At 40.5% G+C, this 71,157-nt stretch overlaps 4 protein-coding genes across 5 annotated transcripts; 2 read left to right on the forward strand and 2 right to left on the reverse strand.

Annotated features, from left to right (window-relative positions):
* Nucleotides 1-13,622: 13,622 nt before the first annotated feature.
* dhrs7cb (dehydrogenase/reductase (SDR family) member 7Cb) lies at nt 13,623-18,267 on the reverse strand. Its single transcript, XM_030775710.1, has 6 exons — nt 18,114-18,267; nt 17,387-17,499; nt 15,654-15,864; nt 15,266-15,358; nt 14,889-15,050; nt 13,623-13,831 (listed from the first exon to the last, which is right to left on the reverse strand). Exons 1-6 carry the CDS (start codon nt 18,265-18,267, stop codon nt 13,623-13,625), a joined length of 942 nt encoding a protein of 313 aa, XP_030631570.1.
* A 1,548-nt stretch (nt 18,268-19,815) lies between these two features.
* LOC115812997 (myosin phosphatase Rho interacting protein) lies at nt 19,816-51,483 on the forward strand. Of its 2 annotated transcripts, XM_030775572.1 has the most exons (25): nt 19,816-20,668; nt 24,804-24,881; nt 25,272-25,337; nt 30,208-30,359; nt 30,483-30,567; nt 30,751-30,925; nt 31,101-31,560; nt 32,712-32,841; nt 34,637-34,744; nt 36,364-36,420; nt 37,166-37,234; nt 37,384-37,473; nt 38,199-38,308; nt 38,446-39,007; nt 39,144-39,281; nt 41,216-42,958; nt 43,004-43,918; nt 46,817-46,964; nt 47,176-47,293; nt 48,027-48,186; nt 48,497-48,607; nt 48,713-48,799; nt 48,947-49,109; nt 49,466-49,551; nt 51,298-51,483. In XM_030775572.1, exons 1-25 carry the CDS (start codon nt 20,546-20,548, stop codon nt 51,367-51,369), a joined length of 6,006 nt encoding a protein of 2,001 aa, XP_030631432.1. In that variant the 5' UTR covers nt 19,816-20,545; the 3' UTR covers nt 51,370-51,483. The 2 variants fall into 2 exon arrangements, with proteins under 2 accessions (XP_030631432.1, XP_030631433.1); XM_030775573.1 differs by lacking the exon at nt 43,004-43,918 and having other exon boundaries at nt 38,482-39,007; nt 41,216-41,275.
* Nucleotides 51,484-54,559: 3,076 nt separating this feature from the next.
* On the forward strand, nt 54,560-59,939 carry LOC115811865 (transcription factor 20). Its single transcript, XM_030774262.1, has 5 exons — nt 54,560-57,085; nt 57,245-57,338; nt 58,034-58,083; nt 58,234-58,303; nt 59,611-59,939. The coding sequence occupies exons 1-4, from the start codon at nt 54,635-54,637 to the stop codon at nt 58,279-58,281; spliced, it is 2,643 nt and encodes an 880-aa protein (XP_030630122.1). The 5' UTR covers nt 54,560-54,634; the 3' UTR covers nt 58,282-58,303; nt 59,611-59,939.
* Nucleotides 59,940-64,986: 5,047 nt separating this feature from the next.
* bsk146 (brain specific kinase 146) lies at nt 64,987-66,643 on the reverse strand. Its single transcript, XM_030775814.1, has 3 exons — nt 66,460-66,643; nt 66,081-66,283; nt 64,987-65,790 (listed from the first exon to the last, which is right to left on the reverse strand). The coding sequence occupies exons 1-3, from the start codon at nt 66,629-66,631 to the stop codon at nt 64,987-64,989; spliced, it is 1,179 nt and encodes a 392-aa protein (XP_030631674.1). The 5' UTR covers nt 66,632-66,643.
* Nucleotides 66,644-71,157: the final 4,514 nt, after the last annotated feature.

Consider the following 71,157-nt stretch of genomic DNA (forward strand, 5'->3'; position numbering starts at 1 on the left):
TTTCACAGTCAAGCTCGATCTTACAAAGAGCCTTAAGCTTTGCGCTTTTCGTTTGAACAGGTTTTTGATTAGGTTCCGGTTTAATACAGACTGGATCAGTGGGCTATAACATGGAGCTTCCTAATGTTGGGTTTAATTAAGTTTACAGAGGGGGTTACAGCAATTGCGAGATTGAAGGTGACAGATTCTTTATCACTTAATTGGTTTACTTGTCTGTGAGTCCATTTGCAAGATCAGCTGTTTGATTAGTTGTTTTGACATTGTTTTGCTTGACTTGAGTGAGTTCATCATAGTTATAACTACTGGCTCTTCCCAGCGCTCATTGCATAAAATATACTAAAAATACTACTCTTAAAGAATAATTAAACTGCATATGGGAGCATATCCACTGCCTGATAGAAAGCTCACAAACAGAAATGTGAGTCCTTCAGCATTACAACTGGATAGAAATTAAATGTCTTGCTCTTCAGTTGAAAATGTATTTGGAAATATAAATATAAGCAGCCTCTTTGGTCTACAAATTAGAGCATTCACAATGCCATTTTACAAAATGAGTGCAGTGTTCTTTAATTATGAACAGAATTTTACATTGTATAGAAATGAGTGCAATGGTAAAATAAACTAAAATAAAATGTTCAGTATTGTATAACAATGGGGGAAAGGTGTTTAAACAAAGCATTAAGGCCTCAGCTGAAGGGGAGATTATTTGGCTGAGTATGTATTACATGAGGGCACTCTGTTCATACAAATCATATTATTATGTTGTTATAACTCTGCTCTGTGCAGGGTCCTACTGAACATGTTTTACCCTCTGTTTACAAATCTTTATACATTTAAGATTTCTTGATACCCAGATGCACACAAGACATTATATTAGATGTGACAATATTCTGCTTTTTCCAAATAGAAGATTTTTCTTATGTTGTTCTTCAAGCACCTCTCTATTATGTTTCATTCTGTACGATTTCCAATACATATACCTTAGACAGGTCACTGTGTGTCATACACATTGTTTTTATATGTTTTGTGTTTTCGACAAGAGCAGTTTCTTCACTGCATATACATCATCTCTTGTATGTAATCCCATGTATCACTTATGTAAATGTTCTCCTTTGAAATTGAGGTGACAGTACATCATAACTACTAAAGAGAAAATACATTTGCAATCATTTTTTTTATCCTGGTTCTACTTTGATTTATTTCTGTCATCTTCTTCCAAGAGCAGATGTGACCAACTAAGGTCAAAGGGTCAAACGTCTTCTTTTCTTCAGACATGGGTGATATTAGCCATACATTCCACACACCAAATCAATGTATGAAATTTTGATTCAGTTTATCAAAATATTGTGCTCAGTGAATGCTAATTTAACTAAATATAAAACAATGGTTTCCCTGGGTTTTAAAATATTGTGAGGTTTCACTGACAGAGCAATGACTGTCATTCAATATGTTTACCTCACCAGTCACCATTATGATGTCATGCATTGTTTGTCACAGCTACTTGCTCACCTGTTTTTAAGCAATTGCATCATACAGCAATGCAGTAATGTTGTATGATGTAATACAGTGGCATTAAAAACCAGTGAATAATCATGTATAATCAATGCCTAATGTAAATGACAATAAAGAGAAAGGCATGCCTGTAAAATACTGGATTGTATTTTCCACCGCACAAATGAGAATACAAGGTATTTTTAATGCTGTTTTCCTTTTTATTTTATCCATTTAATTTGTTTCCAAGGATCACGGAACAAGGTCATCTGTCTCACTGGGCAATTGCATGTCTTTTGTGAGCAGTCCAAGAACAGATTGCTGGATGATGAAGTAGCCATCTACAAAAATGTGACCTTAAGGTCAGGGGCAGTGAGCAGCTCAAGTGATTTATTATCCTTCCTGAGCAAAAACACTGTTTTCTTGATGATATATCAAGTACTAACTTAGAATTAATTGCTCTAAACATTTTCAGTATACAAGATGTCTCAATAAGTGATTTTTTTTTCTTTCTTTCTTTCTTTTTTTTTTTTTTTTTGTAACTGAGCACTGCATCAACAGAAAGTAAAAAATAAGTATTTTTACAAATAACTAAAGATAGTGTGTTTGGATTTTCCTTAGATATAAGCACAATTATTATTGTCAAGATCCAATGAATGAAAATAAAAGATTTTTTTTTGTAAAATAACTTGATTTTTGCATATTTGCTAAACTTCCCATGTCATGAGTGACAAAGTAGTGCTTTTTGGAAAATCACAGTAAAAGGACTCGTGCTGCAGTCACCTGTACTGTCGACCCCAGTCATTGTTGAAAGCACTGAACAAAACAACTTTTTACCATTACTAAGGAATACTTTTGGAATGTGCTTACTCATTTTTGCAAAGAGTACAGTTTTTAGATAATCAAAAAGGTTCATCAGAGCCTCGTCATTTTCTTGTGAACGTATGGAAAATAATTTCGGTGGCCTGAACACAGCAAGCTATGTAAAAAAAAAAATCTGGCACGTTGGCCTCCTTTGCATGGTTATGAGCAATCTGGGAAGGGAGTTGCACAGAAAGGCAAGATGTGTCCTTAATCCCTACATGAGTGCCTGGGTGTGCGCTTCCATACATTTTTGATATCTAGATGCTGTTCCTTCATTACTATTAACAGATCCTCTCTTGCTTTGCAGTCCTTTCTCTGCACGTAGCCTAGATTGGGTTACACCAGTCAAGATGCTACTTGAGGTTGGCCCACATAGACAGCTTGCCAGATGACCCCGGAGTGTGACCGAAGAGAGAGGTGTCAATCGGATCACAAAAGACACCTAGGATAAGGATAAGCTGTTCTGGCTTTGCATGGTGCGGGGAAAGGAGGGGTATAGTTGTCAGTAGCACTGACATTAGCCACCAAGTTTTGCTATTTGTTGTGTTATCAAGAATGGGAGCAGTTAGATTTTTTTTCTTTTTCTTTTTTTTTTATTTTGGGAAATACGCAACACATACGAATGGTACTGATTCTAATACTTCCATGACAAGTCAGTCTATAGATCTTTTTTTTGTTGTTGTTGTTGTTGTTTTAAATACTGTTTTGTCTGTTTAATGCCATAGCATTAGAGCAGTAGGCTGTTAGCTTCTAGAGGACAGACGGTGGGTTAATTGTTTAGGCTGACACTAATAGATCTTAATGCTTCACTGGAATCAGCCTATCATGGCTGCATCTCCCTTCTGTGGGCCTGTAGTAAGAGGTAATCACCTTACTTATCTTCAGTATTTGTGAAGCTCCAAAACTCCTTAGACTAAAAAGACAGATTAGCACGTTGGACAGGCAATTTATTTTGTAAGTTGGTTAGACGAATATAGCAGAGAGTTCAAGAATGCTCTCTCCCTTCAACATGCACTCTCTTTAACACACCAGCAAAACATATTTTAACTTACTAATGGCTTTTTTTTTGTGATTCTGATGTTTCTTAATCTGCCCTGCCCTGACCTAACCCAATAACAGTACATTTAGAAAACGGTAGCCTGACACACACACACACACACAGGCACATACACACACGCCATGCACGCAAGCACACACACACACACACACCCACACACACACACACACACACACATACACACACACACACACACACACACACAAACACCCACAATTGCATTTTCATATTCATCTGTTCAGCCATAAGAACTATAGGCCACCAAAACACGTTTATGCAGTTGGATCAAATGGAGATTACTACCTGCTGAATGTCTGACCTGATTCCTGTTGAGCTAGAACGCATCTGGCATCGTTGTTTAATAAGACTGTTGTAAATACTGCGGATTACAGATCACTTTATACTGGGGAAGGGGGGAGAGGGTGGTCAAACATAATGACAGCATGTCTGTTGTCCCAAATAAATCCGCTTGCATTTGTTCCTCAAAACTGTGTTGGATTAATATGTATTGAGATGGGCTCGTAATCTGATGTGCTCCTCTGGTCAACTTTCATATGTGCCTAATGTCTCCAATTTCATATCCTCTCATTCCAACCACCGATCACTTCCTCCAGCATCCTGTTTGCTTTCTCCCTGAGAGTTTCGCCGGATTAAGAATATAAGCGTTCACTCATTTCCGTAGTAATATTGCGTAACTCATTCGAAAAAAAGGTTTGTTTTGTTTGAATCCCGCCTCCAGCAATGTCACTGCATCGGTTTAATGCCTTAATACTTTGTATTTAAGTTAAGCCACCAATCATGAGGTATGTTTTACTGTACGTCCTCCCCAGCACATCCCCATGTTCTTCCGGTTATTAAATATATAAATTATGTAAAACGAGGGGCTAACAGTATCTGTAACACAGCAGTGTGGGCAACTACGTTATGGTTCTTGTCATAACCTCAGTTTGCCCCATAGTACAGAGAAGGATCAAGGTTAAACCACTCAAACTAACTGATGTGTTTGAAACTGCTCCGCATTTCACCTGCTACATTCCTTTTAGCATTCCCATTCAAATGATTTTAATCAGAGGAAAAAAATTGGCACAAACAACACCTGTAACAGATCCAGATTACATAGTTAATGATTCTGCATTAAGCAGTTTAATCTTTACTTTGAATGACTAATCTGAGATTTCTGTTTTTGGCATTATAAGTGAATCATGGAATGACATGTTTTAAAACTACACAATGTTTAACACCACAAAATTCCAGATTTGTTGCTATCAATGGTGGGGTTTTATAATCTTCTGATGGAATGTATGAGGGATTAAATATCCTTGCTCCCCGTCATACCTATGGATTAACACACCCTTTGCTCTGTGATTGGAGGACCAACGATTGCATTTATCTTTTACTCATAGTGGCTTTTAATGACATTCAAAAAAAAATACAGAGTCATGTCTTAATGCCTTGCAATTCCAGGGGATGGTCATATGTTGGACATATGTCTATTTCTTTATCCCATCTGGTGTATGTTAGTTAAGGAGGAATGCGGTGGGGAACAGGTTTCACTAACTGACATCAGTGTAAATCAGAAACTAAAATGATGAAGAAAAGACTGTTTTATGACCGGTTGTGAACTTACTTCCAGTCCGTTAAACCAGTTCATCCTATAGTGAAATACAACACGACCATAAAAGCAGGGTAAAATAATGCCGGCTTTGGTTGAGCCATGGCCCATGTAGGTCATTTATAACTGTGCTGTTTAATTGGTGCTCCGCTCCCACAGCCCCTGACAACAGCACGTAACTGAAGACTGATGACCCTTCTCATTTGCCCAGTCCCAGGGGCTCCATGTTCATTGTTCTTAATAAGATCTGATTAACGCCAGGTCACTCAGCTGGAGATACCTATATCTCATTTTCCGTACTTTTCGAATAGTCATCATGGGTCCTCAACAGAAACGTACACACCTAACAGTGTCCAGATGGCACGTTTTTTTTATTCACTACTGACGAATTAAATCTTTTCCTACAATTAACCGCCAACTGATATCATAGAGCAAATTGTTGGTAATGTAAGATTTGTCATTTGTGTTTGTTAAATTCAAAGAGAATAAGGTGTAACTGTAGTCACAAGGCAGCAGAAGTAAAAATTTTTACACATCCACTCTCTTTAAAATCTCTCTTCAGTTGCCATTATCATAGTCACAAGATACAAGAATTAAACGACTTTAAGAATGTTTGCATATCTGCTTTCTTCAAGATCAGCTTTTAAGGTTATCGTAGGCTTATGTTTTCTAATAGCAACAACGGTTTGTTTTTTTCCCCTTCAGTTTATACACCTCTAAACATCGTCTTTCAGCGAATCATCTTTATGTTGACCGTGATTTAATCTGTGTAAAATCACCTCTGACATACGCTCGGCATGTTTGCGATAATCCTCAGTTTTAAAGGTCTACCAATACCTCCAGTTCCTTTCAGAATAATCATGTATGTCTCTCTAGGGGAGGGAGGGGGGCAGATGTCGACAGTATATCCCCATTGAGACTCCACCATCTGACTGAGCCCAAGCATATGCTACACAAGCCTAATGGAGCTCAGGCTACTGGCCATTACCCAAACATTATTGTTAAAAAGCTCAGTGGACATTTGATCCTTCCAGAGTGATTTGTGCCTTATTTCACTCCAATAAACGGTATTTATCCTTTAAAAATATCGATTTATACCCTTATAAGACCGTGAGACAGGCTTACGAATAAACTAACATTGCTGTTGTTGAGAGTATCGGAAAAAGGAACATATACAATTCGAGAGGGAAACTCAGTTTAAAATTCATCATTTTTAATTCTGTTCCCTAAACACAGCTGTTCTTGCTTATGGATCATGTCAACACACATCAAAACTTTTCAGATAAATGATGCAACCCTCTCGTTCCATAACGTCACACGCTCTTTCTGCCTTCATGTGTGTCTTCCCGACCTCTTACAGCGCTCTGTGTCCAAAACCATTTCACAACAGTTAGTGAGAGATGACAGCATGTGTACTCAAGCCTCCAGGGGATACAGTCTCCGGGACTCTGCAGAGGTTTTTGTTCTCTTCTGTATGCCCAAGTCTTGTTCTTTATGCAACCACTAACAGGTTGCGGATGAGTGATCCTGAAAAGAGCGTAGAACAACTGCTATGTTTCCACTGTCAAAGCGTGTTGTTTTCGTATGCTGTCTGAGCGTTTTAAGATTTATTTTTACCATTTGAATAAAGCGCGTTTGTTCACAAATCTCAGTGGGAATTCCAACTCGAGGGTCTCTTTTATAAAGCATCTACTCCACCCATCATTTCCTTACATTTCTGATCTCAAATTATTCAACTTATCCAGCCTTGACTGATCAGAGTCTGTGTGATCCACAGAGGGGATTATACAATATATACACAGAATGCCATGCATATCTGTTTTCTTTCTCTTTCTTTCTTTCTTTCTTTCTTTCTCTCTGTCTTTCTTTCTTTCTGTCTTTCTTTCTTTCTGTCTGTCTGTCTTTCTTTCTTATTTTAAATGTTCTGGTTTTCCCCTTTTTTCTGTTGTGAGTATCACTAAGCTTGTAGATGAAAACAAACACACACAAATACAAACACTGAGACAACACCAAAACATGCTCACACACATTCACACACACACACACACACACACGAACGCACACACACACACACACACACACACACACACACGTACACACACACTCCTGCAGACAGATGCAGACTCTACATTCCTGGGTGAAGGCTCCAGGGGCTCTAAAGAGATTTTTAAGAGCTCTCAGTGTGGAGCATGCAGGGACACAGAATGGCTGTAATAGGAAAAAAAGGTACATTCACAACCACAAGTCCCTTTGCAAAGGGCCTTATGTGCTATTTTTTCCTTCTGTGATTAAAAAAGAATGATTATGATTGAAAGGTTTTACTTAAATCATCTGCATGTGTGTGTCCATGCATGGCAATAATGGTTATCATCCATCAGTGTAATTTATGCTTAAGAGTCTGTTATAAAGCCTGAAGACAATGTGCATTGTAATAAACTACCGCTAGGTGACTGAAATGCATCACCAAAGCATCAATAACTTGAACACTGAGTTATCATTCAAGTCATGAATGGGATTGTCAAAATTAACACAAAAAAGTGCTCATAATCTATCCTTCAATCAGCCATCTGTCATCTTTTCATATCAGCCCTCAGAATACAATACCATTCTACACTACGTTGCGTATTGTTCATTTCATTTTTGTAAGTACCTTGTACAAACCAACTTTGCCATTTCTTGGGGGACTTGTCTTCTTGCTTAGAGCCAATTCATGATATATAAACATACTGTATGCAAAATGAGTATTATAAGAATTGGTAGTCACTGTCATTGGCTGCCACTGTCTAAAATGTCTTTGACATGCACCTGGATGGCACTGGTCAGAGAGGACAGCCATGGCACTTGCACTGTCAGATTACAGCATGTTTTTTATTGTTTGAAATGTTTGCTTTTATCAGTGTGTTATCTGGGCAGTTTTTATCCGTCATTATAAATATCTGCCCCTACCACAGCATAAAACACTGAATAAAAGGATAACTGACATAAAAATGATAAAACACTGAGGAGCCAATGAAGGTTTATTTAAATGAGATTAAAGAATGAGATTTGTAGGACGATCTGAATTAAATCAGTTTGGTGGGATGGGAGGGTTTAGGAGTATGGCGGTGGCTAAAGTGTTTCCTGGAGTGCATTTCCTGTGAGGTGTCATATGCAATCCAGATCTGATTCTTTATTCTGAAATGATAAAATCAATAACAAAACGTCTGTGTGACATCAATGTAGGACCTCATTAGACAGTGCTTCCAATGAAGACTGCACAAACCACTCCTTCAGCCCTGCTGTGTATTCCACATGGCAGAATATTCAGCAGGTTATGATCAGCATCACACAGCTATAAAGATCTGTCCTGTACAGTTAAGTGTTATCATCACTGCATTACTATAAAGTATGTTTCAGAATGAAACAGTATACAGATCTGTTGACAATGCAGTGATTTAATGGCTTTTCCATGTATTACACACATCAGAGGGGTGTTTTGCTGCCATACAAGCAGACACAAATCCACCGGGTTAGAGATGCCCGAGCCATCGATACAGATCATCGGCAACCTTAAGAGGGTCACCCAGAGGCCACAAAAACAATTATTCTTCATGAAGTTAATCACAACAAAAGAACACCATGTATGCCTGAGGACTGAAATGTAAAAGGAATAACATACATTCTGGCACTTTATAAATACATTAAACGTATCAGTAATGCTTTGCCTACCACAGACAGTGTTCTCTGTTGTTCTCTTTACTTGCGGCAAGGGGCCAGTGATGTCATGGCATTTGCTGAAGGTAATAACAAAATCTGTGAGACATGTGCAGTATCTTTGATATCAGTATATCAAATATCCGGAAAATGGGAGTTGAATTGGATTTTTGGATGTTTAAACATTCTCTGCTGCTCTGCTGAAATATCGAAATATGATATTCTTTTCTAGAACACTGGAAATTCCATAAAGCAGATATGGTTCTATGACTCCAAGCTGGTGCTCTAGCCCCTTCTGTTTCATTTGCTCCACCTCCCTTTTCACATTACCACCCCAATTTAATTTCGGCACAGGGGGAATGATCTGTGAGCATGGCAACATTCCAGGAACAGAATCCTTTTTATAGCCTTAAATAGCGGCAGACCTAATGACCCCCTCTAATTACAGAGTCAATATTGTTGCATTCTAATCTTATAGCAATCACAAGATACTGAGCAATGGTTCTAAAGATCTCGATACTCTTAAGCATTTTGTGAAGTAAGCTCAATTGGTTCTATCAGTTCCCAACCAACTTCATTTCTTGTAATACCCTGGTTTCAAATTCAATGCCATTAAACCTAGTAGACTTCATATTAAGTATACAGTCATGATATCACAACTAATGTAAATTTGTTTGCAAATCCACTGATTTCTCTTCATCAGACTGTGTTGCTCTGGTGGTAGTACAATAATAAACTACCTATCTTATTTTTAAATGTTTATAACTGTAAGGTTTTTTTTCAAAATTCATTTGACTGGAATGTTAGTTGTCCTCATTCTGTCATAAAATGACAGTCAAATGACAGCTTGAATCTGTTTGACCTCGAACGAGGAATGTTTTTGAATGTGTTTGAGTATTGTTCCTTTCAACCAATACATTGATTGAGAAAGAGAACACCAATCAATATGAGAGGAGAGACTCAAACTTTATTATGGCCTCCAACGAGACACATGATCAATATCTTCTGTGACATTCTGACAAAAAGAAAGCTCATCAGACACACACTGGTAGACAGTGGTAACAGATGAGAGAAAGACATCATTTTAAACACACGCTGAAGTCAAGACTGTAGCTAGACTGTAGTGCTGACAAATTCATTTCTAGTGTTGAATTGTCCTGAATAATTCACTGAAATAAAGGTGCAAAACTGCATAAAAGAAATATTTGATTGAATTTCACCGTTGTGGACAGTCAGAGATGGTGTTTTGGTTTTGTGTATATGTCTATTAAGACCTGAACCGCAAGCTGTAATTTTATTTTCGGTAGCTAGTCACCATCTGAACACATATCAGTCCAATTCCTACAATCCTCTCCTGACCTGTTACTATGACAATCGGATTCGCTGCTATGTTGGATTATTGGACCGAAACACTAAACCAAATCCCCATCATCATGCTATCATCGGATTTGCAAAGGATCTCCAAAAGTAAATGGAGTGACTATGAGTATTTATCACATTAGCAACCGTGAAAAATAGCTGGAACATTTTGGGAATTTTGCTTAATCTAGTGTCAACGCAAACCATGTTCTAGACCTCTTGAACCAATCTGAAATGTGTCAGACTCAGTGGGTTTTGTCAATATGTTCCTAAGAGGTAAAGAAATGCACAGTGTTGTCAATCGTATCACAAATCATGTTCATAAATTAGCATATTAGCAATGTATGCTGATTAATCTGACATTTCTTTGTTGTAAATATTTAACAATCCATTTGTACACTGAAGCAAAAGAAACTGAAATAGCTTCATACTTGATCTTCATCTTTGACCGAAGACATCAGTTGAACTGCCAGTTATTTTAGTAGAAAAAAAAAATCCAGCCCTCAGTGTAATTAATGTCACTAATTAATGCGCCATAATTAATACAAGTCTTTTGACAAGGCTAAATGTAACAAAGATTTTAATTGCGCCAGCTGCTGTCAGAGTCTGTATGAATGTCCACATTAATTTCTTAATGAACCATGCTCTCTTCAACGCTGGAAAATATGATCAACATATGGGGGTTCTGACAAGTCATCCGGACCCTAGATATATCTATATTTTGCTGTAAAAATCAGAGAGCAAAGACCTTATCCTCTTGAAACCGAGACACAAAACCCTTAAAGGCTCTGTCATCTGGCCTTGTATCTTTTAAGAGTCCATAAGCCTTTGTCATCCAGCACTACATTTCTTAAAGTAAAGCTTGTCAGCTCACAGCAGGGTTTAATAAAAGATTAATTCAAACTGTATCTTCAAGATTAAAATCTAAGATCTAAGAAAAACAATCCTTTCGAAGTAGGACAGCACTTTCCCTTTTTCTTTTTCTTTCTTTCTTTCTTCCTTTCTTTTTTTTAAGATTGTATTTGACATTTTGTCTCTGTACATTACCAGTGACAATTTTGCTAACTTATTGTGGTAGGGTACCACAGTAAGGTATAGGCAGTTTGTGTATAACCAGCATAATGAGTACTACTTCCATGGGTTGTGGTGCTTTCTCTGGCTATCTAACATATCATTGGAACATTTATATCACTAGCATAGAAAGGGGTGGGGGTGGTTTCAATTAAATAGAATTATCTTGGAGGGAAAGAGATTGAAGCAGGTGTCTAATCGGACACTGTACTTGATTGAGAGAGCTGGAAATGGCTGTCCACAGGGCCAGAGTGAAGCAATCATTAGTGTGGACCCAACATAACCCCTGTAAATCAGAAAGCTGTCAATAAATACGACCTTTAAATATTAATAACGTCTCACGTCCGCTTGGACAGGCCTGTTTGGAATAGAATATATCCTACAGCTCAGCTTTTGAATTCATCATCTAGACACCTTTGAGGAATATTACTTCACTGTAAGACAAGCAGACATCTACTCAGCGTTTTTTTAGCAGGCTATTTACCAAATCACAGACAGGGAGCAATGCACAGTGTAGAAAATAACACAACATTCTTTCATTCTATTCAGTTTGCAGTTTGTCAGGCGATTCAACACAAAAGCTCAGGCAATACTAATATAAGGAGCTGATTCAAATATATATTAAAGCTGTCTCAGTTATTTTAGTACATAAAGGATGGCCTACTTTTACTGCTGAACTTGATTGCAGCTTGACTGGACTTTGCTGAATATATTTTAAAATTCAAGAAGTAATTAAAAAGTAACAGCAAAATTCCTCATAGCTGGTGTTATAATTTAACACCAGCTATGAGGAATTTTGCAGGACCAGACTCGATATTAACTGCTCAGTTACAAGCTCGCAAAAAAGATTATTGCCTGCCCTAATCTCATGCTATTGTTAAAAAAAAAACATTAAGTTGTAATATAAATTCAGGCATCATGACCTGCCAGATTTCCAGAGTCAGATGTAAATTTTCACATTCAAAATGTTGGTAAATTGGCATTATTCATGTGGCTGTCAGATTCAAGCATTACTGGTGACTTGGAGTGAAAGCAGGGTCAAATCTCAAAGGGGTGAGTGACCTGCTGGATAAAGACCCTCGAAGGCCAGCTGGACTTCAACACCAAGGCCTGAAGCTTTCTCGCCCAGGAATTTACATAACAACATAACAGACTGTATTCATTAGAATGAAGAGTCCCTGTGACTGCTGCAGGACCCCCACCCCCCCCCCATCCCCACCCCCCAACCCCCACTCTGGGCCATTTCACCGTTAAGCTCATGCTGACGGTAACATGACGCTCTTTAATTTCATCGCAGCAATGACAATATGTTGGTCTGTGCATCCCATCCAAGATTACACCATGACAACACAGGTTATGTTTCATTATTTCTTCCTCAGTAACCATGCAGACCTTTCAAAATCTGATCTCCAATTTATTTTCCCGAGATTTTAGCTCTCAAGTGAATTTTTAAAACGCATTCGTAGAATATCATGTTATTTACAGATCTTACTTTCATTTTAGGTAATTGTTACATCATCCTTAACGTCACTCCAATGTTTGTTCCGATGCAATCCTGGTCTTAATTCAGGTGTACAAAAAGTCAGATGAAGTCAAATTATTGTTTTGATTCTATTGGTTTTGTTTGGTTGGTTGTTTTGTTTTAGTTTTGTTATTGTTTTCTTTTTTTCTTTTTTTTTCTTTTGGTTTAAAGCATTGACTCTCCACATTCGTGAAATGCAAAAATGCTATGACTTTGACTGAGGAGACCATTTATTGGAGGTTCACTGCTGCCACCTAGAGGACGCTGACTGAAGATATAATGATGAATTGGGTGAGAGACCATAGTCGAGGATCAGCTATCAGAGCTGTTTATCTGTGTTTAACAAACTAATCAAGGAGCACTAAGAGTGTTTTAAGTAATTTATATTTCAAAAATCTAAATATTTGAAAAAATTACTGCGGTACCAAGATATTAAACACACACAGCTGTTACATGACACCACATCTACGACATTGCTTGAATGGCTCTGGCGTTTATCAGCACACAATGTTCCAAAACAAATTACTACAACAATGATGATGATCACTTATAATGTTACAGATTTCAAGTGTTACCCGAAGGATTTGCCCATTTCTATTGGCAAAGACATGCTTTTACTAACATATCATGACACACAGTTGGATCATCATGAAAGCTGTTAAAAAAGACCCCATTTCTTCTCCCTCTGTCTTCCTCAGACAGTCAATGAAAACTTGACCTCAATATTTAAAAGCAGCTCACAAAATTAACATCCCAATATCTCTTTTCTCTCTTTTCAGCATTTACACTTTTTGTCCCTATTCATCTGGTAATTGAACATAATTAACCAAAAAAAAACCCCAAAACGCTCAACAACACAGAACCTCAACAGAACAGTTTGTAACTCTGACTGAATATCTTTCTTAGCTGCCCCCCCCCCCCCCGCCCCCCATCATATTTCCCTCTTTATTTTTCTACTTCAGCTGCTCAGCCATGGGCCCATCCTTCACCCCTGCAGCAACCACGGCGAAGAAGAAGCTTGGGACCAGGGAGCGGATGTAGAGGGCAGCCCAGGGGATAGGATGTGCCAGGAGGACCTCTCTCCTCTTCCTGTTCACCATTCTCACAATTTCATCGGCCAGATCCCGCGGGCTCACTCCGTGGGTTAGCTTTCTGTAAATGTCTGGTGCCCGAGAGGACAGCGTAGTTAGCGAAGCTATATAGGGAGTTACTGAAGTTGAAAAGACATAGTGTACGAGGCGAGTTTGTTTAAATAATAAAGTGCCTCAGTGGCGATGAGGTTTTTGTGCATTTTAAGGGGAGCCAAAGCCCTGTCATCTAATAGTTTTGTCAGAGTGGTAAAACACTAACAACATAAGGCAACTAAAAAAAAAAATACACTCACAAAACTTCTCGATGATAAGACTATTTTTAACTGATCAAAAAAATTATTTAAATAGAATACACAGGCAAAGAACTCTTGTATGCCTTGCACCATGTGTGTGTCAAGAGCAGTTTGGGCTTACATGAATTCACAGGACTTGAACTGTCATGTACATAATTAAGTTGCATAAGTGGTTTTGAAAAGTATGATTTTGATTTTGTAAAAAACTTCATAATTAGACTCCACCACATGAGCTGCAAAGATTTTTATGTGTGTCAGCGCAGGCTCTCAATTATGAGTGATTTAAATGACTGCCACAAGCTGCCTAAAACAATTATGCAGTTATCAGCTTGCTGAAGTGTTTCTAAAATCAATGTTAATTTGTCCAGCAGGGAATTAGAAAGAAGCCACAGAAGAAATATTTTTAACTTTCTAAACAAAAACTTTACCTTTGAGAGAAACAGTGCCCCCTGGTAGTTTGCACAGAGACGGATTGAATGTGTTTCGTACAATTTGTAATGTCTCAGTAAATCACACTCACAAGTCAACAACGAGGAGACATTAATGAAAAGCTAACATGCCCTCAAAACAAGTCACGTGTGTCCGCAGGTGTCGGAGGTTGTAAATATTCAATTTGATGATTGCATGTGCCACTGTCTGTGGGTACCATTTCTATTTAATTAGTCATAATGAAATAATCAGCACAAATGAACAGGGGGTGCTGTTACAGGAACTGTTCAACAAATAATTAAAAAAAAAAAAAAAAAAAATTCTGACCTCCTGAAATTGGAAGACCGAATTACATTCATTAAACAGAAAATCATGAAAAATGAACAGCACTTGAATAATTACTCACATGCCCAGAAGGTATTTGTGGGCTTGGCGGAGGAACCGGGGGTCTCATGTGGCTTAGCGTTGATGAAGGTGTGGCTGATGGTGCTGACGGAGATCCCATACTCCTCCACTTCGGCCCTCAGGCAATCAAAAAAGGCCTGAACTGCATGTTTGGAGGCCGCATCTCAAAGGGAAAACAAGTCAGTTCTTAACAACAAAGTTACCCTAAAACATCAGCACACTAAACAAATTACAAATTGTAATATAAATGAAATAATCTTTTTTTTTTCTTGCGATGAAAGTGATGCTAGCTGTACATTTATCAGTAAAGAGTATAATATTGCTCGCTAAATATTGATGAATTTGAATGATGCATGCATCATTTATAAGAAGACCTACAGGAAGTCCGGAATGGGACAGCCAATCTCCCTTGTATGCTATTGACCAGTAAAAAGTGTCCTGTTCTTCTTGTTATCATTGACGGCAAAATACCTAAAAAAAAAAAAAAGAAAAGAAAAAGAAAAAAGAAAGAAAGCCAAAAATATTTCCAAATATTATGTTTTATAAAGGAGCTGTGATTTATACACCTTGTAAAAGCAAGACAATTCAGTCAAAAGAAAGCAAAAGTTGTAATTGCAGAATTTAGCCCGATATGTCAGTGAATGTGTTTCTGGGAGGGGGGGGGGGGGGTTGTTTGTTTTTTGTTTTTTTTCTTGATGACACTCTTACGTTACAAAATTTGATGTACATGTACAGTTAATATGTGAGATTTGCGAAACTTTCTTACCTTTTGCCAGAGTGATGGGCCCAAAATAATTGACATCCATGATAGTTTTGTCCATCTCCAGAGAGAGGTTTTGTACAGGGGCTTTGACCTTCATGCTAGCATTGAATATCAGGACATCCACACAGCCATAGCACTCGGCAATCTCTGTGATCACGTCCGACATGCTGTCCATATCACTGAAATCCAGCAGCACCAGCTTGGGTGTGAAGGTCTTCAACAGGAAACACAGATAACAAACATCAGAGGGTTGGAAAGCACAAGATACTTTGATAATCGGTGGAAAGAGTCCCTAATGAGCCCCATGGTGAACAAAACTGCCATTTACAAACAGGCCAAAGCTCTTTGGAAACTTTTTTTTTTTTACTTCAAAATAATATGCGCACTGCTTGACACGCTGAGTTACGTAAATATCAAGGTTGATGAAAGCCAAATGACGCATCATGTGAAATTCATTGTTGTTTTGTTAAATCTTTGATCACAGTTTAGTTTTGATGGGTTTGGTTGGGTTTTGGTCCATCTGACAAAACAGCAAAATGTTTCTCCATCTAGTTACAGAGGCCTCCTGACCCAGACTCTGGTTTAGCCTTGCACTAATGAATCTAATTCAGCTTATGTAGGACTTACTGAGTGAACCTGAAATTTTAAAAAAGGCTCACGGTGGGGAGGCATCGAGGGATGCATGGAGAAAGAATACGAGATGTCTAATGCACTGGATATATAAGATCCAGTTTCTTCGAGAGTTTGAATCCCATTGCTAGCAGAGGCTATGTTTCAGTTCGGCAAAGGCTAAAGTACTAGTTCTAAAACCGTATACACTGTATCCACAGAAACTCTGAAATACAGGTTTTGACCCCTGATTGTGCAGCAGCCTTCCTGATTGCTTCCCAGGCAGAGATCCCAGAGTTCAGTCTACTGGTTTCAAAATCGCAAGCTTTTATGCACAGCAGTGGCTTAGAAGTAAATATAGTGTCTTAGAATCGGTGGATTGTGGGTTTATTTCTAGAGCAGTTAAATAAAATATCAGCTCAGAGCCACTTAGCCCCTGAAACAGAAATCATGCTTAAAAGTCTTTGTGTGAAAACAAAGTCACATGAATCTAAGCCCTTATTGCATTGGTGTGTAGGCATCATAAGCCACCTGAGGTCTATGTTCAGGTTCAACACATACCGACTGATGGCATTAAGCGAATATTCAATGTCCAAATTAGCAATTCCAGATGATCAATAGCTAGCTAAATAGCTGTGACTTCAGAAAAACAACATTTTGAAAGGTGACAGAGGACCACCAACAAGCATGTGAATAAGTAAGTGAATACAGAGCAAGATATTCATCTCTTTATGCTGAGCCATGCTGTGTAGCTCGAGTTGGTTTGAGTCCACAGAGTCGAATCTGAAACGCAGAATGTTAGCAGGAGGATGGGCTATGTGTCTGTATGGCACCGATGGACAGTGAGCTGTCAGGGAGGATATCCTGCGATTGTTTGTGAAAGAGAAGAAAATGTTGGCAGTGACATGAAGATCCACTCTGAGAGCTGGCCTTTTTGTACCCAGTAAAGTAAACGGACTGACATAGAGGCGACAATAACGTTTCTGTCCAAATTTCTCAGCGACGTGGGTAGATCGAAGAAGATGAGAAGGGCTTGCAGGGCATCTTCCCTTTGTGGTTGGTGCAAAGTAACAGTGTCATTCGAAATCCATTTAAAATGTGTGATATATACGGTACGACACACTCACCACACTGGGGTCTGCGCCGCTGCATAGGGAATCTTGAAGAGATTCTAATTTGTCCCAGCTCGGTCCGCAAAGCACCAGCCTCGCCCCACCCTTGTGGAAGAGTCGGGCACATTCTAAAAAAAAAAGAAAAAAAAAAACAGATAGAGAAAAGGAGACAGATGTAGTGATCAGGGCAAAACAAAAAAGAGAGTGACAGGATGATGAAGGTTGTTGACAATAGGGCAGAAGAATGGAGGGAGGGGAGAGATTTTGATGAACTGCAGTGTTTCCTCAGTCAAACGTGATAATGACATTATCTGTTGAATCCACTCATGCTAGAATGTCTTTACAGGGAACAAAAGCATTCTTATGTCCCTATCACAACAAGAGATGTTGTACCTCTGTCTCCTTTCTCTGTCCCCCCATTTTGTATCTACATTACTCCTGTACTTGTTTGAACAGAATTCTGTTAACAGCGTTTGAGCTCTGTGTATATATGGAAAAGTCATGTGCAGTACATGAATCATAAGTATATGATTTGGGAAATGGTATGGTTTCATATGTCATTTGTTTATTTGCTGGGCATGACCTATCAACATTTACATCATTCCTTTCTTTACAATAAAAAAAAATTAAAACTGAAGCACATCAAATATACATTTTGTATACATTTGTGTATAATATTTGTGTAAAACGAAACTCAAACAAAGCTGTGAAACCTGTCATCGTGGGATCATGAAATAATTACCGTTTCCCATTCCCGACACCGCATCTGTTATCACGATCACCTTATTCCGCACCATGGACTTGGACATGAACCGGATGACCTCATTGTAAATATAATAGATTCCAGCAAAAGCAACCACCAGCAGGGGCAACACCATCACAGATGGGAGAGCCATCCTCTGAAAAGAACAAAGAAAGCAGACCATTCATCACACAGTTAATACTCATCAGCGCCGGTTTCGAAATCGGTATAGATTTCTATTTTGCTGTCTAGTTTAGAAACGACTAAAACAGTCATGGATTGTACAATGTAATATTGTAGGGATGCAAAACATATGTACTATAGAAAAACCACAGCCATTTGTGTGATGAGAGGTCATTTTCAAACAATGGTTCATTCAGATTCATTTTGTACTGTCAAGTCCACATGTCTGTAGGATCTGTAGCCTCTGCAGGGTATCTGTCAGTGTTTGTCTGTCACTGTGCTATCGCTAATGCCATGTAAAGTGTGTCTGAGGACAGGTTCTAAATATATTTTGTCCTAGACTAAGCTGTTGCCACAAATGCCTTGCACTGTGTGACACTGCATATCTACTGGGACGAAGTGGGACACAAACATTGAGTTTTCTGTGAAAATAAAAGAATACTTTGGAAACACATATGAAATCCAATGGGTTCTTTTGATTACGTTTTTGTAAAATACCTCTGAAAACAGAGAAGAGAGCAAAGGATATTCATTTGAGAGAGTAAGTTCGAGTTAATTCAGTCTCATCCACACACTCTACCACACACACGCGCGCGCGTGCGCGCGCACACACACACACACAGACACCTTTAATCTGTATTATTTTCAGTTCACTTACTGTAAGTGTAAAGAGTTCAGCAGGCGTTGGTAAAGTCTGTTGTTTTCCGGTTTTGATTGGGTAACCGGCTCAATGCCTCTCTCCCTTGACCATTCACAGACCCCTGTGCTTCTGTGGCAACACCAGAGCAGTTTGTCAGGGTCTGGACTCTTTTAATAGCAGAAGGCTGAGTCAGTCATTTTTCATATGCATTGCATAGTGTCTAAGGCATGTCAGCTGGCAACTACAAGGACAAATGGTGGTGTCCTCAGAAGGTCAACAGTCACTGACTGAAGAGTCTAATTTTGCATTAGGTTCAACAAGTTTAAGGAGGAATGTGAATGGGCACTTTTGTTCTGTACAATAAGGCCATTACCGCTGGGGTAAAAGAATGCCATAGCATTAAAACATTTGGTGAGAATAATTCCTTTGCTACCAGAAACATAACAATAGGAAGAATAAGAAGAGGAAACTAACTTCCCAGTTTTCAAAAAAAAAAACAAACAAACAAAAAAAAAACATCGTTTACCAGTACTTTATTAATATATACCCTCCACATATTTTGATTTTCGTTTTTTGTCAATGTTTCTCGACTGAGGTGGCATTATTATTAAAAAGCCAAATGTTATTTTAGTATATCCTTCGGTTCTGAAAGACTACCATTAACATATTCACGTAAAAAAAATGTTAATGCCGTACATTTTAAGGTTGTGACAACTTTTAGTCTATTGCATCCCATCTCTGGAATTCAGGATTGCATGCATGCCTGTCGTGTCTGCAGGGTGGCGATATTGAGCAGTCTCGCGAGATAAAATGAAATTCCAGTCGCAAATCTGTGAGCTCGACCTCCCTCCATTGGGAAAAAGCTTGCCATCCCGAAAAGGGAGAAAACATAGCCCTTCGCGTCGCTGTTAAGCTGTGGAAACTTATAAAACAAACAGTAATTTCATTGGGGGGAACAACTGCTGTTCTTGATGGTGGAATATGCAGCTACGGCGGAGGTTAAGATGTTATGAAGACTAGGGGTTGGGATCTGCAAACACGCACTAAAGAACCAGGAGAAATTTCATTAGCTAGCTAACTTGCTAGTGAAGAAGCGGTGGTAACGTTAAACTTCGTAAAGAGAAATTGCTGCGATTGGAATTGTGGCCAGGCTACCTCCTCCTTCGTTATTTTTCTTATGAATGGGATTTGAATATCACCTCATGGCTTGTAAAAGCTCAGCGACTGATGTAACACATCACATAACTGTGCAATTGCTGTGTTTACTGCTTGCACAGTAACAGTATTGATTACTACAAAAACTAGCTAGTTAATCGCTCCCTGTCGGCTTTGTGAAGACAGGCCATGGACTGAGCAGTCTTCATCAAAGAAAAGGTAGCTAGCTTGTTAGCTAGCTATTGATTTTCCAAGATTATCAACGGTTCGGGCTTTAAACACTGAAATTCGGACGGTTTAGCGTAATAAGCTATTGATAGCACAGGAATCTGTGACTTGGATCATGTTTTGCATCGTGAGGCCCATCTCTCAGATTGGATAGTCGGGAAGATAACACATCAGGATTATTAAATTAATTTCAGCTGTTATTTGAGGCAAAAAACGGGAGAGTAAAATGTCCACTGTTAAAGAAAATCCTTGTAGAAAATTCCAAGCGAACATTTTCAATAAAAGCAAATGTCAAAACTGCTTCAAGCCCCGGGAGCTGCATCTCCTGACCGACCAAGATCTAAACCAGGTAAATAATTTATGACTTTTGCTTTTCGACACTGTACTGTATTATCATTGTTCCTTGTTCATGTAAATTCGGGGCGAGGAAACAGCTAGCTAATTAGGTTAGTCCCTTGTAGTCCTATTTAGTTGTGTAACCACCGTTTCTGTATACCTGTACTATGTAGTCTAGTCAGTAAAACTGGCAATTGAGTTTCTTTTGGTGACAGCAGATTTTAAATTATTTATCAGGGGGGTATCAGTATATATTGATATGGTGTACAAGATGTTTTGTTTAGTTGTGACAGTTGTTACCCCTGTTTTGTACATGTGTTTTGGCTGTTTAGTTCTTAACTTCCACGTGCGAATTTTCCCAGTGACGGTCCCCAATTATGAGGTCCTATTGATCATATTTGCGGACGGTGCCATTTTTCACTTCACTGGCTTAGTCTTTTCATAGTAAGTGCTTGTCACCTTTTTAGTTTGGGGGGGATGTTCATCAGCCACAGTTACCTCAAAACTGTTAGTGGAGTATCAGATATCGAAAAGTATTAGTATAATTGTTTGAACACAGTGCGCAGTATCCCAGAACAAATGGTACCGTTCACTCCTCCGCAAGATGGGTGTTTAATATATGTTTGATGTGAGGGTGCTTGTTTTCCGTCACCGCGGTACAGTGAAATAATGAGCAAATAAATAAATACTATCAGAATAGATATGGGTACATTTCACCAAAGAAGAAAGGTTTCTTTACATTTTTAGATGCTAAATGATGAGCTGACCTTATTGGGGGTTTTTTTTAAAGCCGCGTAATATCATATGGCAGACTTCAGGATTGTTCCGATAGTGACAATAAGGACAAGCGCTGTAAATCAGAATAGGTTCATGTCGACAACAGGAGAACCCATAATTGCTGTCAGACAACTGAATAGTTTCCTTGGTGTTACTCAAAACATCCAACCACATTTTAGTTGTTTATATGTGGGAACCAGATTTTCTCCATATGCTGAAAGTCTCTCACGTCAGTTTAGTCTGCAGTGCGCTTCCAAGTTTGTTTGCATTTGGTCTTCCCTCAGTCTTATGTTGACCAAGCAGTCAGAGAAACGCTTTGTATTCCTTACTACTTATCTGAGCCCTGAGTTATCTCTGTTATGTGTAGGACAGTGTTGTGTAGGGAGTGTCTTACGGTGGATCAATAGCTCCAAGTTGCGTGTAGGTTAAGGCTTTAAGTCGGATCTTGTAAACCTCACAGACAACTTTGTGTCTTACGTAAGAATTGCTTTAAAACAGTACCTTTTTAAAGTTCATTTTATATTCGGTACAGTGAAAATTACAAGTACCCCGAATCTTCCTGCCTAAAAATGAAATGCAGTATGACTTTGATTTTTCAAATATCGGTTGATTAAGTTAGTCTATTTTTTCATTAAGCTGTCGTATATCTCACAGGCATGGCCATAGAAAAGTCCTAACTTTGAAACAATACTGCTGACTCCAATCTTGACAAGATCCAATAAAATCGTATTCTTAGGCATTGAAATGGGTTTTCCTTAGTGTGGATGCTTACATTTAAAATGGCCATTTTTTAGAAAACGAAAAGGATATTTGTCTCGAATCCTTGATGTGTTGAGTACCTTAACTTTTAGTCAAAGTCACAATTTGTTTTACTGAGGGAGTTTATCTGACACAGATCTGTAAATTGAATTAAATCTTTCAAATCTTTTACTCAATTTTAAATCTCTTTTTAAGCCAAATTAGTCTTCATACATTGAATTAAGTCATTAACTGGTTGTCCCACTTGGATCAGAAGCCTGATAGCCAGAAAAAGAGGTTAGAAAGAAAACTGGATAATTCTAAGTAGTCTAAACAGTTTTGGGCTTTCAGCTGTGTCCCTAATTATTGGAAATCTTGCATTTTGTGCCAGCTATTGTACGAATCAAAAAACATCAGGTTTGTCTCACTTGTGTTTGGTTTGAACTATACCTTGGTTAACTTAGACTGGATCCTTACAAAACATGAAATAAATGATCACCTCTATCTGAAATGGTAGTAACGAAGGGTTCTGTTTTTGAATTAGATTTAGGATTAATGAACCTACTGAATTAACACGCTAGAGTTCTGAATGAACGGAAAAGCTTTGAGACCATTTACGTGTGTTGTGTTTTTTAATTGATCCCATGCACTCAGCCCAGATGGTCCTTTGAACAAAGTCTTAGACCTATGAAGCAACGTCAGCATCCTCCAGTACACGTGTGTGGTGGTCTGTGTGTGATTAACTGCGGTTAACCCTTTCCCTTCCCAACTCATGAGTCATCTTGTGGATTACATCACTCCCTAATCCACCCATGCCTAAGTGTACTCACACTTCTGGACCTTTATGACATCTGCAGTGAAAACCAGGCTTCCTCCTTTTATTGACTCTTGCACTAAATTGCATTTATTTTGTAATTTAGTTGCGGATGGATCAGTCTTCCACTGATGCTGACCATTTGTTAAAGGGAAGCATGTATTTGAGGGATTTCAGTTTCGGGGAATATCTAGAGCCTAGCAGATTTTATGAATACAGTACAAGCAGTTCATTTTTCTGCTTAGATCTTATTCAACACTTCTTTCGGTTTTCTGTTATGACTTCGACAGCTTATAATTAAGTATGATCAAAGATTAGTGTTTCATAACATTACAACAGAAATTTGGTAATTTAATTTAGAGAGAATACCCAGTAAAAGTGGTCTGTCTGTCTGGGTATAAGGGCAGAAATCTTTACGGGGGGGGGGGGAGCTGAGCTGTTTTGTTTCTGACCTTACTTCTGAACTTTGCGAACGGAGGAGTACTAGCTTATATCATTTCATAATTCTTCCAGACTTTTAATCCCTCCACTCATGGGTCTTAAGTGTGCGTTGTTTTTTTTAACCTCGTTAAAGAGAAGATCCACTGCTTTGTTTATCTGTGTCTATCAGTGGGACCTCCTGACGGCATCAGAGCAAGGCGGCAGGGGCTCAGTGGGAGGCAAGAGGGAGTGGGGGAGTTGGGGGGGGGGGAGCTTGTGAAAGGAAGTGCTGGTTGGGAAACTGGAGCAGAGTTTCCCAAAGGTCGCTCCCACTTCTGAAGCTGTTGCTCGGTCTTGGGAGTGCTGTGTGTGTTTGGGGGGGGGGGGGGGGGGGGGGGTGGATGTGGGACTGAGAGGGGGGGTGGGGGGTTTAGCAGGCTTAGAGAGTGCATCCAGGGGTGAGAGGGATGCTGGGATAAAGCAGTCCATTGGGACCTGCCCGCGCCCCAAGGTCTCAGCCTGAAAGGAAATTGGAAGTAAAACCTGATGCCGACTGGAGGACCGCAAGGTTACAGGCAAAAGACGGGAGAGGAAGCAGGCCCTCAATGTGCGGAGGAAAAGTACTGGGGTGTGCCGCTGGTCTCCTGGCTCCACCGTTTCACCAGCGGTGCATGCTACAGTCACAGCTGTTTTCTTTTTCTTTTTTTTTTTCCTCTCTTCTTTTTCTTTTTTTTTGTTTTGTTTTGTTTTGTTTTGAAAGAGGGGAGGAAGGAGCAATCACAGTCTCGTCGTCCGCATTTAAATTTTTTATTTTTTTTTATTTGAACAATTATGAGGTTGTATTGTAAACAATGTGCAATAAACATCCCAGATCGAAATGATCAAATGAAAAATTGGGGAGGAAGGAAAAAAAAAAAAAAATGCCGAAACTGTGCTGTCAAATATGAATTTGGGGGTCATGATGCGGATGTATTTATTTGAATAAGAATTAGGCGTAAACTTTGTCCCAGTACTAGTTTAATGCCAAGACCATGCAGATTCCATCATGATCGTGCAACAGCATGAACAAACTGCGGAGCAGTCAGCTGAGTTGGCAAAACTTCACATAAACATGCCTTTTTTTTTTCACTGCTGGGGGAACACTTTTTTTTTTTTTGGTATTTTGAGGCGGGGGGGGGGGGGGGGGGGGGTTGTAATGTTTTAGCCCCAACAGCTGCATGCTATTACCGTACATGAAAGCAGAAAGCCCTTTTCTGTTCCTCTGTGTGTGTGTGTGTGTGTGTGTGTGTGTGTGTGCGCGCGCGCACGCAGAACGGTTAAACTCATGAAGTGACAGTCAGACCAGCTCCGCTTGATTGACTTTCTCTATTTCTAATAATTATTGCTCTCTGTCTTGCAGGCTAAACCCATTTACGGCGGATGGCTGTGTTTGGCTCCAGAGGGAACCGATTTTGACAACCCTATGCAGAGATCTCGGGTACGGGACAAGGGTGGATTACTGTTGTAGAGGAGACTGAGTTCTGCGTGGCTAACAGTGTGATTTGTTATCTGAGAGCAGTGCCAGTCAGAAGGACAACGTTATACAGTTCAGAGTAGTCATATAAACAAACCCCGTGTCACTCTCTCTAATAAACCCAGTCAAATAATACCTATGTTTTTATATCAGTGATTTTTTTTTTTTTTTTTCAGAAAACATGAGTCCATTATGTCGGCTCTTGGACTTTGGTTAAACGGAACAAGCGTTTAGCAGAGCTTTATGACTTTTATGGCATTTGATAACTGAAATGTGAGGCTGTTATGCTACGTAACTTGACCGTTGAATTATTGTCACAGTATGATTCTAATGAAGCTTCTTTCCCTTTCACAGAAATGGCAACGGCGATTCTTTGTCCTGTACGAACATGGCTGCTTGCGTTTTGCCCTGGATGAATCGGTATGGGTGAATCGTTCTTCCCTCTCACATTTGTGCGTGCAGCCATCTACGTTTCTCTGTGCTCTGTCCTTTCCTTTGTGTGTAAAGAGATTCCCTCTGACTTCGCTCTCAAAGTCGTAAATACATGAATATTTGGAGACTGCTCTTCAACGTGAAGATAGAGTTACATCCATTGAAAATGTTAGTGAAGCGTTTCCAAACGAAGCTTTTTTTTTTTTTTTTTTTTTAAGCGAATCATTTTAAACCCCTCAAGCCATTTCCGAAAGGCCTGCGTCACAAGCTGAGAGAGGAAAGCGTTGAGCTGGTGTCGAGCAACGTCACACAAACACTGAGCTAATGTGGACCCAGCGTGACTGGTTTGTCTCACTGGAATGTGACATGGGTGACCAAATGAGCTGGCTGATCAGCCTTGAGATTAGAAGGTTTGTGTGTAAACAGTGAGGCCCACACACAGGCTCGCTGCCGTGAACACTGAGAATCCCGGGGTCCCTGTTAAAGCTGGCGTCCCTCCGCTTAACACATTACCACAGGCCCGGAGTAGAAGTCCTGGAGACAGTATAAAATCGGAATATCTGTGTGCACGCTTATCAGATAGGTACAAAAACGGGCTACGGAGATGCAGCGTGTGTTGTCTGCTGTTATCTGACAGGACAGCTAAAAGAGGAAAATGTTGTGCTTTCCAGTATTGTGTGTGGACAGCTGACAGCAGTCCGGAGTAATACAGTTTTTCCTTCTATTGTTTGAGTATGAAATGCTGTCAGCCCCATTGTCTTTGAAGCTTTTTCATGTGTGCAGGGATCTCTCAGGAAAAGCCTGAAAATTAGGTCATGTTTTTGTCTTTGCTTTCTTTCTTCTTCTTCTTCTTCTTCTTTTTTTATGTCACACCCCAGTGTGTTATTTTGAATTAAACATTATTATAGAGCATCTAACTCTCAAAGGCTGCTTATCACAGGACTGTCAGAGGTAAAGTCACATGATAAAAGTGGTCGACCCTTTTGTGCGTACGGCAGTCCGGTCTCTGGGAGGCAGTTACTGGAGCCATGCGGTGGAGACTTTGCTCTTAGTCTAAAGAAATCAAGATGTTACACATCTGACATCTGCCAGTTCCCATTTTCTCTCAAACATGGAGCTACTGGATGCTTTTACGCTGTTACAGTGGGAAATTCAGATTGCAGATATTGCTAAACTCAGTTTTTGAATTTGATTTGATTGGATTTGATTTAAGAGTAACTGTATTGTAGTTTGTTCAGTAACACAATTGTTTATGATGCTAATTAGAATCATGCACCAAACAGTTGCTGATACTGTATATGTTTATCTATTTCTTTCATGGGCGTATTGCTGGAGCGCTTTGTCTTGCCTCTGTTCAGAGCCTACTTGAATATCCAAGGTGCATTTCACCATTGACACGTTCTTGTTAAACACACCTTGTAACCCATGGCTCTCAGGTTTTGAGTATGAAGAAAATTCGAAATGTCAGCCCAACCATGTCATTTATTTTAAAATGCTTTGAGAGCTTGCGTGTAAAGTTAAAGACTAACTGTTTCAAATAACAGAGGGGGAGCAACACCACTTCCTATAAAGAGATGCCTAGACTATTTTCCACTCTCTTTCCATGGAAATGTTTTCAAATTTTCTTTCCTTTGGTGGAAAATGGAGAATTTTCTCTGCAAGGAATTTTCGCTTTATTCTGCTGTGGAGGCCCATTATTAACTTTTGTAAACATGTTCATAATTGTTTCAAGTCACTTAAGTTCCTGTTTCATATTTTGACCGATTGCTTTACGTTTCGCCTCTAAGCTGTTTCGCACAAGCGAATTTTAGTCCAGTTTTAATTGTCACGTATGACCAGAGGGTTAGTCAAAACGAGCGCGCGCACAAATTTTGCCAGATCTGTCTGTTATGACTGTCTAGGGATGAAAATTACACCAACATCTTGAATTGCTGAGAAGTTTATTTGAATAATTGTAAAACATATAAACCCCACTGATCCCCTTAAATGAGTTTGTTTCCTTAACGTGTAAATCTCGATAAATAACTGTCGAGTACAGCAGGATTAAGCGAAAAAGTTCCGAACGTGACAGGAGTTGAGCAGCTGGGGCGAGGGAAAGATTGCGATGCTCTGAACATGAAGCTCAGGCCCTAATACAGCATTCCCCCCAATTTGCCCATATTTGGTGAAACTGTAGAAGAGCGTCAGTGACGGTGCTATACTCTGAGAACATTAGCCCCCTAAAACCGCTCGGAAATGTAAAATATGCTTTGAGATTTGCATTCCAGAGACTGCCCTACCACAATACCTATTTCTGTAACCAGACTGAGGGTTTCCAGAGTCCAAACAGAATTGTCTTCCAAAGGGAAAAAAGGCAGAGGGCTGCCGAGAGATTTACTGAGATCTTCTTTTATTATCGGCGTGCGTGTGTGTGTGTGTGTGTGTGTGCGTGTGTGTGTAATGCAGCAGACATTACACATGCAGAGACAGCAGACAGATCGCTTCTAGAAGCTTCTTAATTGCAGAGACTGAATGCCAGGTGTTGAGTTAGACGATGTGGTTTTACAGCCCTGAAGTGTTTCAGGAAGATCTTGAGGGGGTTGTTGGTGAAGGTGAAACAGCGAGTGTTCTGGGCTCTGCGTCTTGATTGAGGGCACTGCATGTCTAGGCACATAGGTGCTGTAAAATATTGGCGTCTGCCACACAGAGCAGCATTTTGACATGCCTTACGCTGGCACTGTAAAAAAAACAGCGGAATCATGGCCTACACAGTGATGTCATTCGAGAAAGTTCTGGATTTCGTTGTATGAGTCACTGAGCACGGGTAGTTTCTGTTGCCTATGAATGTTACATTGACATCACGAGTTATGATGATTTATTTAGCCAGAATTCTTTTTCCTGATTCTGATTCCTCTGCCTGTTACTACAGCTGTATATCAGCACTGTTTTCAGCAATGGCAGTCCCATTTTTTTTCCCCTCTCCTATTCATCGATTCCTTATCGATGCCAGACGGCACCGTCGGTTTTCTTTTAAAGCATTTTCTCTTACCGTAAACAATTTTAGTTTTCTCTCCTCTTGGTTTTGCATAACGTGTCTAGATCGCGTCGATGAGAACGTTTGTATTTTTAATAATAATAATAATAACCCTTTGTTTCTAAAAATAGACGCGTTGTAAAAAGTCATAGACAATGGAAGGATATGGGATTTGGTCCCATGTTGTGGAGTCAGAGCCATGATAATGTGAAACCCATGAATGGCACTCTTGGCACCCTCTTCTCTCTTTGTCTTCTTGCCAGTAGCAGAGATGTAGTGAGCACATCTACTGCGTAATTTTTTTTTAACTGTTTTGGTTTTTTTTTTTTCCTTTACTTTTCTTTTCTCACACTCTGTTTACTATGTATGTCCTGAGAAAATGATCTAGAACCATTTAAGTCTTTACCCAAGTGGCCTGGAAAAATGACTTGTTATATCTTTAAACTTAACCCATGTATACCTGACGTAAAAGCAACTCCCACACGGGGTATCGAAGACTCCCACTCTTGAGTCTAAGAGAACCGCAGCGTAACTTAGTCATGCGTTATCTGTACGTTTTCGACCGTGTGGGGTTATAGAAAAAGAAACGTTATCTTGCCTCCTCGTAGAGAAAGGCATTGCTGAATCATCTTACCTTGTATGGGTGCTTTTACACAGGGTTTTGCTCGATATCTGTTACAAAAGCATTACAATGTGGGAAAGATGTGTCTCTTGCCTCGGTCGTCTTGTTTTGAGGTTTGCGTTCCCTGTAAACTGAAATTCTTTTGTCGCACACCGTCTTCCACTCATGGTATCTCATTAAGCCTGTTTTCCCAGCAGCATTCTGTAGTGAAAAAGAAACAGTTCTGCAGTTTATAAGTGTGACACACTGTAATTGCCATATTTGGCAGCCCCTGGGGTTTACTGGCAGCTTTTAATAAAGCCAGATCACTTAAAATGGCCATAAAAGGAGGCAGGAAAAGACAGCACCTGTTTTACATCTAGAAGCAACAGAATGTCTGATAACGGCCAAGGGAGACGTTTGTGAGAGAATACTCTCTGACTCTGAGTGTTTTCAGTGAAAGATGCACGGGCACTTCTGTAGAAATAGATCATACCACCGCCGTCAGCTCTGCCTACGCACTGCTAGCTTAAAATTTCACTTCTGTATTGTTGCAGCCTTTTCTTCTTCTTCTTCTTCTTTTCACCAAAAGGGGATAATTGTCCGAGTTGGACATCCATGTGTAAGATAGTTAGTTTACACATTCTGCTGTGAAGGTTTCTTTGTAGTGGAGGAATGTGAAATGCTTTCTCTCACATTCATTTGTCTTTCAGTAACTGAGCAAAACATGGCTATGCTGATCCAACCTCTGCTCACTACTGGCATATATTACAAAAGAGGCTTAGTCCTGGCTTTCTAGGCTGTCACCTCCTCTATTCATTCGCCAAGCAGTGGAACCAATAGGATTTTCCTGGTTGCCATAGGAATTTTTGATAACTATGGAATGACCTTACAGTACACAAAGATAAGCCAGCTTTTTTCACTGAGAAACTATAAAGCAAATCTTTTCTGTTTATTGTGAACACCATTTTAAGGATCCCCTCTAACAAAAAGAAAATCTGCTGTATTTTTAGGGATTGCAAATATTCTGTCAAAAAGCTTGCCTCAGAGTAATTAACTCGGATAGTATGTTTTCACTAGACATTCATTACTTTGCGCGGTGAGAGCGATGGCTGGATGTCAGATGGCTTCAGCTGTGGTCAGAACAGCCACTGTGACAAATTTCTAGCTAACCGATGAAAGTAAGTCTGTCAAGTTAGCTTTGCATGTGAAGTGATGATCATTTTGCTTAATTCCCCATACAGCCAAGCACCCTCCCCCAAGGAACTGTAAACATGAACCTGTGTACAGATGTGGTAGATGCGGAGCCTAGGACGGGACAGAAGAATTCCCTTTGTATCATCACACCCGAGCAGGAGTACTTCATCCGCGGAGAAAGCAAAGAAATCATCAATGGGTATGCACGAATCACAGACTGTTAGCTTAAACTGACATAAATGGCCACCGGCCGTTGGTTTAAAATGATTCCAGGCGTGCTCAGTAAACTTGTCAATGAGGAGTTTGGATTCCCTCTTGCCAGGTGGAGTGAACAGCTAATTGTTTACCCAAGAACCAACAAACAGAATCAGAAGAAAAAACGCAAAGTGGAACCAGCAACTTCACAGGTAATTGCTATCGGAAACTGGTGCAGAGGTTTTTGTGCAGAGCTTGAGTAGGATGTGTGTTGCTGATCTGTTGCATACTTTACCAGCTGTTAACAATCAAGCCGCTAGCTAAAAGTCATGCTTTCCTTGCTGATCATGTTGAAAAATTGAATTTTGAATGAATTTGTTTTCTTTAAATCACAGGAGCCAGGCCCAGCAAAGGTAGCTGTGACCGGATCGGGTATCCCTGAGGCAGAGAAAGTTCCGGATTCCAGCTCCATTATTTGGCAGGAGGAACTGCAAAATAGGGAGGCAGATGTCGGACAGGTCTGGACCGGAACGGACATGGCGCCCCTGAGCTCACCGCTGCCCCCCGCAGGTATGGGGTATATTACTTAAAGTGTCCGATTTGAGCAGCTAACGTATGGATGGCTGTGGTCTTGCTTTGATGGATGGCAATGGCTGAGTAGACAGTTATGGATGAATAGGGGAGTTACTAAATGGCCTATACCTTTGAGTCACACCTCCTCATCCATATTTTTTTTTTTTTACAGGTGAGAGTGCATCCGTGGGACGTAACCCAGACCAGGGTTCCGTGAACGGTGACGAGGTTGACCGGGCCGGGCTATCCTTTACTTCTACTGTCCCTCAACCCCCCCACGACCTCCTCTCTCCAACGGGCAGCTCGTCCAGCCGACACAGCGGTGAGCTGGGTGGCATCCCACGCTGCCTTTCACCCGCCCCCAGCGACCCCTTCCCCTCTGGCAGCAGCCTCCTGTCCAATGGCTCTCATATCAGCGGCTCCATGAGCTCTCTGGACTCCGACGCCAGCGGCAGCACCGTCACCAGCACTGACAGCCACCCGACCGAAGCCTTCGGCCGCGGCGCGCGAGGCCCCCACGACACGCCCCGTTACCGTCGCCACGAGGCAGAGGCTCGCAAGGCCGAGAAACGGAGCCGGATGCATAGCCCCGAGACGCAGGACAAAGAGCCTCTTTCCAGTCCGGAGAGAAGGTAAGGTCGAGCTTCCCACCCCCCCCCCCCCATTCACGAGACGCGTTCCCCCTTTCTGCGTCTGCGTGCGTTAGTTTTAGTTCTCCTTTTAAAGGCATGTGCTTTGGCCAGTTTGCACTCAGGCGGCTCTTGATCCAGAAAGCAGTCCGACCTGGGAGATCTGTGAGGATAGCACCAGCTGAGATAAAAACCACACATACCTTATTAGGCCAAATCTACTGGGCTCGAACGCTGTCCAGTCATTTGCAGTAAAAACTTGTGCATGCTTTTAACATGGAATAAGGGACGATTACTCAGATAATTACTTTCCCTTTGTTTTATCTGGGCTGATGTTAGACATAAACATACTTTTAATAAACAGTCTTTGTTCTTTCCATTTGGCTTGGTTTCCACCGGGTTTTTTTTGTTTTGTTTTTTTTCGTTTTTTTTCCCCCTCTTCTTAAGGGCAGGGGTCAAAAAGCCCTGAGAGGGGCATTTTAAACAAAAAAGGTGACAGACTTCCTTTTTATAACCGAGAGGGCAAGCGTTTCTCTCTTCCCCTCTTTTTGAAAAACACGCAAAGAGGCAAGAGACAGCTGAAGAATGCTTAAAACCTGTCCAATAGAGAGAACTTCCATTTGGTTTAATTTTGGTACATGGGAACTGTGCCACTTTATACCCGGCAGCCAATGAGGCTGTGAGCAGTCATGTGACACAAATACCTCACTGACTGGTGCTCTTGTTGCCTTTTAAGGAGGACGACACTGCAGTGAGTGCCCCAAATAAGGTCAAAATTCAAAAAAAGAGTCATTTAATATTTCCAGCCAGCTGAATTCCTATCTTAAACAGTAAGAAGAAAAGAAAGCAGTGTAAACACTTCTACACAATAAAACATCTTTTAAAAAGCCAAGTTTGACGGGGGTCACAAATACTGTATTTTATCATTTACCCTTAAGTTGTTTTCTGCCAAAATCACTGCACTCAATTTCAGTTCATATCATTTGCCTGTAATGTAGACCGCTCTCAGAAATTCTGATGCTTTTTCTGTCGTACTGTTTCATTTCTGTTGTCTAATTTTGTGTGGGTAAATATTGTTAATAAGTGAAATTAAGTCATCGGTATTTTTGTGTTCCTCTTGTGAAGAACTTACCAGCACGTTCTCTAATTCTCAGTGGTCGATCAAACGTGATTGAGAAGCTGGAGGCACTGGAGCTGGAGAACGCCGAAAAGATGGAAGTGGAGGAGACAGCGAGCAGTAGGGCAAGACAAGGCCGCAGTGAGATGAGGCGTTCCAACAGAGAGGTACAATAGACTCACCCTGACCCCTCTCACTGAGTGAGGTTAAGTGTTCCAACAGAGAGGTACTATAGACTCACCCTGACCCCTCTCACTGCAGTGAGGTGAGATGTTACAACAGAGAGGTACTGTAGACTCACCCTGACCCCTCTCACTGCAGTGAGGTGAGGCGTTCCAAAGGAGAGGTACAACAGACTCACCCTGACCCCTCTCACTGCAGTGAGGTGAGGCGTTCCAACAGAGAGGTACTGTAGACTCACCCTGACCCCTTTCACTGCAGTGAGGTGAGATGTTCCAATAGAGAGGTACTGTAGACTCACCCTGACCCCTTTCACTGCAGTGAGGTGAGATGTTCCAACAGAGAGGTACTGTAGACTCACCCTGACCCCTCTCACTGCAGTGAGATCAAGCGCACGCTGTATTATTGGAAGGGAATGAACATGCGGAGTTATGCGCATTTAAATGTTTTTGCATGTTTACACTGTCTAAACATTCATGGAAACGTGTGTTTAAGCATTAACTTTAGAATGTGGAACTAAGCTGGGAGATACACAGTACGACAGGGAGATCACAGGAACTTCCTCGCATCTGTGTCGACTTTGATCCAGTCATAACAGGAATCACAGAATAATCTGGAAAGCGAATACTAAACCTTTATATTCCGATGTTTGTTAGTCCCTTTTCCGAATCTGTTTTGTTTCTGAGACAAAGAGAAAGCCTCTGCCAGGGAACACAAACTGCCCTTAATTGTTTAAGGATTAATTGTCTAATGAGCTGTCTGTCAGTACTGAAGTACCTTGTCCAACTTGTCAAGTGTGTTTGGTGGAGCATCCACACACCAACATATATGCCAAACATCTATTCACAAGCATGTAAACAAACTCTGAGAGATACAGAGGCTAGCCTTAATATTGTTTGAAATGACTTTGGCCTTTGTTTCTCTGTTTCCACTTATGCTGGTTCAGTGCAAGGTTTGTGGTTACCAAGAACAATGCACGAGATGGAGATTACGATAAAAATCTCATTCTTACCGCATTCTTTGGCGATACCATCTTCTATTTGGAGCGTAAACTTTTACTCTTTCCTGTAATTTTAAAACCCATGCAAATCTTTTTGGCAGTTTTTAGCTTTTAGAAAACACACAACAGACAGATTACTCTAGATTATAAAACACAGAATCCATCCACACAGCAAAAGGTGATGGAAGGCAGTTGAAACTTGAACGCTTCCTCGGAAAAGTTTCAGTGTTTCTATAGCATGCAGATCCACCTTAATTACCATTACCACCATTGCTTGAATCATGGCTAGGATATGTCTGTTCTTTTGTTGTATTTTTACGTTTGTTTGGTGATGTGATATGCCTGTGCATGTTAATTACAGTTCTTCTAGTCACCGACCACTAGTAACGCCCACATTTGATTGTTATCTTAATACTCATGCATACCAGCACTAAAAACATGGCCACTTTCAATTTTCATCTCTAGGTGTGAACCAAATTCTTTGAGTTGTTTAGAAGTTTAGGAGCAACTTCACATGCAACGATCACATGCGGTGTTCAGACAGCTCATGCCCTGGTGAAGCTATTTGGCCACTGGACTAATCTGAAGCAGATGATACACCTTGGGCACCTTGTGATAATGTTTTTTGTGCGCCGTCCTTGTGCTGCATATAATGGCTCTTAGTTTTTTTTCAAACGGCGTAGACACCCATTCATCGGGCTGTTCTTTTTTTGCTGTTGTTGTTGTTGTTGTTGTTGTTTTTCGGCATAGCTGCGAATCGCTGATATGATTCTCGCCCTCAGGAACAGAAAAACGACCCAACACGAGGCCTGGACTTCCACCACTCTACGCTGCCGCCGCTTAGAAGAGCCAAGTCACTGGACCGCAGGACCACAGAGTCAGTCATGACTGTAAGCGTTCCTCCTCCCATCCCTCTGCACTCTGCACGGATGAATTCAGTCGTAGTGCGGCCGTGTATGGACAGGAAAAATGACTTAATCTGTGCGGGATTATTGACAGGGGGAGCATTGTAATCAGCGTACATTGTGTACCAAGGGTGTGAGGTGAATGAATTCCAAAAGCAGGTCCGTACAATGCCTCTGTTGTTCTCCTCGGTTCGAAGGTCAAGCTTAGCTCCAGTCTTGAGCCATGTTTTGTTGGGGGGGTGCGGGGGGGGGGCGTGTAGACTGACTGCTGTTTTGGAGTATTTTTGAATCTGAGAAGCACAACCGGTCAGAGTAGAGAGACTGACTGGAGTTAAAAGGTTTGTTATACACCACCCCAGTCCTTTTGTTCTTAGCGCTGAACCAACTGTTACCCCAGTAATCACTCAAAATTTTATGAGGATTTTCCTCAACAAGTTTTGGCAGTTCTGTAACTAAACTGAGAGCTTTGTGTGTGTGTGTGTGTGTGTGCGTGCGTGCTTGTGTGTGTGTATGTGTTGTGACAAGCACTTTAGGGCATGTGACAAATGATACATCTCAAGCCCACGACACATCCTGTTTATTTTGGAAGAGTCATAGTCCTAGTGAATACTCACACAGTTTTTTCCCCCCCTCTGGTACCTCTAGTAATTCTCATTGCCATCTTGTTTCTCTGTGGCATCTTTTTTGTTGTTGTGAGAACACAGACGTCCTAATCCTCCCGTGTGCGCCGCTGGGTGTAGCATACTCCCTCCTCCTACCCAGGTCATCTCCATGTCCTCCCTGTAATCAGCCATGCATTCCAGTCCCACTGTTTGCCTACACGCTTGTGTGTGTGTGTGTGCGTGCGCGCGCGTGTGTGTATCTGTCTGTCTGCCTCTGAGAGAGAGAGGTGTGTGTCTATTAAATGTATATAATTGTAGGTATGTGCATACATGTTCGATGTGGCCCAGTGTGTGTCTGTGAACGTTCTCCATGTGTTTGTTTGTTTGTATCTTTTGGTTGTGAGAGTGCGTGTGTTTTCTGCATTTCCACACATGCTTTCTTTGGGCACAACGCACATATGCCTGTAGTGAGTGGGTGTTTTTTTTTTCCACTGTGTGTGGATCACCTCTGAATTACTGATCACCAGCAATTTATGTGCAGGCTGTTTAATTGAAATGAAAAGAAAAAAAAAACAGCATGTAGAGTCTCTTTTCTGCCCTTTTTTACTGTTAGTTACTTTGTTAACTGATTTATATAATCAATCAATCAATCAAATGCCACAACAATATGAGCAGTGGCTATGAATATAGCATCTACTGGTCAAATTTGCAATGAAACAGAAAAGTGCAGAAAGTTCTGTGTGGGATACGACGCCCTTGTTGATTTGGAGATGCTGTTATGTAAAAATATCCTGAAGCTTTTCATTGCAGGTGTCTCTTTGGGTAAGTAGCAGAGAGAAAAATCCGAGCTGGGGTGGTTTGCTAACTGTGCTGTACGAGGGGGCGTCGGATGTTTTGTTATGCTCGGTGTGCATGAGGTCATAATGTGTGCTGTTGAAAAATTTGGTTATGATGCTGATGAAATCAGATGCATGACAATTGCTTTGAATTTTTATCCCACAGCCAGATTTGTTGAACTTCAAGAAAGGTTGGATGGTGAAACTTGATGAACAAGGACAGGTGGGTGAATAATATTTAATGTTGCCGAGTACTTGAAATTCTTTATAACTGTGTTGAGTCAACAGGCTCTTCCTCATCTAAAGCATTATAGTTTATGAGTGTATTTTGTATTTTTCAAAAAAAAAAAAAGGATGATTTGTACACCACTCCGATAGGGGAATTAAATGTGAAATGATGAAGGTTGTAAAAAATTGTATTTTCCTGAAGAGCCAGGCACGCTGTCCTCTAGTGTTGGGGATTTTTATTTGAAGTTGAGCCTTGCCCCCCCCCCCCCCCCCCCCCCCTCACTACCTTCACAGAATAAATACAGACATATGTAAATTTTCTGTGTCCAATTTTGACCTTATATTGACTGCATAGCCAGCAAACGTATGGCATTATTATAACAGGCAGATCTCTTAAAGCTGAAGATTGTCTAACCTTTTTGCAGTGGTGAACTCATCAAAGTTAACTCCTCTAATGCTTTCTCCTATCCCTCTCTCAAAGGCTTACTGAAGCGTGAAAGGGCAGACTTTGATAACAAGGCTTCAAATAGGTTAAAGTTGAAAGAGCGCAGTCACCTTGCTTTTTTTTTTTTTCCTACCGTCTTTAAAAGCAGGTTAAATGTTTGGGGAAACCGAACATGCATCACACAGTTGTCTGATTCTCTCTTAACAAAGACATCTTGCATCAGTTTGTGATTTTTTTTTTTTTTTTTTTTTTTTTTTTCAGCCAGAATCGTACTAAATTCTCATTTTTCTTTCAGTGGAAGAAGTATTGGTTCGTGCTGACGGATCACAGCCTGCGATATTACAAGGATTCAATTGCAGAGGAGGTAATGTGCCGTTTATAATTGTACAAACAGCCTTACTGACCTGGCACTGGGAGAGACACTTAAAGTGCATTTATTTCACTGTTAGTTTTGTGGCAATAAAAAACACTTGCTCTTCTCTTATCTTTTTTTTTTTTTTTTTCCCCTTACAGGCTTCTGACCTGGATGGTGAAATTGACCTCAGTACATGTTATAATGTTACGGAATACCAAGCTCAACGAAACTATGGTTTCCAGATTCATGTAAATATCTTGCGTTGCTATGTACAGAACGCTTAAACTCCTGATTTTGTTTTGTTTTGTCCTAAAAAATTGCCGATTCAGTAGAAATTTCTTTTCATTTGATAAACAGGTATCTGTTTACATGTAATCAGTAGCTACTAAAAAGGTTAGAATTTTAAACATAAGCATTTGACAGTCACTACTGTCCTTAGTGTGACGTTGTGTTATCAGATTATATGTATAAATGACTAAAAATCCCCTGTATACTTACAGGAAGTATTTACAGCATTTGGGTTGGCATATGTTTGATCAGGACTATCAGTAAAAGTTTTTTTTCAGTGTATTATGAAAAGGAAAAGAAAAAAAAAACAGTACCATTGGGTGCCGTGAACTTTTCGCTGTTGGCACACTCATTATTTGTTCAGACGTATGTAAGACTTAAGAATCTGAATGAGAGGTAAATATTTATATTCACAACGTGCCAAGCATACCGAGGACATCAATGATGCATCATTATTGTAAGGACGAGAAAACAGACTTTTACAGTTCATGGATTATATGTCTGCCTAAATTATGCTGATTACTGAGACATTGCAGCGTGATTGTTTTATTCCTTCATTTGCCAGTCATCAGCATATGAACGTTCACTCATTCCTCAAGGTTTCCGATTGTCCGCCTTTAAAAAGCCATTAACTTTATTCAGTTGTAAGGCTAATCTAATTGTCTAAATATTTAACTTTCTTTAGACGCAGGAGGGAGTCCACACCCTCTCTGCTATGACGGCAGGAATACGTCGCAACTGGATCCAGGCTGTGATGAAGAATGTTCGACCCTCCACTGCCCCAGATGTAGCCAGGTCAGTGCAATCCTTTGCTCTTTTTTTCTACCCTGGCCACCTCATTGTGAATAAGCGCACTCAGTAAAAAAAACAACAACAACAAAAAAATAGACCTTTAATATAATGCCATTTATTACCATTTTTAAAAAGTACAGTGAGTATAATATGACTGACGCCCATGGTTCTTGTAGCCCCCTGGAGAGTATGGTTCGACCAGATGTCACTCATGATTCTCCATCCTCTGAGGCCTCCTCGTCCGCGGAACGAGAGCCGGGGCCCAGAAGGAGCCGGGCGCAGGAACGCAGGCGAGAGGGCCGCTCCAAAACCTTCGACTGGGCAGAATTCCGTCCCATAGCCCAGGCTTTGGCGCAGCAACGGGCACACGAAGCAGACGCCCTGCAGATGGAGCTAGCCGATTCGGAGCGCAGTAAGAGGAGAGAGGAGCGACGGAGGCGGTATGAATCCGTGACGGGCTCCTCTCTCGATCCCATGTCTGACGGCAGCGGGATGGACTTTGAGAGCGTTAGCAGTAGCCTCGGCGATGCCGTGCCTCCATCTACAGAGCGTCAGCGGAAGGTGGAGGACGAGATCGAGCAACACTGGCAGCAGGTGGAGAAGACTCCAATCCGCGAGGAGAGGAGGGTGCCTCTGTCCACAGCGCTGCATAGCCGCGAGACAGCTGAGCTGGAGAAGCTTCTAGAAAACTATAAAAAGGGGGTACGCGCAAATGAACGCCTGTGATAGATCACAACAGTATTAGGGGCATTGATGCTTTGGCTAATTTCAGCTGTACACTTTCAGCCATGAAGTGGTGTCCCTGATACATTCCTCAATACTCTTTTCCCCTTTGTAGGTAGAAGATTTGAAACTGCAGTTAGAAACCTGTCATCAACAACTGATGGATTCCAACCAGCACAAATTCGATCTGGAGAGTCAGCTCAAGGCTGCGCTGGAGCGAGAACAGCAGATCCGATCAGGTTACATCTCACCGGTAAGTCCGTATTTACGTCTGTGTCCATACTCACTTCAAGTTCAGTATAGTATTTGACTTAGTTATGATGCCACTTAAGGGGTTTGAGCGGCAGTCTTTTCCTCTAAACAGCCTTTGCATGTCTTTAAAACAAAAAAAAGAAAATACAAGCTTCCATCTTTATCATCAGAACTTCAAAGCTGCTAAAAGTGCCTTGCATGAATCCGTCGCATGTAATGGAAAAAAAAAAAAAAGATTTGGGTCTTATTTTCTATTTCTCTCTTATTGTTCATCTTCTCTTGCTATGTTCAAAAGTATGAAGGATGCCATGAATTCATATCAGCTAAATTTTACATCTGTGTATAAACAATGATTAACACTAGACTTGTGAGTTTTAAGGTTTCTCTAATGCAAAAAGCATGACAACATACTCAAAATTCAAATACTCAGTGCCCTTAAGATACATTAATGCTCTTAACCAAGAACTTGTATTTGTTTGTTCATTTGCTTAATTAATATTTGAAGGGAAAAAAACAGTATTCTTGAATACACAAAGCATCGACAAGTAAAGATCCAAACGGACCATTAGATGTCTCTCCAAATTATATGCTGATCAGAAAACAGTTTGATCACTGTTTTTTATGAGTTTATTGATTGTTTAATTAGTTTTGACCACCACTAATGGTAATTATCAGTATTTAACTCTGATGTTGTGTTTTGAAGAATGACAATATTCCAGCAGCATCCATAGCCGAAGAGAAACAAGTGGATAAATTATTCTCGCCATACCGCAAAGGAGATAGAAATTAGATCAGAAATTTGTCACTGACTATCTTCTTTCTGGTGGTGTTTTTTTTTGTTTGTTTGTTTGTTTTTGACCCCCCCACACACACACTTTAGGGTCTTAATTTATCTCAAGGGTACTGAGTAGTGTTCAGATGGTTATGAGTTACTGGATAAATATTTGCATGAAGAGCATATTTTTCATGTTTAACTTATCCATTCATCATCCTTTTTAACCTCCTCTATTAGCCATGCCATGCATCCTAAATGGATGAGAAGCAGTGGGTTTGAAGACCTGAAACATCTTTGCGTGTTCACATGTACATGTGATGTATGTTTGTATATATGTATGTTTTTGTAATTATTTGTGTTTTTGTGCCTCTCCTGTATTCAGTGGAATTCTATGAGGTTATGTCTGAGCATATCAGTTACACTGATAGAGTAAAAGTTGAAAGGCACAGCGTTAGCTGACATAGTCTGTAGTATGTATCAATCTTGATTGTGCACTAAATATTTGTGTGAAGGGAAGGGTTTCTGATTAGTGAACTTTCATGGTTTCCACATCAGGGTTTAAAAGATGCTTTGAGATTTTAGTACCTTTGTTGGTTCATGGTACCTTTCTGACATGTGTCACAGCCTTGTAGGATGTAGCATATGTCCGTCTTGTGCTACGCTGTAGAATCTAGTGTCAGCTTTTCAGCTTAATGGGATGAGTTAAGTGCATTGTAGGTTGTATTTGCTGGATTGCCAAAACCGCAGTTTTTTCTTCTCAAAAGATATGAAGAGTGCAAAACAACATGCTTGCATACGGTATGCCTTCCATCTAAAAATTAAACCACTTAGCTAGAACTAATTTTGCATCACTTACTCCGTGAAATAACTCTATAACCATTTTAATGTGCATGCTCTTTTGTGATTTACTAACCTTGGCCATTAAATCTCTTCCAGCGTTCTAATTGCATCATATACTTAAGGAAGCAGGACATGTTAATTTTTCTTTAACCTTTGAGGTTGGACAAAAAAAATGTCTTGATTTTTTTATTTTTTTAATTGTAATTTTGCTCCAAATCCTGAAAAAAAAAAATAACTTTGATGATGAAGTAATTTGCAGATTAATTAGCATTAATCAACCCTGTTGAATGTTAACCACTTGTCTGGTCCCCTTTTCCAAGCTGGAGTCTCCTTTGAGTCTTGAGGCAGAACACGAGCCCCAGACGAAGAGGCCAGAACTGGTTAGTTCTCAAGCTCAGAGCTTAACAAGGAAATACCTGGAAACCAAAGAGCTCCTGCAACTACAAGAGCTGAAAAAGCGCAACATGCAGGCACAGCTTGGCCTCTCTGTCTCACACTTACCCATGAAGGAATCTAACCTTTCTGACATCCGAAAACCAGCCACAATGGAGATCCCCTCTCAGGCTCCCATTCAGAAATCAGTCAGTTTTATGCTTCAGGACAGTGAGGAGAAGATCAAAGAGCTAGAGGACTTGATAGATTTAAGTAAGCCCTTAACACTGAAAGAGCTGATCAGGCTTTTGCACTGCCACAGCGACTCTTTGTCTACAAATGTCCCTCAAAGTCAGGATAGACACGAACAGCTCAGCGGTTCAGGTAACATCACCTATTGTCAGAAGCTTTTGGAAAGTCTAAAGAGCCAACATGAAATGGAGAACGAGACAATGAGAAAGAGCTTGGCCAAAGCTGGAGACAGTATCCGTGACTATGAAGCACGTCTGACAACCATGGAGAGCTTGTTAGGAAAGGTCCAGAGACAGAAAATTGAAGGCCTCAAGAGCCCCTGTGCATCATCATGCTTAAGAGAAGACCACAGTCAAAGTACAAATAAAGGCCTACATCAGAGAGTTGAGCTGCTCATGAGTGAAAATGAAGCTCTGAATCAACGTTATCAAGAGATTGTGAACCAGTTGAGAGAGGCAGACAGAGAAATAGACAGACTAAAAGCAGAAGTCCACAGACTTCAAAGTGAACGAGAACACCCAGGAGGTGTCATTGGAGCGAGCCAGGTTATGTTTGAACAGGTAGATGGTGAGATTAAGTCTGTTGACAGAGATTTTTATGAGAGAGAGCTCGCAGAGAAGTCCCAGAAACTTCAAGAAGCTCTTTTGAAATTAGAGGTGCTCAGCAATAATTTGAAGGATACTGAGAAAAAGCTGCATCTTAAGGAAGCCACTCTTAGGGGACTTGGATTTCAGGTGTCAGAAAATGAAAAAGATGAGAACGAATTGGACCTGAAACACCAAATAGAAATCAAAGAGTCTAAGCTTTGTGAAAAAGAGAAATTGCTTCATACAGCTGAGCAACACTGCAAAGAGCTTCAGGCTGAGAATGAGGAACTCAGATTGAAAAGTCAAGAAACAGAGAGAGTGTTTATCCAAAGGCTTTTAGATGCTGAAGATGAAATTAAGATTTTGAAGGCTAGGTTAGAAGTAAAGTCAGATGTGGGTCAGCTGAGGGAGAATGTTTGCAAGGAGTCAGTGCAGAGGGACGAAACACTTGATTCAGATGAAGACAGTGTTGAGGAAGTGATGGAGAATTTGGAGAGGAAGTCTGAGGCCCTTACTGAGGTGGTAGAGATGTTAACACAGGGCAGTGCTGAAGAGATGCAGAGAAGTTTGTGTAGCCTGCATGAGGATGATACGGTAGGTAGTTCAACAGGACAGATTAAGATGTTGTTAGAGGACGAGTTCTGGAGTAGACTGTTGAGTGGTATTGAGAAAAGCCAGATTGCTAGAGGAAGTGATCAAGCATACGATGTTGTCAAGAGTGTTGTAGAGTGCATGGCAGTGGAAACGAAGATGTTGCTTTTGATGAATTCACATTTATCTCAACCAAAGACTGGTTTTGAGAGCAACAAATCACTTGAAAATGTGAATACAGAAAGCATAAAGCATGGAAGTGTGCAGAGGAGTGCAGATCAAAACAAAGAAGTAGTGGAAAAAGAGAGTTTCTCAAAATGGTTCATCCAGCGTGATAATGACATCAGTGCTTGTATCATTAAAGATCTTGTAGAAGCTATTCAAGAGAAAATAACCCTCTTGAATCAAACTTCTTCCACTATTAAAACAACCACAAATGAGCCTCTCTGGTCCCTGGCTTTAATGCTGTCTAAACACAGGACACTAAAAAAACAATGGTCTCAGCATGTTCGTGATGCCATTTTGGATGCACGCTGCTTATATCTAATAAGTAGACTGAGACATAGATTCCAGCAAGAGAATGAACAGAGTAAAGACACGAAGTTAGATTTGGAGGTTTGTTCAAATTGCATTGAATTGGGAGAGCAGAATATGGAGCTCAGAACAAAGCTTGAAGAGATGCAGATGCAGTTGTCAAGTCTTCAGAATCCTACGAGTGAAGACTCAAGGCCAGTTACACACATCCAGATTGAGGGAGAGCCCATTGACTCTTTGGATAAAGCTATCCAATTACAGGATATGGTAGCCAAGCACAAGAGGGAGCTGCGAGAAGTAAAAGACATGTATGAACAGGAAGCGGAGAAACTCCGGCAGGAGGTGTCCAAGGCTGGCGAAACCCTTAGGCTAAGGTCTGAGGAAAACGTTAAAGAGATTGACTCATTGACTATCTGTATGGAAAACCTTAAGAAAAAGCACGAGTTGGAGATGAACATGCTGGTGGAACGTTTTGACCAGGAGATGAAAGAACTTGGGCATGCTATGGACGTATGCGAAGGGGACCTAAAGGAAGATGAAACACCACAGCCGACTTTGCTCAAGCAACAGATCGAAAAGCTTGTGTCCCAGGTCTCTGTCATGACTGAAGAAATACGGCGTCGAGACCGGGAGGGAGATGTGGCATGTCTTCGTCTGAAATACGAGAGAGATCTGGAAAACCTGAAGGTCAAGGTCTTCCTTGTCCTCGCTGTACTCCGTCCGTGATGCCTTGTATCTCCTTGTGGCGACCTCAAAACCCACCCTATCCCATTTTTCCTCTTACTAATTTTTCCTTACTCTGCTTGCGTTCTGTGATTAATCTCCTCTAGCCATTGCATGACAGTTAACCTTGCACATGCATGTTGCCTTTGTTGTTTTGTGTCATGAGGAACCCATTTTGATGGCAACAGAGACTTGTTATTAGTCCGTCTGACAGTGAATTGGCAGGTACTCACAGACTGAAAATTCTTTAGTACCAGATGAACTATCAATTGGAATGAGTTCCTCAGAATTAACATAGTATGCTTCATGGCAAACTCCTAACCTCAAATTAATACGTGACCAGCAATTTTTCAAGGCACAGTTTAAGCACTACAGAAATTATGCAAATATGGACCAATTGGACATATATGGACAAACTAATCCTACAGCATGATTTCACCCACATTTACAAATATATATATATATATATATATATATATATATTATAATGTATTATATTAATAAAATATATTAATATTATGATGTTAAGTTAGTGTTAAGCAGGTTGATTCAAATATTTTTGCATCTGAGAGAAGTCTGTTTTTGTGATTGAACGTTCATCAACGTAACCAGTCCTTTTTCTTGCACAATAATAATTAGGTGTCAGAGCCTCAAGAAAATTCTTTATTTGTAATGCCTTTAAAGCCTAGTTAGCTACTGAGTGGATTCCCCAAACTTTAGGAAAACAATGCTAGAAAGGAACAATATTGCTTTTATCTCACAACACAGTTTCCAAAGTTAGAATCGTTTTTATTGTCAGCTTAGAGATGATATTACAGTTCTTTTTCTTTGGCAAAGCTAAAATTAATTGGTAGCACGCTGATGGAGCAGCAATTTAAGTTTATTCTCTGCACTTAGACCAGTTAATGAAACACATTGCTCATTTTGTACACATCTCCACGAAGTTGTTTGGTGTGTGAACTGCATTTAATGAGCTGAAAAATGAAGAGAACCCTTTCGTGACTGCTGTCTGCAGTCTGTAGAAGGGTGTGAATTAGTAATTATTCTGTGATATCGCTCTACCAGAGTTTGTGTTAATGTGTTCCGCTCCTAGTAATTAACAAACTGAAGTACCGTTAGCTTCCAGAAGTTGGTCGATAGCATATATGAGTGGACTATCTTTTTGTTAACATTCATACGTTTATTGGCAGTTTTTTAGTTTTAAAACTGCAAGCTTGTTGTCAGAGCAATTTCAATGCATACATGTTTACTCTAATATTCGGAATAGGAAAATCAGTTATACCTGTTCGATGATGTTCCGTAAGCTTCATCCATCGTTAGCTCTGCATGCTTTAATATGGTTTACTGTACTGTGATAGCAAAACAATCCATAGTCTTAAATTTCAAGGTTTGACTTGTCGTTTCGCAGTTTGTACTTCCCATTTCCTGTAAACCCACAGTAAGCATTACCTTCCCTTTTTAAGACAGTCTCTTGCATTTAGAAGGTAACATTTATAATACATCCTATTTGAAGAGCCATAATGGGGGGTGGAGTTGGCATGAAGTAATGGCAGGCTTTTGTGTTTGTTCTCGGCCTGCCTTTCATTCATAGATTTACCTGAAGAAGTGGTTGCCAACAAAATGGGGCGCGATTCACACTAGCACAGTTTTTTTTGTTGTTGTCGTTTTTTTTTTTTTTTTATGTAATGACATCTTTTTAATTCTATTTTGCTGACTCTAGCCACACTGGGGTGGATGTAAAATTCCACATCCCACACATGTAACGCTTCGCCTTGCATAGAATATATTATCTTACTTCTGGATTACTTAGTGATTTAAATATCTGCTTGAGATGGCTGACTTAAAATAGTCTCTCTTTTGTTTAATGTTATATATAGATGTAGTGAAGTAGCAGACATTATCCCTAACAGAACAGGAAATTGAATTTTCCACTAAGAGAGCTGTGTACATAAACAACTGCAGGTGTGGCTCTGAATGGGGACAGGAAACCGCTCTGGTCACAGTGGGAGTTGGCTTGTTATAAAGCAAAGGTTCAGGAGACAGACCCTGTCCGTGGGACTTGGCCCTGTGAAAACAGCCTTCCATGTGCTCATCTGATCAGAGAGCTCAGAGAGAGTTGGACAACAACATTGAATGAGAACCAAGATGAGCACAGATGAATAGAGGGCGGACGTAGGTTTGAATTAGCACAGTCGGAAGAGCATTCAAGTCCCTTCTTGTGGAAACTTGCACCGTAATTATAATGGCTTCAAGAGAGGCTTTAGAAACCGTGTTGTTGAAGACTGTCCCTATTTCTAAAGGTTTCTGTCACACAAAGTTATCCCAGGTCACCCTTAACATACAGGGAACTCATGACTTCCTCAGAGTGCATGATGAGAACATAGTTTTGCCATGTTTTTTTTAATATGAATATTATTAGTAGTTCATTTATAGTTTCTTTGTCTTAGGCCCCAATTCAATAAGGATATAAAAAGAAGTCTTAATGATATTTGTCTTTGTGAGAAATCGGCTCTTTGATGAGTGTGTCCTTTATTTGAGCTTTAGAATGAAAATGACTAAAAGGTACTATATATAAATAGCTGTGGTATTTGAGTAGTTCAGTCATAGTAAGGAAAACGACATGACCTTCACAGATGTGTTAATAACTGCCCTCTATGTGCCTTGTATGTTCTATGTTCAGTGTGTGTTTTTTTTTTTTCCCTAATACTAGCTTTGTGTGGAAGACCCTCCCTACACAATGCTACCGTCACTGTACTGTGTGTCGTCTTTGTCAAACAATGGGGTTCAGTTTTGAATGCTCCAGAGAGGCAGCGAACTTAACTTTGTCTCTCTCTGTCGTCCTGCCCCTCTCCACTTCCGCAGGCGACATGTGAGAGGGGTTTTGCAGCCATGGAGGAGTCTCATCAGAAGGTAATAGACGAACTGCAGAGAAAGCACCAGCGGGAGCTGGAGAACCTAAAGGAGGAGAAAGATAGACTACTGGCTGAGGAGACAGCAGCCACCATTGCTGGTTAGTCGTGACATCCTGCGCCAAAGACGTCTTAATTTCACATGAACACTAATGAAATCCTACAGGTTATGTAGTCCCACACACAAATCAGGAGCTAGGTGATCTGAGCTCTCAACTTTTGTCTTAGTGTTAATAGATTTGTTTAGGTCAAATAACCACAACATATCTAAGATTTGTTGTTGTTGTTTTGTTTTGTTTTTTTTTGCCTTAGCTATTGAAGCCATGAAAAATGCACATCGGACAGAGCTTGAGAAGGAGCTAGACAAAGCACGTAAAGCTAACAGCAGCACTGAAAATGCAGACATTGAGGAAATTCGCAGGCAGCATGAGTAAGTATACAGTAACGTTCAAGTCCTTCTTTGCTTTCACATAGTTATCTGAAACAGTAAATAAAAGCTCTTGACTCCCACAAAGAGGGCCTCCCTGACTCATGTCAGGCAGTGGCGTAAACCAGTGGACTTTGTGTTGAAGCCCCCCCCCCCCCCCACCCCCCCCCCGCTCCTTCCCGTGTCCTTAATAGCACAGAAGGCCCCAAGCTCTTAAATTTAACCATTCCTGGAGAACAAAACTGATAACTCACCAGGGAAACTCCTACGTAAACCCTGCACATGAACCCTATGGTTTACGTCACTAATGAAACTAAGGATTTAACAGCAGGGATTATTTCCCTTAATGAGAGACTATTAGTAGTATTTAGCAGTGGTTCCACTCTTATATTAAACACACTGAACAAAGAGATTAAGGTGAATGACCCAAAGCTGGATTGTGTGACTGGTCGTGGCTGCCAGTTACGTTATTGGGTAACAGAGCTAAGATGGCGATGACCTCGCCAAACGCAGGATTACCGAGCAGCTCCATTCACAGGATCTTTGTTTGTCTACATGCACATAATCTGTCTTTAAACTTTGCCTTGGCCGTGGTTCTGTCTAGACTCTGATGCTCAGCCTTTTTGGCCTCTGTAAAACTTGTGTGTGTTAAGAAATGGACTTTCGTTAATTAACGTGAATTCGACATGTCCTGTCAAAGGAGTGTTATCTCTCATGTCTCTAATGTCTGTTGTAGGGAGGAGCTGTTGTCTTTTCAAAGGGAGATTGAGGTGCTCTCTGAGCAGTACTCCCAGAAATGTTTGGAGAACGCTCACCTGGCCCAGGCACTGGAGGCTGAGAGACAAGCACTCCGGCAGTGTCAGAGAGAGAATCAAGAACTCAACGCACACAACCAGGTACACCTCAGTTCTGCACACGCGATGACACAAAAACACTCACACAAGCAGAGAAAATCAGGCAGCTGTGACGACAGCAGATCGGCGTAGTCAGACGCACCCTAACCGTGTCAGTGCACGTGGTTTCAAATACACATTAGACACTGTATGTACACATACAGCAGTCAGGCAGCATGTCAAATACAAACAAAGCCACAGTCTCCTGTGATGATATCTTCTCTCTCAAGGTTTCATAAACTCTCTCTCTTTTTTTCTTTTCTTTTCTTTTTTCATTCTTTCTTTCTTTCTTTCTTTCTTTCTTTTTTTTTAGGAACTGAATAATCGCTTGGCTGCTGAGATTACTAAAATGCGCTCAATGACCATTGAAGAGGGTGGAGACACCTGCACAGCCATACAGGGGAAAGAGCTGTATGAATTAGAGGTATGTACCAGTGGCTTTTCAATGGCTTCTTGTTCTTTTCTTTGGCGGAAACTCTCTCTCTCTCTCTCTGTTTATTGTGTGTCACTCTGGCCTCTATTTTCACAGGTAATGCTGAGGGTGAAGGAGTCAGAGGTGCAGTATCTTAAACAGGAGATAAACTCTTTAAAAGACGAACTCCAAGCTGCCCAAAGAGTAAGTGCTTAGTGTAAACACCTTTGTCTCAGATGTGGGAAAACACGCCAAATGTACGTGTCTTTTCTTTGTTTTAAATTCGACTGAAACGGTCACAGCAAGTAATGATAAAGGAGTATTCCCGTCTTCGCTTGGCTGTTGTTGTAGGATAAGAAATATGCCACAGATAAATACAAGGACATATATACGGAGCTCAGCATTGTGAAGGCCAAAGCGGAACGAGATCTGGGGCGGCTTCGAGAACAACTGCAGCTCGCTCACGAGGCCCTCGGGGAACCCTCATTGGAAGACTTGGAGCGTGGTGGTTACGGTACAGTTCTTATGATCGTATTTGTATAAAACATTAGGCTCGTACTTTACCCGCCCAAAAAAAAAAAAAAAAACACTCCTAAAAATCGACCTAATCTGTCACTCGCCACCCTAGATGTGTCCTCTTGCCATTGTCATCTATAGCTTTGGCCTAGTTAAGAGTGTCCAGAAATAACTGCCATGTCCCGTGTGTAAAATAATAGAAACATCGCAGTGAGTTGGGGCATGTAACGTGTATTAACTGCCTCTTTGTGATACCAAAAAAATAAAAAGAAAATTTCAATCTCCAGTTTACTTGTTATTTTCATTATACTGACTACGGTTTGGGATCAGTTCTGATTCTTATCTTCTCTACAGATATTATGAAGTCGAAAAGTAATCCAGACATTCTAAAAATGGCAGCTGCAGCTGCTAAGCGGTCAGAGCGCACCATGAGGTCAAAGGTAGGTCTCCACACACAAAAAAATGCTGTCTGCTTCTTTTGGTTTGGTTTGGTTTTGTTTTGTTGTTTGTTTGTTTTGTTCATTTTTAAAAAATGTTGCGTGAGACTAGCAAGAATCCTTTATGCGGTTTTGCCTGTTTTTATCTACTTGTAAAGGTGCTTTTTTTTTTTTGGTATGGAGAGTTTAAGAATGCACAGAGTGAGATTAGCCAAGCATTTGAGTGGTAAGGCAGAGCAGGCCTGTAGTGAGATTTCATCAGGCCATACTGCCACCCTCAGGCTAATGTATCAGTTTTCAAATGAACTCTTTCTTTCGTTTTCAAATAATGGCTAGCTCATGAATAAGTTAGGCTGTGGTTGTGAGGGCTCTCTAGAATTACATTAAAGTGCAGAATTTTTTGTCAACAAGCATTTTTGTGTTGTCTTAGCATACTGGTAAGATCCAAATGGTTAAGTACAAGTATGTATATATATAATATATATATATGTGTGTGTGTATCTGTGTTCAACCAGTGCTGGAGATAGCCTGGAAAGTGGTGGAAAGAAATGTCTGGTTTTAACATTCTTTTGTCTAACACACCATGGTATGTGTGTGTGTGTGTGTGTGTATGTATGTCTCTCCTTCCTTTCCCTCTGTCCTCAGTCTGTGAATCGTGATATGCCCTGGGACAGCTAAGAGCTGCCTGAAGACCAATCTCTCATTTTAGGTAAATGCTTTGGCAAAAAGCATGATTGGGAGACACGTTTGCATCCCTTGCCCCCCCCCCCCCAACTGAGGATACTTTTAAAGAGGGATTGTTGCATTTCACACATGAAAACATAACATCCAGTTTCCATATGGTACCATTTACAATCGCTGCGTTTGTGAGGGGTATCATAACCGTGCTCCCTCACAAATGGAAGCCCCCCGCTTACCCCACTTCACCAATGGCCTAACGCACTGTCTCATCGGCACAGAGCCGTTTACACTCACTATGTACACCCCCCACACCCCTGGTTGGTACATGTCACCACATTTAGTTTTCGCACCCTTTTCAGCAGTGTGGAGAAAATGACTTGGGAAGGAGGTATAAACTGAATCATCTGTGTTCTTATGAACATGGGCACGTTGCAACAGCACATCACAAACAATCACCTCACGGGAATGTTGTTGTTGTAGCTTAAAGAGCAGATGAGTGATGCTTCAGATGAGTTTACGCTTGTGTGGGATGGTAATGTGGGTGGGTTGTGTTGCAAGTATTTCAGACAACTGTAAACTTGGTACTTCAGTGTCAGAAGGAAAGGTAAGGCGGTGCAGTGTTGTTGTTTTTTTTGGGTTTTTTTGTGTGGCTACGTTTAACAAAACATGCTGGTGGACGGGACCATTAGCAGTATTGTATTGTGTGTTTTGAAGCACTGGAAGCATTGATCTGTGGTGTTGGCAAAATGCATCGAGTTTCAGATTTCTCTTTTGCTGCTTTTGGTCTCAACAGAGCATTGATGTTGAGATCATTGTAAGCAAAGAGGTGTGTGCTTATGTGTGTGTATAAGTGTGTGTGTGTGTGTGTGTGGTGTGGTGTGGGGTGTAGAGGGAAGAGAGAGACATAGCTAGAACTTCTTGGTTTTTCATCTCTTTTTTTTTGCCTTTGTTACACAAAGATTTAACAGCCAGTATTTTTACGTGTGATGCCTTAGTAGTTATATGATGGTGTCTAACCTGATGTCCTCCTTTTGCTTCTTTCTTTCTTTCTTTCTTTCTTTCTTTTAGAGTCTCAAGGAAGGTTTGACAGCTGAGCAAAGACTCCACTTGTTTGACAACAAGGATACCAAGGAGTTCTGACATTGAAGCCGTCACTTTGCCTTGCTGCATGTTAAAGAGGCCCACTATATTTTAGCCCAGTAATTAATCATTTAGAGACACACTGGTCACAACACACATCATATATTAAACATGGTATGGAGTTTGAATTTTATGTCTAGAGTCTGCATTTCATGCACTTCAGTTACTGTGATGTTGTTGTTGTTTTTTTTTTTGTTTGTTTTTTTTTCATAACCATGTCTTAATGTAAATATTGTGTTGTTTTTAATGAAGCATCTATCATGCATATACTAAACACGACTGTGTAAGCTACTGTTTTAACTTCCTGCGTATGTGTGAATAGCCAAAGGAATAAGTGAATATATAATGGCTCGACACAAAAAATATTAATGATGAATATTGAATAATACTCACATAACCAACAAGTAGGAACAATCATGCCTCCAGTCTTGTGTACTATGCTAGGTGTGGTCAGTGTTCTCATTCCCTCCAGATTCTTATCATTTTATTGAAGTTAGGTGGCTGGTTCAGTGAAATAACTTTTAAGAAGTCAGAAAGCATACATCTTTTAAGGATTAATGTTAGTTTGGACGATGCTTAATAGAAGAGAAGTAAAAAACAAAATCTTACCATATGATGGTTATTAACATCTTTGAATGTTATCTGAAATATAGGACCATTTGTTCTGACCTGAATGCACCTGAAGGGCTTTGGCTAGTGTAATATAAATATAAATTTATATAGGGTTTTTTTTTTTTTCCTTATTGTAATCATGCTGGTCCACACAGCTGAATGGGAGCATCATTTTTTTCAGTCCCACCATCCAAGTTGATTATGTTTGTAGGGTTGCTCAGTCACAGACCCTTGTATTTATTTAAATGTTATTGATTTTTTTTCCCTACATCTCCATTCCTTTAAACATTGTCAATGTAAATATACTGCAAATGTACACGAACTGACAACAGGTTTATTAGCAATAAATATTTTTGCACCCTATTTGTTTTACTGGGCTCTTCTGCCTGATATAGTCATCCATTTTGCATTCACACATTGTAGATGTGAAAATAACTACGCGCGTTGCCGTTGCCTTAACCACGTCATCTAAGCACTGTTTCATGCTAACACTTTGAACGCTTTTTTTTATTATTATTGATGAAAAACTCAATGCAATAGTCTTTAAATCGTCCTGACAGTGCGCTCACAAATATATAAACAGATACAATAAACAAAACGAAAATGTCCTTTGTGATTAAGACGACACATATTCTCATACTAACGGCAACTAACTATTCAGTTGTATTCTAACATTTATAATGTTCGGTCACTGAATGGCGCAGTTACAAACCCTGTTTTAAGAGCAATCAAGTTTTCGCAATGCCCCGTACTGAATTTCCCACAATGCTTCACTGCGGCATCATGCTACCAGCTGATGAGTTGTTAGTTGATAAAGCCACGCTTGAATGGTACAGCGGGATCAAAAAGTACAGAATCTCTTCTTTCATGTCTCCTTTTATACTCTAAAGTCTATGCACTTTAAATCAGCGTATTATAAATATAAGAATAAAAGGAAACCCCGTCCAAAATGGGGGATCGGAATGGCTTTATAAATGCAACATATTAACTCCCACCCTTCCTCTTTCGGGTAAGTTTCTGGCGTTACTATGTTTTCTCTTTGTTCAACTTGGCTAGTTAGCATAGCTAGCGACAGGGCCTAGCCAGCTATGCTATGTGTAGGAAGTTGCAGGCACCTGGCTAACAGGTAAGACAACGTTATATGGTCAACGTTCAATATTAGATGTAACAGTAACCTAGTAGGTAGGAAACACATCTTTCACTCGCTTTCTAGCAGGTACAGAGTTTGTGTTTGAACGTACCATGTGTAATTGAAGTTTTTACTCAAAGCACGCAGTTACGTTACTCTGATTTATCTGCTGTTAGCTGGCTAACGTTAACACTAACAAAACTTTTGCTGGCAGTCGTATTGCATTATTTATATCCAAACTTAGGTTTTATGTTTCGTTTCTGTGGTAATAAGTGTATTGGAATATTTAGTAAAAGATGAGTTTTGTCGTCAGCGCTGTCGAGTATAGCCAGTAATCGTAGCGTAATGTGAAAACCTTGACTTCCAGGTGACCGCAGTCCATCAGTTGTCATTTAAAACGAGTGTCAGAGACTGTATCGTGGTTTTTGTTTTCGTAGGTGTGTAACACAGCATTCCTAAATTAACGTTAAAAAGCTAATTTGGTCCGCTACAGTCAGTGCCTAGCTAGTTTCCAGCACTGAAATCATTATGTTTTACCAAGCAACTTATCTTAAATACCATCTGTGATTATCGTAGTCCGTCGCTTTGACATGTTCAGCTACGATACATCAAGGAATGTTGGATTCGCTGTCAAAATATCTGTCGTTAGCTAGCTAGCGTTAGCTTCTCGTATCGAACTAACGTCATGTCGAGCTAGCTAGTTAGCTAGCTGTGAGCTGATATTATCTTGCTTGAATAGCTGTATTGATTTATGTTATCGTCTGTCGTCTTGCCTATCATATCCGTAGATTTATGGAAAAGATTCTCAGACTCCAAGGTTCACGAGGTGGTATTTCACTGTTAATCTCTGCGAGTGAGCTAAACTGGCACGCTAAGCTAAGTGAGAGGCCAGCTTTACCTGCCGTCATAGTGTACGCTTAGCTAACATGCTTCAATTTTAGCGTTTAGGCGTATTTGCCTTTGTTTACTTACTTCTATAATGGTGATGCAGAGGTGGTTGCAGTGTAGCAAACATCTAGTTTCCTAATTTAGCTCAGTTCACCCAGCCAAGAAGGGCTTGATCTTAGGAAAGTTAGCCTGATAGTTTACTAGGATAAGCTGCTGTAAGACACGTGTGAGTTTGTGTCATGCTGCTTGGTCTAACTGGCAAAGAGCAACACTTGAAAGTTTTCATTAGATCCGTTTTTGGAAATATAAAGCGAACAACGCCAGCTACATGCTCTTATTAGAAATAGTTGAATCTAAGTGTAATGTCAAACAGTGGCAAAATCAGATAGCATTTTCTGATTGAGGACCTTTGGAATATAAATGACATCATACAAAAATTAGCAAGATAAAAATGTTGTTGTGCTTACAGTTAATATGGAACAACCTCCTAGCAACTTGGACAGTTTACAACCTCAAGACCTCTGCTTTACCTACAGCCTCCCTGATGCTTTTGATCTCACACAGAAAAGTGAAGAATGTCTATTGAAAGCCAACCCAGCGGAGTCCTTGCATGTTGTTCAGACGCCAGACTGGTACATGAGCCCAGGGAGCAGCATCGGGATTGTACAGCCAGAAAATGACTCTGACCCCTTGCCACAAGCAAGTACTCAGATCCAACTGGACAATGCCTTTTCCAACACGACTGTCACACTCTCTTATGTGACCAGGTCTCATGTCTTTTCTTCCCTCTCGCAGCATTCCCCACTTTATGTTCTGCCCATAAATGAGGGACTGTCCATACATCCTGACTATGAAGTCAGAAAACTGATCACGGACACAGGTGAGGTTCAGCTTTGCGTTGACATGGATCAAAATGGCGTACAGCAGGTGTCCGTGCCAGCTGGGATAGCAACGTGCTCTGAGACGTATGAGTTTATTTCACCAGCTGAGGTGGCCGAAAGCGTCGCTGGATTTTGCTGTCTGCAGCAAGCTCATGAAATTAATGGCGTACAGGAGGTCGAAAGCGTCACAGTACAGACTTTCAAAGCTTTACAGCAGGACAACAATGCTGAACGCAAGCTGTCTCAGGATGCAGAGGAAAATGGATGTGAACAAAACGGTCAATCCAGCAACTTTTCGCAGGGCCACCTTACTGGCCCAGAGGAGCAACAGAGAACAAGTGACTCGGAGATACCGTTGAACCCCGGAAATGAGGGTCTGGTGATTTTGCAAAGCAATATGAATTCCGGTAACTTCTGCAGTACGTTAAATGTGGAATATATTAGTCCACTGCATGATCCTGTGTCACCTCCAGCCACCTCACTTGATGAAATGAAAGATGTTTTTGTTCTGCCACAGCCGGCAAATTCTCCAAGTGAAGCGAATTCTTTTGGAGAGGAAACTACACACAACAGGACGGATGAACTAGATAAAGAGACATCTGATCCAGATGCTGCTGCTTCAGTGACTTCAGAGGCCACTAAATTACAAGGCAGAGGAAAATGGACTAACACCGACTCTTTGGATTTCAACACCAGCATAAAGCAACACCTGGCAACAAATATTCCAGATGCATACAATCCATTGTCAGGACAGGATGATGGTGTGTCAAAGGGTAAGGAAAAGATATCAGAGACTTTGAATAATAGACCTAAGTTAACCCATAATTCTGACTTGAAAGACAGTGTGTTTGCAAGGGAGAATACTTCTGATAGAAGAAAACTTCCCCCACGATCTGGGAGGGGAGTTAGATTAGAAGCTATTTTTCAAAATATTTACCCTACCAGATATAAATCTAGTCATATCACTTCCACTAAATCTCGTTGTTCAGAATCTCAGGTTGTCGAGAAGATTCAACCATGCCCCATACAGGAGTTCTCATCTGAGGACAACCAGCCTGTTCCAGAGACAATATGCACCTCTGCAGAGGAACTGCGATCCAATGATGAGACAAAACATTTACAGGACGAGGTTTCAGATGTCAGTGACGTAAGCAGATGTAAAGACAAAGCGTCTACCTCAGATACCGAAAATGCAAATATCTCTCCTTCTCCATGCAACCCTAAATCTCCAGAAATAACGAATGAGTTGGTTACGTCCGATAAAGAGTCAGAAAAAGTAAAACACGACACGTTAGACGAGCCTTCAGAAGCAGAGGTAGAAAAACAGAGCCAGGTGTCAGCGCCAAAATTACTTCAGAAAACCTCCACCGACCGACGCGAGACAAATCTAGACGAGAAAGTCCCGTCGACGGCCAAGAAAGGTCATACTCCGAAAAAGAAACGGAAAAAAAACAAAGTGAGCCAGAGCTCCCCTTTTTCTCCCCATGAACCAGAAATCAAGCTCAAATATGTCAACTTTAAAGACGACCGAAAGGAAATGCACTTTGACTCTTTCTCCCCTTTTATTCGCGTAGAGCTCAAGGAGTACCCTACTTGTACCGTCATCAACTATCCTGAGGAAAACGTAAGACTTGAGAAAGGAAAGCAGCAGGTGTCTTCCACTTTAATTTCCGGCGTAGTTCCCACGACCTCCTGTCTGCAGTACGGTCGCGTCTCCGCGGACTGTACCCAACACAGTTCTTTAGTCTGCTGTCTCTGCGGAGGCTCTGCCAATGCCCTGGACTTGGGCGATTTGCACGGGCCTTATTATCCGGAAGGTTTCAAACCTGCCTCAAAAGCCCTCGCAAATGTGAAGGACCTCAAAGAGGACAATAGTGACTCAGACGCCTCTTCCATTGCTAGCAGTGGGAAACGTTTGTCTGCCTCAGGCAGCTGGGCTCAGAGGTCTCGCCAGAGATTGTCTAACGAGGTATGTCGAGGGTTAGGTCAGAAATGGACCGGTGACGGCGACTCCATTACCAGCCCCAAGGCAAAGAGGCCAAGAATGAACACTGCCACAGATGACTGGTATAATGCTCCCGTGCTGCCTCTCGACACCAGTGAGTACTGGATCCACGAGGACTGCGCTGTATGGACGGCGGGTGTCTTTCTGGTGAAGGGAAAACTGTATGGACTTGAGAATGCTGTGAAACTGGCAAAAGAGACGGTAAGATAAAATGTAGAGTAGTATTTTGTTACGTGCCATGTCCGTCGTTAAGGGAACAAGGACACATATTAAATCTCAGAGTGGTTATAAACCACATTTTTTTCCAGTGCGTTTTATTCATTTTGTCGTTCCAATCCAAGTCCTTTTTCTCCCCTCTAGATTTGTTCCACTTGTCATAAAAGAGGAGCTACGTTGGGATGCTTTTTCAAAGGTTGTCCTAATAAATATCACTACAGATGTGCACTTCGCTCGGGTGAGTGCCCTTTCATTTCTCACCTCAAACAGCTGTTAAACCTCCTCTCGTCTTTACACCGCACAACATCTTCAGAAAGGACAATTTCCAGAATGAAGGACAAAAAAAAAAAAAAAAACCTTACTATCCGGATTGCCTCCTGAGACAGACATGTTGACGCCTCAATGCCTCAATGCCTGTCAACAGCTGCTCCTTTGTCGACGTTTACCAAGCAAACAAGTCCAAGCTTGAAGTTTAGAGGGCCAAAAAAAAAAAAAAGAATGCTGGAATAGGTGTGGAATTCAGCTTTCAATTTCAGTTTAATTTATTATGATCCTCTAAAAACATGACACTCGTAGTTGAGTGGTAATTTTGCAGAAATAGCGATGAGTGATTGTCGGTGTTGTTAACACTGGTCCGAATAGATCCGAATCGCCGTCTTTTCTAGCAGCCTGGTCCTAACCATGATTTTTAAACGTTTTTATTCTTTTTATCAAAGTAATTTTCCAGCGAAAGCACAAACATTTTACTAGAATAATACTCTGCATACCTCCTGCGGGTCTCTCCCTCTCCCTTTATTTCCAGGCGTTCCCACTGTTCCCACTGTTCTGAAGTTTTTTCTAGTGTGATTGATTTGACTTTTTTTGACTGCTCGGTTTGAATCTTTATATCATTGTCTCTTTTTTGCGTCCTCACACACCTGTGTTTCTTTGCAGACTGTGTACTTAATGAGGAAAACTTCTCAATCAAATGTCCAAAGCACAAGGTATTCATGGAATATTTGATCTATTCTTGAAAGTAATGGAGGCAGCTGTTTGCTGCCCATTGTTCAGTTTTTATATTTATATATATATATACACACACACATAGCCAATTAATTATTTGTTGTTTTTTCTGATCTTGTTCTTTTCATCAGAGTAAATCGATCAAAGCTTCATCAGCCAGTCAGCAGAAGATCAGGTGACAAAGTGGAATAAGGAGAAAAGGTATTCTACCTGTCAGTTCATTTGCACTCATCTGATTCCTTTATAGACATAAAGTGACTTAACAGAGCGTTGTGCTGGATGAGTACTTGGTAAATACGAACTCAAAGTTTCAGTTCACTGATGATCATAACGAATTGTATCACTTGCAGGAGCATTTCCGTGTCAAAAGAACAAGACATTTTGTTTGTTCTTAGGTTTTGCCTTTGGTGGAGTTTTTATATGAATGGCTATTGCTAAGGAACAGACAGTAGAAATAAACAATTACTGGGGAACACGAACAGTGAGACGGGGTTCCCATCCATCTACGTTAGTTGTCACCGTCTGAATGCACTGTGCGGAGGGTTAATGAAAACTTGTAAGAAGAGCTACATTGTTCAGTAAGAATATAACTCTTAACATCTAACTACTCATTACGGATCAGTTTGTTAAACTTTAAAATGAATAGTTTTCTCCCCGGAAACCTAGCACGTTTTGAATTTCGTAGTATTATGTAAACTACATACTCGATGGCTTTTGGGCAAGAAACGAGAGCCACCTGCGTCTAGATTTCTTGATATGAGGCAAAATATGCTTGCCATAAAAAAAAAAAAAAATTGGTTTAATGACTTGTTGTTAAATCAACAGGATGACATTCGTTGCTTGGGAAACAGTGAAGTTTGTTTCCATTTACACCCACATGCGTTTAGGACGTTCACTTATTTGTTCAGGTTTAATTAGGAACATATTGCATGGCACCACAGGGTCCACTGTCAAAGTCATTAGTACACCCACATCTTTGCATGTGCTTGTATGCTCTGTGTATCAAGGGCGAGGTCCTGACTTTGGAGTGTTTAGGGGAGCCCCACCACATACAAAGTAAATACGAGCATGTCCCGACACAGACTGGAAAAAGGAACTTGCATCAAGTTCAGACGTTAAACGTATCAACAGGTTTTTTTTAGTCTTATTAGAGAGAAACTCCCGTTTTGGTCACATTTGAAGCTCTCCTGGAGGTCTGTGGCAGTGAGGAGTTGTGATTTCTCGCTTCAGATCTATGCCAAAACGTTATGTGTACTTTATAGAAAGCAAGTCAGGAACTTGCCCTAACAGAACAAAAGACTAAAGAAAAAAAAAAGGGGGTTTGTTTTTCCAACGATGAAATGAAATGATGAGTAGAGATTTCAGGCTCTGTCTAAACGGCCTTGCATTCTGTCTGACTTGATAGAAACTGGTTCTGCGGTCTGAATGACTTAAAACTGTCGATGGATTATTTTGTCGAGAAAAGGGTTGGAAATGTAGTAACGAACGCTCGTACCTCACTCCACCAGGTGATCTGTACCACTCCCAATTCCACAGGAGATCCTCTGTGACCCTGCCCTCCTCTGACCCTCTTCATCTTTTTAAACGACACCGAGACCTCTTTGGAAGACCGTGACCCCACACACCTTAATGCATCGTTCCCTTTGCACTGTCTGCAATGTCCCTCTCCGTGTGTCATATTCTCAAGGCTTCCACATTTATCAACCAATTAAAAATGGCTTTCCATTAATCTAACAGATGGGGCATATAAAATGAATCGCACCCACTCCATGCTGGGCAAAAAGACTTGGGCAAATGCGCCTGCTCAGCTGGACAATGCTAACCTTGAGTATTAAGAGAGTGGTTGTATGAAGCTAAAGGATCATTTTATGTTTTGGTTTTAAAAAAAAAATATATGAAATGTTATTATTTATGGGGAGGGTTTTTTTTTTGGAATGGAATGCCCTTTTGTAAACAAAATGACTAAACTAAAGAAAACATTTGAGTGCACTTGCTTATTTTAAAGTGACAATCTTGAAGATTTGGAGTTCTGGATGAGTGAATGGAGTTCTAACAAGACTAAAGTTGTATGAAATGTAAAGGAGCTCTAGGATTACGACACGTAAGAGCATCTGACAATGCCTCACGACCCACGCTCCGAAATTGCTGTTTTAGTTACAGTCTGTACTGTGTGTTCTTTTTCACCTCAAAACTTTGATTACATGCAGTGTTGGTGTGTAGTCGGACCTCAGCTTCTCCAGCCTGTCCTGTGAGGGACATGTGTAGAAGTATTGTACTTACAGAAATGTACACAAATGGGGAATTTTTTTTATGTTTCAAACTGATGACAGTTCACTTTGCTTTACTTGGAATCAGAAAGCTTACTGCTAAAACATGGTTGTGAAGAACTGCACTTTGGCTCTCGAATTTTTTTTTTTTTTTTCCCCCTACCCCGTTTGGCTCTTTGATGCTTTATAAGGTTCTGTTTGATGTAGCTGTACCTCTGTACATGTAATTGTGAATGTATGTCCTCCAAATGTCTGAACTAGGAGACGTAATGTTGAAAATCCCTAACAATTCTACAGTATTGACACAGAGGTCTCCCTTCACCTCAAGAGGAGGGACGTTAAAATAAAAAAAAAAAACATTTTCTTGACCTTGTATTTGTTTGTTACTGTGTTAGTTCCCAGCCGAGGACTTTAATTGGGACCAAAGATTCAACCATTAACCACTGCCATGTCCTGACCGTTGGAAACCAACGGACAGGGCAAAGCACTGGCGTTGTAGTGGTTGATGTGCAGAACTTTATTTTGAGCTGGATTCATGTAAAACCCTGGATTGATACTGTTGAAAATGGAGCAAGTTGACAGTGTTGTAGACTTAGGGTAGTAGTGTGTACAATGCTTATGTAAAGTGCTCATCCCTCTGTGTTTTTTGTAGTGCATCAGATCTTGATCCACCTCTTTTACACACACACACACACACACACACACCCTTTTTAAGGCAAAATTATTTTCCTTCCAACATTGTAAACGATAGTAATCTGAAGCAGATGTGTCGGCATATATAAAAATCACCCAGACATCAGATGTGTGTATAATTGTGTGGAAAAGTATTTATACTTGTTATTCAAGTCCTGAAGACAAAATAACCTTGTTACGAGGGAGTGTACACTTGCAATGGAGGGTGTAGATGAGGCATCATTTCCTGCTCCCCTCTCTCTCTCTTTCTCTCTGGCAGCCTTGTCCTATCTCAGTATTCAGAATGGAGCCATACACACATTTTCAATGCTTCATCACTGGGGGACCTTTGAGTATTAACAATATTACATTCACAGTAATCCTCTACAGGGAATGTATTGTCATGTTTCCATTAAACATCTGTTAAAAATACTTAAAGATTCACTTAAAACCTTTTGAAGGACATAATCCTCTATCTATGCTAAGCTTACCAGCATTGCTTAAGACAAATCAATAGAAAGTTGTTTTTTTCTTCCTCTTCTTCTTCTTTGATGTTTAGAGCTCGTGTTCATGCACAATGGGTGACATGTTATACTGAAAAGTGGACAAGTTTAACAGGTTTCCAGCGAATGCAGAAAAAGTTTGCTGACATCTTTTGTTTTGTCTCTGCAAGATCTCTTATAATATATGGACTGTTTTTTCATTGTTGTTTGGTTTGTTTGTTTTGTTTTTGTTTGTTTGTTTGTTTGGGGGGGGTTGTTTTTTGTGTGTGTCTCATCGATGTTTCTAAAGGTTTGTTTAACATTTACAGGGCTCAAAAATCTATTCAGTGCCAGTGACAACTGCCCTTACGAAACACACATCCAGTTTCTTTTTTCCAGCTGCCCTGTGCCATATTTTAGTGTCCTGTTTTGACATTAGTATTTATACAGTTGTTAGAGTGAATGTAATATTTAGTTCATTTTGTTCCCAAAACAGAGGTGTTTATGTTAACTGCATACACACACTGAAATGTACCAAATATGGCTTGTTTTGTGTTTTTGTTTTTTGGGGGGGTTTTTGTTTTGTTTTTTTTGTTTTTTGTGGTCATTTGTAGGTGTGACTCTTTGTACTTTGTTTTCAAATATAGGGCATCTCAGGGTAGAATCTGTTTTTGGTTTTTTGTTTTTTGGGTTTTTTTTTTGGTATTTTAGCCCTAAGTTTATTTATCCCTTCACTGACCGGAACAACTCAAGTTGTTCAATTTTAAAACATTTAAATAAATGGATTGAATTCCTTTGCCTTACTGACTGCTTTCTCCTTCTTTGACGTTTCCTTCATGTGTTCTTTGCCGTGAAATAACGCTTAGTTTTGTTTTAACTCTGTCAGGCTTTAAGTTCCTACGTCGGCTTGTTTTTCTGAATATCATGTGTGCAGATCATTATGCATCAAAAAAGCAGAACAGTACACATCAGTGTAGCTCACATCAATGTATTTGCTTTTCATTTTATTTTGGGATAAATTTGAACCTACAGGAAGACAGTTGTATTGCAAAGACAACTGGACATGTGTTCTACAAGTGTTTTGTTTCCTATAAACTAAAATCACACAGAATGCAGCAAAAATAGTCACTCAGATAAAAAAGAAAATCGCACAACTAGCAGCACAACACAGCATGATAGATGGAGGAGGGCGTTAAGATTTATTTCTCTCCGATCTACTCGAACACAACACTAGTACACTACTGACGTCTTCTGTGCTAAAACCCAAATAACTGTCTCGAATCTATGGACACGAAGGTCCTCCTGACTGAAAGAATCCAAAACTACTGCTAGCAGAACCCATCGACATGAGTCAGCACAGAAGTTCGACAACATGGAAGAAATGTGTTTGTGTTGATGGGTGACCATCTGATGTTTGGATTAGTCATTTCTAGATGTCCACAGTAGGGCACTACAGTGTCTAACAGCAAACAGTTGGTCCCATGAATATATCACTTATTCATGCAGTTATGTCAGGGTGGGGTGGGTGAGTGAGTGAAAACACACTCGGAATATAAATTCAAACGGTTTTCTTCTGCTCTGTCCTCAAAATTGCAAGGCAATGACGGCTGAAGCAGAAAATTCAGCGTATCCGTGAAGCGAGTGAATCGGCTCTGGATTCACCTCCAACATGTATATTTGAAGCTTGTCGATTTTACACTTCACTGCGGAGGCATGGAAGCCCCGCTTTTAACTCAGGATATTCAAAAATTAAACTCAAGTAGTTCTCCCTCGGTTTTGGTAATACAGTGACACAACAACAGCATACAGATACAACACACACAGGAGGAAAAAAAAAAAAAACCTAACAATTATTACATGTTTTTTGTTGGTTTTTTTTTAGCCCTAGGTATTTTCAAGAGGTCATAACAATGATTTCACCCTGGAATATTATGCAAGAAATTGTGCTACAGCAATTTTCACATCACAATAATTCTTACATATCTCAAGACAGACTTTTTTTTTACGCAATAAAGATGTGTTATTCTTCATGCAGTTAAAAGACTTTTTACATCTTCATGGTCTTTTTAGTGTGAAACAAAATAGAAAAAATCATTGACCACCACGCTTCACTAATCTACATTAAGGAAAATAGGTCAAATAAACAACAATGTAAAAATACATTTTCTCAACATACTTCAAATAGATATGTTTAGTTCTAAGGGTGATATGTAAAGGTGCAAACCACTGTGCCTGTAATAGTCATCATAGGAGTCAACGTGAACATCTTATCCCATTTATGATCATGGAATTAAGTACAGTGGGGAAGTTTAATTGATTAGATCAGTTTAAGTCCTTGCTTTCTGAGCAGCCAAAAAAAAAAAAAAAAAAGACACCATAAACTATAAATTAAAGATAAATAAATTCGTACTTCACTGTTTTTGTGTGAATGGCAAACTGATCCCATTTTCAAAATGCAGTGGATCTGCACATCACTGGATAGGTTTGGCACATGTGTGTTAAAGTAGTAAAATAAATTAAATGGAAAACATCTCAAGCAACTTACAAAAATTAATTTAAAAAATATATTTCAGAATATTAAGAACTAAATCAGTTTTATCACTTCAGGGCCAAATAAACCTTTGAAATTACCCAAAGTGAACGTCATACACAAAAATATTCACACGTCCAAACTCAGAAACACACCACATGTTACAATACATGAAACGTCAGAGGTTCTTGTCACTTTTTTTTTTTTACTTTTTTTCTATCCGTAAAGAATGCTGTATAATTTCAAAAATAATAATTTCATACTCCAAACAGTAACAGACAAAACTTTAAAAATTACATTAACCCTTCATACTGCTCTAAATTGAACAATTACCTGTGAAGTTAATCCTGACCAAATTCTTCTCCTCTTTCCACTTACGTATTTTTTGCCTCGTGTATTGCTTTAAGAAATATGTTTTGGTCTAGCCCTCATTCTTTCCACCCATCAACTGATACACTCCTTGTTTGTTTGTTTGTTTGTTTTGGTGACTTTGTTTCCTCATTCTCGTCATGACATCCTCACCAGATTGAGTGCAAATGCTCCTTTCCATGTTCCTCTGAGAAGAGGTATGACACTTCGTCAGTCTCTTATATGATCAAGTCACTGAAGGGAATGTTTGCAAAAAAAAACAAAAAAGCACTGTCATACTTACTGCAGGGTGCTCTCACCACGAGAGGCAAATGACAGAATCACAGAACAAATGATATATTTCAGTACACTGACCGTGAACTTCGTTTACCACACCGCTGACAGTTTTGAGTAGCTAACTGTTCCATCATCCCTTATAGTGGTCCGCCATGTGTTGGATACTTTTCAGATGGTTGTCTGTGCATGTGTCTGCGTGTGTGTGTGTGTGCGTATGCGTGTGCATCCATACACGCTAATGAGTAAATCATACTGATAGTGATGAATGTGTGGTTTGGCATGTCCTCCCTACACGCAAATTTCGATGGGGGTTGCCACCAGGATCCGTCCGCTGGGTGTGCTGTCTCTGGACACGCGCTCGTAGCTGTTGGTCAGTGACAGGGAACTGTTGGTTGAAACTGAGGTAAAGAAATGGGCTGCAGTCGTTCCCGGCTCTATCTGACCGCCCTTGGCTGCAGAGACGACGGGCGACAGCGTCTGTTGTTTCATTCGGTCCACCAGCAACTCCTCGTCCTCAGACGAAGAGTTAAGCATGGCCTGGTGGTTTCCACCTCCTTCACCATCCAGCATCCAGCGCTGGCTAAAGTGAGCAAACACCTCTTTCACCGAACAACGGCATTCCGCCTCCAGGGACAGTAACTTTCGAAACAAACGTAGCGCATCGTCCGTGAATCGTCGCCACTGCGAGGGTACCGAACCTGTCCGACGTCGCTGCCAACGCACAAACTCCTCATAGAAGGCATCTGAGGGCATTGCTTTCTCCCAGGGGAAGTTACCGGTAAGCATGCAGAAGAGCAAGACCCCGAAAGCCCAAACGTCTGTGCTATAGTCAACGCAGAACCCTTCGCTCTTGGAGGTATCGCACAGCTCCGGAGCCGTGTACGGGATGGTGCCGCTAACGCGCTTCACCGGAGAGCCCGCGCGTCGGGTCATGCCAAAGTCAGACAGCTTCACCTTGCGACACTCTTTGTCAAAGATCAAGATGTTCTCAGGTTTGATGTCTCTGTGCACAAGTTTCTTACAGTGTAGATAGTCCAACGCAATAGCCACCTGATGGATGCAACGTTTAGCCACAGGCTCTGGAAGTCCCACCTATGACAAGGTAATAAATGAATTAATAAAAAAAAGATTTATTCTCTCTTTTATGACCAAACATCAATCAATTCTTTATCATTCTTTATTATTTTCTTTTTATTTCGCCCCCTTTTCCCTTGATTTGGAACAACCATTCATGAGTTGAGTCATGTAATCAAGTGACAAAGCATGCCTGGTGGATAGCATTATTTATATAACCAAAGTATGCCTGTGCAGAGACACCTAAGCACTGCCTTCACTACTGATATCAATTTGATTACCATAGGATGATTTCAAATGTCCATTACCTGTGGAGGAATGATGTCAAAAAGATCCCCTGCCAAGGCGTATTCCTGTGCAAAGACGTAGTACTCATCGGTTTCGAACGCAATGCCGAAAATGTTGATTATGAAAGGGCACGGGGAAACGTACAAGGAGATGCTGTACTCTCTCAAGAAACTCTTCAGTTTGGTGGTTTTCTTCTTCAGAAACTTCAGAGCCATCTTAGTACCTAATTAAAAGAAAGAAAGAAAGAAAGAAAGAAAGAAAGAAAGAAAGAAAGAAAGAAAGAAGTTCCCTCATTAAGAATTTATTTCGAGTGGATGCGACAACAAACTGCTAAAGCTTTGTCATTAAAAGTCGATTTTTCCTTTAATGTTCTAGAAATGAAAACGCAATGCACCTCACCTCTGATCTTATGAATAACCAAATCCACCTTCCCGTAGGTGCCCTTGCCCAGTTCTCGTATGACCTCATAGTATCTGTTGACCTCAATTTTCTCCAGGCTCTGAGCCGCAAAGAACTGCAGGTCCTCCAGAATGTCAGTGGAGGATCGGGAGACGACAGGAGAGGAGCTCATTCTTCCAGAAGAACAGGCGCGAACAGAGGGAGTCGTATTGACCGTTTGGAATTACTGCAATCAGAAAATAGGGACATGCTGCATCAGCCAGTGAGTCGGTATAATAGTATCACCTTTTCAGCTGACGGATGGATCCAGGAGAGCCCGTTTTATCGATCTGGACACCACATAAGCCCTCCAATCCTGTTGTTACACAACGCAATATAAATATTTTGTGTAGATAAAATTTAGCCGGGGGGAGAGAGAAGTTTCATGCCCTTGTCTGACCCGACACTCTCTCCATTGTTCTGTATCTAATTTCTGTGCGCGCGTGAACATTGTGCAACTGTTGACATCAGGTTGTGTTAGATAAACAACAAAACTGCTCAAATGTCTCTATTGCTCTGGCCAGTGTGGAAGGCGGATCTGCCCACCTGTGTGAAGAAATGGCCCCACCCAATAAGCTCACATCACCCCACAAACCTTGCCCTATAACACTCATTTTCACCAGTGCGTGGAATGCATTGGTCACAAGCACATTAACCTTAAAAGTAAGAACATCAAAGAGAAAGGCAACAAAAGAAAAAAAAAACACACACACAGAAAAACAGTGGAAACTCGTGGTAGAGACTTCTGCAGATGGAGGCTGTTTTTTTCCCTTCACGTTCCCTTCACCTTTCGAAGGATCAGAAGTGCTTAGTTTGCACTGCGGACAACAGAAAACAACGCGAAGCCTCTAACACGGACTGATGTGGCATTTATGTAAAACAACTTCCTCCATCATTTGTCACAATATTTCACATGCTATCTTATGGCTCCTATTTGATTTTGACATACATCTCTCAGCTCCAGCTGTATAATTCAATTCCGTCGTGTGGAGGCGGATTTATTAAACATACTTCAAGTATAGACTAAGAATCCATGATAAGCATTCACAAAGCCACTCTCTATATTAGGAACATGACAAAATGGAGGCTGCACAGTGCTGATATGACTCACTAGGTCAAAGGCAAAGCCAGTTCATATGCCTTTAAGGCAAACTGACAAATATATAGAATGTGTGTCTGCAGCATTTATTTTACGCCTACCGTCTTCAGCGTCTAAATATGGATTTTCCCCTCACATAACGGATTTTCTAATCCTTAGCATTTTAACCGCCTCTAATATAAACAAAAATGTAGCAAAAACTGGAATTAAAAACACATTCCTATTTTTAGTTTTAGGAATCGAATAACCTTCACGTATTCAACGTATTCAGTATCATTCATGTTAAAAACACTTGTTAAATGATTAGAATTTCAACTTAATACTTAAAACACATTTTCATTTTACACATTTAATACCAAATACACATTTTCTAATATCTCTATCAGACATTCAAAATCTAGTGCTCTCTGAGAACTGTCTGGATGTATGACACAGACTGTCTGTTTGTGCCTTTTACATATGTTTTGGTCTTTCGAGGTTGAAGGCATAACAACAGTAACGACTGGAATAGCAACCAGCCTCAATACCCCATTCCCTGGAATAATTATCCACTAATATAATGAATTTAAACCAGAGCACACTTGTCATTCAGCTAGCATCCTGTTTACCAGTGTTAGAACCGGAAAAACTGAACATGAAAGAGAGGCAAGTTCGAGGTAGTAAAAAGAAAAAAAAAAAACAAAAAAAAACACTGCATTATAATGTCCTTGTTGTTGAGGCCTACTTTCCCCTCCAGAATATTCATGTCACTAAAGCTCCCTGCAGTACTTCTGAGAGGACCGAAACTCATTATAAACACAAGTACTGGTCGTTTTCCTCACTGGCTTTATCTCTGTCTGCTTCTTTTACTTAGCAGCAGACTCTCTGCCAGTGCACATAAATAAGAGAACATCATGTTCTGTAAAACGTGAAAATAATCAATCTGGCAACATAGGACACAAGCCATATCATAAACAGAGTGACAACGCTGAGGTGTCATGATTAAATATTGTGTGGGCCTTGTGTTAAGAGGCAAATATAGACACGGTATTATGAAAAAAAAGCCCATCTGAGAACCAACAGGATTACATTTTATTTCACTGCTGTTCACATAAACACTGAGCTTCCTGCTTTCCTTACAATTTACCCATGACCTCAGTTACTGCTGCATCCAATTTTACCGTATCAGAAACCGAGACTGTTGATTATTTTACAGGCGCGTCTGCACAAGTACAAACACGGCTCTTTCACTATCCAAAGACCTTTTGATTATAATGTTTCTCCCCCCCGGTTTATTTCAAAGGACTTAAATGCGCTTGATTCTGATTCAGTTCTGATTCAATTCAGCATTAATCTTGACATATTAAATGACAGAATAACTAATGGTTTCAAAGTCACAGCTGGGAAAGACCTACCACTTTCATCACTATCCATTCATATAGATCTGTGACAGTACAACCTCAAATCCCCATGAAAAAAGTAAAGGAAGGTACATCATGATAAAGAATCACTAAACAATATCTCTATTGATCTGAGACTAAAGAATTATCACTAAGTGCACAGTATACAGGTGTTTATCCAGCTCAAATATTTCGGGCGTTGGAAAAAAAAAAGTGTTGCTTAATCCTAAAGAGCAGTTATGCAACACATTCGAGACGGCGGCTTTCAGACGGGGAGTCTCACGTAACTGTTCAATTTTTTTAAAACGTTTCACGCACCTGAAAATAGAGCAACCTTTCCGAGGTTAATAACTCCTTTTGACGGTTTAACCTTTCAGTCCTGCCCAATAAATCTGATTTCAATTTGATAAGTGCAAAAAATATTATGTAATCTTTCTTAGTTTTCTCTCCAAACGCAATAGCTTTTCTCAAACACTAAATATTAATTCAGGTTATTGTGAAAGAGACAGGCAGATCCTGGCGCTGAGGTGAGACAAAGGAAAGAGTGCAGATATTGAGCTGAGCAGCACAGGAGAGTCTGTGGAGAATCGTCACCACCTGGGTCATTATTTAAGAGCTCTGGTTCCCCGATCTGGTGTTCAGACCACAGGGGTGTGAAAAAGGGGATCTGAACACAAAGCACTGATGGCTTCTGAGGGAGATCACATTTCACACACACACACAGACACACAGACACACACGCACACATACGCACACACACGCACACAGACACACACACTCACACACACAGACACACACACTCACACACACAGACACATAGACACTCACACACACAGACACACAGACACACACACTCACACATACAGACGCATAGACACAGACACACACGGGCACACACGCAGACACACTCACACACACACACACACACACACGCACGCACACACACACACAGACACACACAGACACACACACACACACACAGACACGCACTCACACACATACACGCACACATGCACACGCACTCATGCACGTAAACAAACCCCTGTACATCCTTCCACAGACATTACTAAACGACACTGACATGCCTGTCAAACTAACAACACAGTGGCTAGAATACAAAACACACATAAGGCATGAACAAAATGACGTTATCTAAATGCTAAATGGGAAATGTAAAGCTCTCTGTCTAAAAAGGTAAATGAGAAAACAGTGTGACTGACCTACATCCTAAGCTGTCATTAGGATGTGTCATCACAGGGTTCTTCTGATCAGCAGTTAGGTTAGTGGCTTTAAGCACTGTGCCTTTCTACATAGAATGTACTGGAATTAATGCTACCAAAACAAATAACTGGAATAAAATATACATATTTAGCGACTCTCTCTCATTATATAATACCCTGAAAAAAGTTTGAACTTGCCACTCAATGGCAGACACACAACAGTAATTGTTGATCCATTGCCAGTCAATCATTAGCTATGAGAAAAAAGATGGGAAATGTTCAAATTCAACCACTGTCCTCATCACAAACCTTGGGTTTGATCCCTGCTTCTTACAGAGACACTGGACATCAGAGAAAATTGAACGCAATGACTTTGATTTCTGCCAGAGCACAACTGATTTGCTTGTACTTCTGTTTTTATGTTGATGTATTTTTCTATTAATCATCTAATTCCTTACTCTGGTATCATGTGGGAAAGAATTGAGCGATTGTCTCGAAATATATGGGGGGAGGGGGGGCGCAATTCATCCAGAACATATTCAAACAACTTAAAAGCATTAAATCTTTAGAAGATTTCTACTGGCTTACACATGGCAATAACGTATTGATGGATGATAAAACGTTTAAAATAAAAATAGCAATATAACAGGTTTGTTCTGGTTAATATCAAAAGCCTTTAGTTGAACTAAAATCTGAGTAATTAACTGAGTTTACACAGACTGTACAGAACAAAGCAATCTGCTTTGATGGACATGGTAAGCACAGTGTATTGTGGATCTTTGTCCACTAGAGGCTAATAACAACGGAACAACCACAGTCCTTTTTGAGGGTCCTTCTCCCAAGGCCAAACTGGACATAGAGAATAGCATGGTGAAGGCTCTGGCCACCAGCTCTCCTCATCATTCTTCTCTCCATCATTCTTCTGACAGCATCCTTTTAGCACTGCCCTACCCTAGGTGAC

This window comes from Chanos chanos, chromosome 5 (assembly GCF_902362185.1).
Source record: "Chanos chanos chromosome 5, fChaCha1.1, whole genome shotgun sequence".
Lineage (NCBI taxonomy): Eukaryota > Metazoa > Chordata > Actinopteri > Gonorynchiformes > Chanidae > Chanos > Chanos chanos.

What these genes read in the sequence shown, in the direction of transcription:
- dhrs7cb (XM_030775710.1), bottom strand. Translation starts at nt 18,267, where the DNA reads ATGGCTCTCCCATCTGTGATGGTGTTGCCCCTGCTGGTGGTTGCTTTT. An exon ending in GGTGTCGGGAATGGGAAACG is followed by an intron (nt 17,500 to 18,113) that starts GTAATTATTTCA and finishes TTTTTTTTTTAG; the next exon opens with AATGTGCCCGACTCTTCCAC. An exon ending in TGTCCCATTCCGGACTTCCT is followed by an intron (nt 15,051 to 15,265) that starts GTAGGTCTTCTT and finishes TTTCCCTTTGAG; the next exon opens with ATGCGGCCTCCAAACATGCA.
- LOC115811865 (XM_030774262.1), top strand. Translation starts at nt 54,635, where the DNA reads ATGAGCCCAGGGAGCAGCATCGGGATTGTACAGCCAGAAAATGACTCT. An exon ending in CAGATGTGCACTTCGCTCGG is followed by an intron (nt 57,339 to 58,033) that starts GTGAGTGCCCTT and finishes GTTTCTTTGCAG; the next exon opens with ACTGTGTACTTAATGAGGAA. An exon ending in TCAAATGTCCAAAGCACAAG is followed by an intron (nt 58,084 to 58,233) that starts GTATTCATGGAA and finishes TCTTTTCATCAG; the next exon opens with AGTAAATCGATCAAAGCTTC.
- LOC115812997 (XM_030775572.1), top strand. Translation starts at nt 20,546, where the DNA reads ATGTCCACTGTTAAAGAAAATCCTTGTAGAAAATTCCAAGCGAACATT. An exon ending in CTCACCGCTGCCCCCCGCAG is followed by an intron (nt 30,926 to 31,100) that starts GTATGGGGTATA and finishes TTTTTTTTACAG; the next exon opens with GTGAGAGTGCATCCGTGGGA. An exon ending in ACTATGGTTTCCAGATTCAT is followed by an intron (nt 37,474 to 38,198) that starts GTAAATATCTTG and finishes AACTTTCTTTAG; the next exon opens with ACGCAGGAGGGAGTCCACAC.
- bsk146 (XM_030775814.1), bottom strand. Translation starts at nt 66,631, where the DNA reads ATGAGCTCCTCTCCTGTCGTCTCCCGATCCTCCACTGACATTCTGGAG. An exon ending in GGTTATTCATAAGATCAGAG is followed by an intron (nt 66,284 to 66,459) that starts GTGAGGTGCATT and finishes TCTTTTAATTAG; the next exon opens with GTACTAAGATGGCTCTGAAG. An exon ending in TTGACATCATTCCTCCACAG is followed by an intron (nt 65,791 to 66,080) that starts GTAATGGACATT and finishes ACCTTGTCATAG; the next exon opens with GTGGGACTTCCAGAGCCTGT.